The following is a 72,089-nucleotide window of genomic DNA, read 5'->3' as shown; positions in this document are numbered from 1 at the left end:
GAGGTCACGATGTCTACATGTCAGATCATGGAGTCCCTCAAGGAGATGTTTGGATAACCATCCATTCAGATCCGGCACGAGGCCCTCAAGTACATTTACAATGTGCGCATGAAAGAAAGCCAATCAATGAGAACATGTTCTCGACCTGATAGTCCAGTTCAATGTTGCCGAAATGAACGGTGCGATCATTGACGACCAGAGTCAGATGTCCTTTATTTTAGAATCTCTTCAAGAGAGTTTTATTCAATTTTGCAGTAATGCAATTATGAACAAAATACAGTACAATCTGACTACCCTTCTAAACGAGTTACAGACTTTTGAGTCCCTTATGAAAGGTAAAGGACCAGTAGAAGGATAGACAAATGTTGCCTATTCTAAAAAGTTCTATAAGGGTTCATCTTTTGGAACTAAGTTTATTTCTTCGACCTTTGGTTCTAAAAAGATCAACAAAAAGAAAGGAGGGAAGGGGAAGACTCCCGGTACTGGGAAAAGAAATGGGCAAAGCTAAGGATGACAAGGGAAAATGCTTCCACTATAATATGGATGGTCACTGAAAACATAATTACCCAAGTACCTTACCGAGAAGAAGAAATAGAAAGAAGACAAATATGATTTACTTGTTCTGAAAACTTGTTTAGTGGAAAATGGCCATAAGGTTTGGATACTTGATTCAAGAGCCACTAATCACATTTATTCTTCTTTATAGGGAATTAATTCCTTCTAGCAGCTCGAAGATGGTGAAATGATACTCAAGGTTAGAATGGGAGATGCCAATTCAGTTCATGTAGTGTGTGTTGGTTTATAGAAACATGCAGCGGAAGAAAACAAGATCATTAAGCATTCTAATTCCTCATTTTTGACATCAAAATAAGCATGTTCATGGGGTATCAAGAGGGTTTCAACACATACCTTTGAAAATCCTCTTCTTCAACAAAATTCAGCTGTAATCTTCTCCAATTCTTGTCGTGGACCACCACTAGAACTTTCCTACTATTCTCTAGGAGCCTTAGATTGAGTTGTGGGACTTAAAACAAGTTTGAACTTAAGGAAATTGGAGGAGAGGATTTCTGGTTTTTCAGCTTGTTGAAGAACAACTTCTTCAACTTTCAAAACTCAACAATTAAGCAAATGTATCATCTTTTCCACTCAATCAAGAGTGGTTTTATTACATGACTCTCATGCAAACTGATCACTTGAAGTGACTCCAACTACTCCTTGAATTTGGTGGTGAATTTATGTGTAAGAATGTGACTAACTTTCTTGCTTGAAAATGGGAAAATCCCACATTGGGATTTTTCTCCATTTTCAATTTCCCTTTTGATTTTGAAATTGGTTTTCAAAATTAAAACTTTTTCCAATTTTAATTCTTTAATTAAAATTGAAATTTTATTAATTTTACATAAATTAATTCAACAATCAATTTTTCTAATAAAATTATTAATTAATTATTAATTAGACAATTTAAATAATTCTATTAATTTAATATCAAATATTAAATTAATTTGTAACCAATTCCATTACCATGAATCCCTATTCACGAAATTAATATTTAAATCATATTTATATATTAATCGATTCTCCAATTATGTTTAATTCCAAAATTAAACGTGTAATTATATCACATATAATTTCTAATTCCTTTAATTCGAATTTGAATGTTTCAAATCAACTTATCACACTGTTCTAAGGCGCTAATCCATTTGTGACCTAGTAGGGGGATCTAATGGACCTACAGATCACGAGCTCCAACGATCTGAGATTAATTGGCTAAACTCTTTACACCGAATTAATCTCCATTCGTTAACTACTGGGTCACTCCACTAAAAGCTAGTAGTTGCACTCCTCTCGCTATAGATATATTGTGTCCACTCGATATAACTATAACTAGTAAGTTAGCTCTTTAAAGGTTGTTCGTAATAATGACTGGATCAAAAGGCTGTTTTAACCCCAAGATTACCTTTTGTTCCTTAAGTCCCACTGATCCTCTAATGAACAATTTATTTGTGATTCGATCATCAAACGGAGTTCCTCTCAGGACAATGAGAGCGTGGGTCCCTTGTTCAAGACCTGGAGTCAGTAGTCAAGGGAACAACCTCTCTACTACCCCTAAAAGTGAGTAGGAGTGGATTCCATTTTGCACCTTATGTCCGCAGCTATCTACCCGATCTTACCCCTAAAATGGAAGGCTTATTGAGATGACACTGTTGAGCCAACCCTCACCTATGAAAATCTAAGAATAATCCCGAATAAATAGGAGTTGATAGTTAGGTCAAGATTAAGGTTAAGTTACCTAGATCATCGCTATGAAATAGCCAATCTTAAACAGTACACAATGTTATAAAGTAAGAGTGACTTATTTCTTGGTCCGATCTTATACAAACTCATTGCACAGGATGCCTCCACTCTTTATGTCACCACATGAACGAATCAGGATCACTTCGTTTGTAGCACTTTACAACTCCTTGTAACAGAATAAGGCACTCTTACGTTAAGTCCTAGAGCGAAGGTTGTTCTCTTAAGTATTGAATCCAAGTTTTGAACAAGGAGCCCCCCCCTCTCATTGGCCCAAGAGGGAGCCAGTTTAGTGATTGGATCACAAACACAATTGTTCATTAGAGGATCAATGGAACTTAAGGAGCAAGATGTAATTTTGGGGTAAAACAACATTTGACCCAGCTGTTATTACGAACAACCTGTGAAAGGTTGACTTAATGATTATGATTAAATCAAATGGACACAAATATATTTATAGTGAGAAGAGTGCAATTATTGAGCTACAGTGATGTGACTCGGTAGTTAACGAATACTGATTAATTCGGTCTAGAGAATTTTACCTAATTAATCTCAAATCGTTGGAGCACATGATCTGTAGGTCCATAAGGTCCCTCTACTAGCTCATAAAACATGAACATCTTGAATTAATAAATTGAATGAATTTTGGAATAATATCAGTTTGAAGTGTTCAAATTGAATATCAATTTGAAGTATTCAAATTGTATTTATGGTTTGAATTTGAATAGTTCAAATTCAAATTAGGGTTTATATAATTATATTTAATTAATTACTTAATTAATGTTTAATTTATCGAAATAAACAAAATTGGAGAGTTTATAATATTTAAATATTGATTTAAATATTAACTACATGAATAGTATTCATGTTTAAAATTAGGTGTGTGATTCGCTTAATATTTGATATTAAATTATTTAATTAATTAAATTTTTTTAATTAATTAATATCAAATTATGTTTCATTTAATTCAATTTAAGAAATTGAATTTTGAAATTTTTATTTAAATTAATTTTTAATTAATTGAAATTAAAATTATATTTGAAATTTGGATTTTCCCACTTAATGAAAAAATCCAATGTTCCACCAACTAGTAGGTGGAACTCTACAATTCACACATCTATCCCAATTTAATCTTCAAACTTGAGGTGTCTTTGACTGAATTCATTGATGCCTGCATGTAGTTGAAGAATAAAACCACTCCAATTTGTGTGAATTTGGTAGAGAGGAAGTTGGAAGAACTAGAAGAAAAGTTCCAACTGAGTTCTTCTCCTTCACATAAAAAATTCATCCCTTTTCCCTTCACAAATTTAGCTCAATCGTGAGTTCCACCACTCAAATTCAAGGCTGAGAATAGTAGAGAAGATCTCTTGGTGATTCACTATGAAGGAACTCTCTATAAAGAGAACCAGTGAGCGGAAGCAAGATCGTTCCAAACCCATTGTAACAGAACATACACATTTACAATCAAACAGTAACAGTTATGCATAAACTCTAAATTACAGCATGCTTCATAAGAAAAATACTAAGGATCAAAAGAACCCTTGAAGAACTTTTCTTCTTGTTCCCCTCGATCTAACAGCATGAACGTTCAATAGAATGAACATCACGCCTCAGCAATCTCCTCGAACGAGAACAAATAACATTCGACCCTCGAACAACAAGCAGACACCACCACGAGGCTACCTTGGTATTCTCGTGTGAGAATCCAAGAGTTGTGGGCTCTATATGGATTTAATAGAGGGAAGGAGGAATTTATAGATCGTATAGATGATCGAGTAAGTGGGAGATAACATAAGTCTATTTTATTGACTGAGAACTCGATCGTTTAGAAAACGAATGTCTATCGTATAGCAAACTCGGTGTACGATCGTTTATGCTCTCAAGCTATCGTATAGCTATTTTTTTTGTGTGTTCTATTATTAATCACTTATTGATTGCATTATGAAAAATGAAAACGATTTTTATTTTATCCATCAGTTACCATAACTGATCACAACTTCCCACTAAGTTGGTTATTAGGAGAAAAAACCGAAACCAATTATCCTATAATTGATTTAATTACAAATAAATAATATATTCATAACCTTTAGTTTTAATATCATATCTCATCCAATATATAAACCATAGTTAGTTTTCTCCTTTATGGCATCTAATAATAATTCCTCCAATTAATGTGTCTAATACATCAAATCAATTATATCACATAATGTTCATACTATCAACCTCGTGGTTTGAGGTTCAATTCCCCCACCCCACTCTTTAATTACAATACCTCTTAAAAAAAATAATACATTAAATCAATTATATCACATATAATTGAAGAAATTTAATTATATCATATACAATCAAATTTCCTCTCGTTAATTTGAACACTTCAAACTAACCCAAAAACTGATTCTGAACATGAATCTATTGAGCTACCAAGGGGACCTTATGGACCTGTAGCTTGAAGCTCCAACGGTGCATGGATAACTGACTAAACTTTTTAATCGATATCCACCATCCGTTAACTGTCGGACATTCCACTAAAGACTAGCAGTTGCACTCTTCGTGCTATAGATATATTTCTATGGTCCATTAGATATAACCAATCAATAGTACGATGACCCTTCACAAATCGCTCTAAGTACAGTCGAGCCAATTTACAGTTTGGCCTTGTAATTACATCTAACTTCTTAAGTACCACTGATTCCTCTAATGAACAATACATCATGGTCCTACTATGAGTTAAACCTTCTCGGACCAAGAGAAGGTGTGGCGCCACATTGTTCAAGCCCTGGAATTAGCCCTTAAGGAAGCAATTTATCTACTTACCCCTGAATTGAGGAAGGAGTGAATTCCGTCTTGTGTAGCTGAGTTCCCAGCTCCCCAATCAGACGAATCCCCAAAATGTAGGTTTGAGTTGGTGAACTGGTCATTCGCACCCATGCAAATCAAAGGACCGTCCTCTTAGGTAGGAGTTACCAACTCATTCAGAATTAAGGTCCTGTTACTTATGGTCATCCTAGTGAAATAAAAGTCTCTGCCATGAACGGCGTTATATAACGAGACTAAACATTTTATGGTCTGGTCTTATAAAAACTCTTTTGTATAGAGCACCTTCGCTCGCATGTCTAATACATGAATGGTCAAGATTAGATCATTTGTAGTACTTTATAACACTTGTAACATCTACAAAGTGGGTCATACTCGTAGCGTCATTAGGATAAGGTTTCCCTCCTATATTCATATACTACAGACCGTTTCGGCTATCACTTAAAGCACGATCCACTTGTATGTCATCACATACATGCTTAAGTTTACAACGATAACCAAGGTTCTTAGTTCATTGGTTTGTGATTAATGCAACTAAAATATCTCATATTTCATAGACAGTAGTGAATAAAATATCTCATATTATTACATCATAAATAGTTTGTTCATACAGGTGTTTACAAACTATAGGACCCTACGAGATTTAGGGCATCAACTCTAATACACCAAAGATTCGGAGCTGAGGATTTGTGAGGAGTAGCTTGCATTGGAGGATCTTCAAAGGTATGAGTTGAAACCTTCTTAATTACTTATGAACATGCTTATTTTGATGTCAAGATTAAGGAATTATAATGCTTAATGATTCTGTTTTCGGCTGCTTGTTTTTGTATACCAACAATTGGTATCAGAGCCACATTTAAGCATTCAATTCGAGTTAATTTTGGCTTGGTGGGTGTTTTCATAAGTTGTATGAAAATTGTGAACTGATATGGTTTTTCTCAGTTTTTGCATTGTTTTCTCTTCAATTATGTTGTAATTCTCAATGGACATTAATGTGTGGTTAAGTTTCTATAATTCGATTGGAGTCATTAGAGTTGCAATTAGGATGTAATTGAAGAAAGAAGTGAAGAAGGTCTAGGAGCAGGAACTGGAATTTCAACCACTGCCACATACTCGTTGCTCGATGGAATACTCGATGGTATTTCATGAAATACTCGATGCATGATACCATACTTGATGGAACTCGATGTTCATACTTGATGATATTTCATGAAATACTTGATGCAGATGCCATACTTGATGGTATTTGATGCATGATGCCTTACTTGATGGTTGATGGCATTTACTCGATGGTATCTTATGAAATAATCGATGCTCAATGATACTTGTTGTCATACTCGATACACATTGGCATACTCAATGCTTGATGGTATGCTCGATGGTATTCATTGCTTGATGGTACTCAATGGGTTTTGCCCAGATCAGTCCATTTTTAGCATTGGAGGTCCGGTTCGAGAGGTTCGAGTCTGGTTCAAGGAATTCAAGTGATCCAGAAGGTTTTTGAAGCCAGTTTTTGCTTAATTTTGTAATAGTTAGGCCTTTGTTTGCTTGAAAATGCCAAAAGTAAACCATATCAGTTTGTGTTTAATTATGTATGCATGTGATGTATGTTATAATAAATCTTGTTTGTGCATAGAGTATGCCAGGTAGAATTAAAATTCCACCATAGGAAGAACGTTACATGCATTGAAAGTATGTTATAAAGTGTTATAATATATAGTATACATATATAGGGTTTCAAATGTTTTAATATAAAGGTTATATTAAATGATGAATGCCTTTGATGTATGCTATGGATGCTTAGCATGTCTAAATTTTTGTAAGTTGTTATAAAATTAAATTAGACATTAAAATCCATAACAAATATAAACAATATGCTCACCTAGGTTAACAACTTGTTTTAATAGTTAAAATAGGCCGTTATTTTGTAAAATACGGTTACAAACTCAACCGGTATATAATCCTGTCTAAGGTTGGAGGTATTTGAGTTGATGGTCTACGGAACACCTCCTACTTAAGGATTATGGCCGAATAATTAAGTGTTGTTAACCAGTTTTATGAAGCAATACGGAGTGATGTGAGGTTTTAAAACTTGTTTATCACCTAAACATTGTAGGTTAAATCCAAATATAAACGTTATACTTGGATAAACACCTAGACTTAGGTTGTTTAATTAGCCGAAACAAACTTGAGTAAATGAATACCCAAATATTTACAACACTTCGGTGGGAGATTAACAATATATTTAATATATTGTTTTTAGCTCTCACGTCTTCAAGAGTTCACACCGTGAGATCCATGCTCGACTTCGTATCTACCTCGATGCTCCATTCAGAAAGTGTTTGCATGGGTCAATAACAAGGTGAATAGGAGAAGTAGTTCATAGTAAATGGGTGAAGGAAATGTGTCAATATATCCTATAGTCTCCTCCATTAATTTGAACCGTGAGATTTCTATGTTACGCCTGCTGTTGTTTTTAGGCGGCACTAACTAGTCGATAACTGCAGCGATTCCTTCGAAGGGTTGTAACATAGGATTCGGAACAACCCAAGCTTCAGAAAAGAATAGGGTCTTATAGTTCCATCTTGAACATTGTCTTCCAATTCAGGCATATTCATATTGTTCTATATTTGTAAGAATAGGATCTGAAAATGGTGGGTCACACTTACAAAATTAATAAGTGTTAGTAAATTCTTGACCGAAAATGGTAACTAAATGGTTGTCGGAATATGAGTTATTCTGAAGATAGTATTTAGTTAATAATGTCTTGCTTTAGTGAAAGAGTATTTGACTGCCTCATGTAGCACTTATTCTGACTCACTATAGTATCGTTGCAAATAAATAATGGTTATGGGTACATTATTATTTTTTTGCTAAAACTTGATTTGGATTTAGTTGCAATTTACTAATAAAAATATGTTTAAATTTTTCAATATGTCAAATTCTTCTAAAATACTCGCTTTCGATTTAATTAATGGTAATAACAATTCAACATGCAAATTAGTAGCAAGTGATGATTTAAAACAAGTTTTAATAGAGGATTGTCCTCTATCTCTCATCTCATCTAAAATTTTGAACAATATAGATGAGAATGAAAAATTTGAACAACAAGATAAATATGATTTACTTGTCATCAGAACATGCTTAGTGGAAAACGATAAAAAGACCTGGATAATAGATTCAGGTGTCATTAATCATATTTGTATTTTCTCTCTAGAAACTAGTTCTTGGAGATAACTTACAGAAGGCGAAGCAACCTTTAAGGTAGGATCTGGGGAGGTTGTTTTAGCTAAAGTAGTGAGAGATATGAAGTTATTTATAGGAGATAGGTACATTTTACTTGAGAATGTTTATTATATTCCTTTTTATGAAAAGGAATTTAATGTTCATCTCATGTTTGCTATAATGAAATTACAAAGTTTCTTTTGAAAACAATGAAATATTCATTACTTTGAAAGACACTAATATTTGTTCTGCAAAATTAGAAAATAACTTATACATGTTAGAATTGACTGAGGTAAAAGTTGTTTTGAACATAGAGATATTTAAAACAACTAAAACTCAAAATAAGAAAAGGAAAGTTTCTCCAAATGCCTATCTTGGGCACTTGAGACTTAGTCACATAAATCTCAACAGGATTGACAGATTGGTTAAGAACGGTCATCTAAATTAGTTAGAAGACAGTTCATTATCACCGTGTGAATCTTCTCTTAAGAGTAAAATGACCAAAAGATTTTTTCTGGAAAAAAGTCTTAGAGCCAAAGAACCCTTGGAACTGGTACATTCAGACCTTAGTGGTCTGGTGAATGTTAAAACTAGAGAAAGGTATGAATATTTCATCAGCTTCGTTTGTGATTATTCAAGGTATGGCTACATTTACCTAATACATCATAAGTCTGATACACTTGAAAATTTCATGGAATATAAGGTTGAGGTTGAGAACCAATTAGGTAAAAAGCTCAAAATATTTCGATCAAATTGAGGTGGTGAGTAAATGGACTTGAAATTCTAGGACTATTTGATAGAACATGGAATCTAGTCACAACTCACAGCACCTAGAACACCTCAACAAATGGTGTGACAGAAAGGAGAAGTAGAACCTTGTTATACATGGTTTATTCTATGATAAGTTATGCTCAGTTATCAAGTTCTTTTTGGGGTTATGCAGTTCAGACTGCAGTATATATTTTGAACATGGTTCCCTCGAAAAGTGTTTCTGAAACACCTTATGAGCTATGAAGAGGACATCTAGGTAGTTTACGTCACTTTCGAATCTGAGGATGCCCAGCACATGTGTTGGTGCAAAATCCTAAGAAGTAGGAATGTCATTCAAAAGTATGCCTATTTATAAGTTACTCTAAAGAGACAAAAGGTGGTTTCTTTTATGATCCTCAGGAAGATAAAGTATTTGTATCAACAAATGCAACTTTCCTAGAGGAAGACCACATTAAGAATCAGCAACCTTGTAGTAGGCTAGTAATAGATGAAATGACCAGAAAAATGACAAATGCATCAACAAGAGTTGTAGATCACGCAAGTTCATCAACAAGAGTTGTTGATGAAACTAATACTTCACATCCTTCTCAAGAGTTGAGAGTGCCTTGACATAGTGGAAGGGTTGTGCAACAGCCTAACTAGTACATGGGTTTAATTGAAACTCAAGTCATCATACCTGATGATGGCTTAGAGGATCCACAAGCAATGGAATATGTGGATAAAGAACAGCGGATTAAAGCCATGGATCTTAAAATGGAGTCAATGTACTTCATTTTAGTCTGGGATCTTGTAGATCAACCAGAAGGGGTAAAACTGATCAATTGCAAGTGAATCACAAGAGAAAATGAGACCAAGCTGGAAAGGTATAGACCTACAAAGCTAGGCTTGTGGAAAAAGTGTTTACCCAAAGAAAGGGGGTGGACTATGAAGAAATCTTCTCTCCGGTTGTAATAATAAAGTCTATTAGAATACTCTTGTCCATAGCTGCATTTTATGATTATGAAATTTGGCAAATGGATGCCAAGATAGCCTTCCTAAATGGCTACCTTGAGAGGAGTATCTATATGTCTCAACCATAAGGATTTATTGAACGGGGTCAAGAGCAAAAGGTTTGCAAGCTTAATTGATCCATTTATGAATTAAAACAAGCGTCTCGATCCTGGAATATAAGATTTGACATCAAATTTTATGGCTTTGAACAAAATGTTGACGAACCTTGTGTTTACAAGAAAATTTTTAACAAAATCCATCGCTTTTCTGATTATGTATGTTGATGATATTCTATTCATAAAAAATGAAGTAGAATTTCTAGCTGACGTCAAAAGATGGCTTACTAAGCAATTCCAAATGAAATATTTGGGTGAAGCGCAGTATGTTCTTGGGATACAAATAGTTCTTAACTGAAAGAACAAAACTTTAACATTATCTCAGGCATCTTATATAGACAAAATATTGTCTACATATAAAGTGCAAAATTCCAAGAAAGGAATGTTGCCTTTTAGACATGGAATTCATCTGTCTAAGGAACAAAGTCCTAAGACACCTCAAGATATTGAGGTTAAGAAATGATTTCCATATGCATTAGCGGTAGTGAGAGAATGTATGTCATGTTGTGTATAGTCTTGACATATGATATATAGTAGGAATTGTCAGCAGATTTCAGTCCAATCCTGGATATGATCATTGGACTGTCATTAAGAACATCCTCAAGTATCTTCGGAGAATGAGGAATTATATGCTCGCGTATGGTGCTAAGGATCTGATCCTTACTGGACACATTGATTCTGACTTCCAGATTGATATCGATTCAAGGATATCAACTTCGGGGTCAGTATACATTCTGAATGGAAGAGCAGTAGTGTGGATTATATACAGAGGAGATGTGATTGTCATGCAGTTAATCTATCAAGACAACTTAGCTTATCTGTTTACAAAAGCGCTCTCGACTAAGGTGTTCGAGGGTCATCTAGTAGGACTAGGACTGCGAAATAGATAGAACTAGGGTAAGTGGGAGAAATAATGGGTATCTGATGCCCTAGTTTATTGTATTTATTATTTTTGTTCTCTCTCATTAAACTCAACATTTATCCACTAAAGTTTTAGTCCAAGTGGGAATTTGTTCGGTTGTATGTTCTAAAACTCGCAGTTTGTAGAGTTAAACATTTTCTATTATCAATAAAGATGTTATTTAAACATTTCTTCAATAAAGTTGTTATTGAATTTGTAAATTGCACTTGTAAAGACTAAATCCAATAAACTAAGATCCATGGTTGTTATATGAATAGTTGAATTTTATGTGGAGACATAAAAGTGTTGGGTTTTATGTCCTAAAAACTCGCAGTTTGTAAAACAATAAACATCTTCTATTATCAATATACTTGTTATTGATCTCATAAATTGTATGAAAGTCTAAATCCAATAAACTAAGACCCATGACTATTGTATGAGTACTTGAACTTTATGTAGGGACATAAGAGTAGATCGGGTTCAAGTAAATAGTCAAAATGATCTATGGTACATGAATGATAAAGTCTATAAGAATACTCTTGTCCATAGCCACATTTTATGATTATGAAATATCGCAAATGGATGTCAAGACAACTTTTCTAAATGGCTATCTTGAAGAGAGTATCTATATGTCTCAACCAGAAGGGTTTATATAGCAGGGTCAAGAGCAAAAAGTTTGCAAGCTTAATCGATCCATTTATGGATTAAAACAAGCTTCTAGATCCTAGAATATTAGATTTGACGATGCGATCAAACCTTATGGCTTTGAACAAAATATTGACGAACCCTGTTTATACAAAAAAATCGTCAACAAAATTTTCGCTTTTCTGGTGTTGTATGTTGATGATATTATACTCATTGGGAATGAGGTGAAATATCTAGCTGACGTTAAGAGATGGCTGGCTTCATAATTCCAAATGAAAAATTTGGGAGAAGCACAATATGTTCTTGGAATCCAAATAGTTCGAAATCGTAAGAACAGAACATTAGCTTTATCTCAAGCATCTTATATAGACAAGATGTCGTCTAGGTATAAAATACAAAATTCTAAGAAAGGATCTTACCTCAATCATAGAATTCACTTGTCTAAGGAACAGAGTCCTAAGACACCTCAAGAAGTTGAGGAGATAAATCAAATTCCATATGCATCTGCAGTTGGGATTTTGATGTATGCAATGTTGTGTACTCGTCTTGATATATGCTATGACGTAGGAATTGTCAGCAGATTTTAGTGCAATCCTGGTCATGACCTTTGAACTACTGTTAAAAATATTCTCAAGTATCTTCGGAGAACAAGAGATTATATACTCGTGTATGATCCTAAGGATCTGATCCTTACTAGATATACTGATTCTGACTTTCAGACCGATAATTATTCAAGGAAATAAACTTCGGGGTAAGTATTCACTCTTAACGGAGGGGCAATTATGTGGAGGAGCATCAAGCAGAGTTGTATTGCAGACTCCACAATGGAAACCGAGTATGTAGTTGCAAGCAAAGTAGCAAAAGAAGCAGTATGACTTAGAAATTTCTTGACAGATCTGGAAGTAGTTCCTAATATGCACCTGCCTGTCACTCTCTATTGTGACAACAGTGGAGCAGTTGCAAATTCAAAGGAACCTCGAAGCCATAAAAGGGGAAAGCATATCAAACAGAAGTACCATCTCATCAGGGAGATTGTACATAGAGGAGACGTCATTGTCACTCAGATTGCTTCCCAAGACAACTTAGCTGATCCATTTACGAAGGCCCTCTCAGCTAAAGTGTTCAAGGTCACCTAGTAGGACTAGGTCTACAAGTTTTATATCACTAGGGCAAGTGGGAGAATTTATAGGTATTGTAATGCCCTAGTTAATTGTATTTGTACATTTTATTCTCTCTATGTAAACTCAACATTGTATATATTTATATATATTGATCCATTGATATATTTGTATATATTGATCTACTGGAGTTTTAGTCCAAGTGGGAGTATTGTTGGGTTTTATGTCCTAAAAACTCACAGTAAGTAAAATAATAAACATCTTCTATTATCAATATACTTGTTATTGATCTCATAAATTGTACGAAAGTCTAAATCCAATAAACTAAGACCCATGACTATTGTATGAGTACTTAAACTTTATGTGGAGACATAAGAGTGGATCGGGTTAGAGTAAATAGTCAAAATAATCTATGGTACATGAATGAGGTTGGGTACCTTATTCTAGTAACATCATTGGATGTGGCCTACTCTGTAGTTGTTACAAAGAATTGTAAAGTGCTACATACGATGTGATCCTAATTCGTACATGTTATGACATGAGGAGTGGAGGCGTCCTATACAATGAGTTTGCATAAGATCAGGACCAAGAAATAAGTCACTCTTACTTTATAACATTGTTTACTGTTTAAGGCTGACTATTTCACCTATATGACCTAGGTAACTCGATCTTAATCTCTAGCTAACTATGAACTCTTGTTTATTTGGGATTGTCCTTAGATTTGCATAGTTGAGGGTTGGCTCAACAGCGCCAGCTCAATAAGACTCCCAATTCAGGGATAAGACCGGGTAGATAGCTGGGAACATAGGATACAAGATAGAGTTCACGCTTACCCGATTTAGGGTAGGAGAAAGGTTATTCTCTCAAGTACTGAATCCAGGTCTTGAACAAGGGTCCCACCCTCTCACTGGCTGAAAGAATTTGGTTTAGTTATTGGATCACAAACCAATTGTTCATTAAGAGATCAATAGGGACTTGACGAATAAGACGTAATCTCGGGGTAAAAAAGATATTTGACCCAGCCGTTATTACGAACAACCTGTGAAGGGTTGACTTGCTGATTATGGTTAAATCATGTGGACATAATATATCTACAGTGAGGGGAGTGCAACTATGGGCTTTAGTAAAGTGACCCATTAGTTAACGAATGGAGATTAATTTGGTCTAATGAGTTTAGCCAATTAATCTCGGATCGTTGGAGCCCATGATATGTAGGTCCGCGAGGTCCCCCTACTAGCTCGTAACGGACTAGCTCTAGAATAGCGTGATAAGTTAATTTGAAACGTTCAAATTAAAATTAAGGAAATTAGTAATTATATGAGATATAATTATATGTTTAATTTTAGAATTAAACGGAATAGGAGAATTTAAATATATAAAGAGGAATATGTGCTAAAATTAATTTAATATTTGGTATTAAATTAATTAAGTTTTATTTAATAATTAATTCATGAAATTAATTAATTTTTTCATTTTTTTAAAATCAAAATTTGATTTTTTGAGATAAAGTTGAAAAAGGAAAAGAAAACAAAACACTTAAATGGAAAATGAAGATTTTCCATTATCCATCTTTTGAAGTAGCTCACACAAGAAGCAATATCTTTGTCTTGTCTTCTCCAAGCATGAGCTGAAACTCATGCAACTCTTTTCTTTACATGTTGATCTGCAATATAATGAAGAGATTGGAAAGAAAATCGGGCATATAATCTATAGAGATTTTGAGAGAAAAATTGGTTTGAAGAAAAAGTTCTTCAGCTGATTTTCTGCATTAAGCATTTCTCCTTCTACCCTTGATTCAAGCTTATTTTGAGCTCCACAACTCAATCTAGAGCACCAAGAGAATAGTGGGGAAGATCTTGAGGTGGTCTACAATAAGATTTGGAGAAGATAGCAACTGGTGAATGAGCCTTGAAGAAGTTCTACAAGAGGTATATCATGAAACTCTCTTGCTTCTGCAAAAGCATGCTTTATATTTTGCCAAAATTAGTGAATTTAAGTGCTTAAATGATCCTTGTGCTTCCACTGCTATTGATACAATCCTACAAAAAGTGGATCAGGTTTGAGTAAATAGTCAAAATGATCTATAGTATATGAATAGTTTGGGTGCCTTATTCTGGTAACACTATTGAATGCGGCCCTCTCTATAGTTGTTACAATTTGTTGTAAGGTGCTATGAATGAAGTGATCATGATTTTTTCATGTATTGACATGAAGAGTGTGGGCGTCCTATGCAATGAGTTTGTGTAAGATCGGACCAAGAAATAAGTCACTCTTACTTTATAACATTGTTTACTGTTTAAGACTGACTATTTTCTTAGATGACCTAGGTAACTCAATCTTAATCCTGAGCTAACTATGAACTTCTGTTTATTCGGGACTATCTTTTGATCTGCATAGGTGAGAGTAGTCCAACATCACTGTTCAATAAGACTCCCATTTTGGGGATAAGATTAGATAGATAGCTGGGGACATAGTTATGCAAAATTGAACTCACGTCTACCTGATTTAAGGGATAGAAGGAAGGTTGTTCTCTTAAGTGCTGAATCCAGGTCTTGAACAAAAGGTCCCGCCCTCTCATTGGCTTGAGAGGGATTCAGTTTAGTGATTGGATCACAAACACAATTGTTCATTAAAGAATCAGTGGAACTTATGGAGCAAGACGTAATTTCGGGGCTAAAACAACATTTGACCCAACTGTTATTATGAATAACCTGTGAAGGATCGACTTACTGATTATGGTTAAATCAAGTGGACACAAATATATCTATAGTGAGGAGAATGAAACTACTGAGCTATAGTGGTGTGACTCGATAGTTAACGAATATTGATTAATTCGGTCTAAAGAGTTTTAGACAATTAATCTTAAATCGTTGGAGCTCATGATTTGTAGGTCCATAAGGTCCCTCTACTAGCTCATAAAACATAAACAACTTGAATTAATAAATTGAATGGATTAGGAATAATATCAATTTGAATTGTTCAAATTGAATATTAATTTGAAGTGTTCAAAATGAATTTAGGGTTGGAATTTAAATAGTTCACATTCAAATTAGGGTTTATATAATTATATTTGATATAATTAATTAATATTTAATTTATCGAAATTAAACAAAATTGGAGAGTTTATAATATTTAAATATTGATTTAAATATTAATTACATGAATAGGATTCATGTTTAAAATTATGTGTGTGATTAATTTAATATTTGATATTAAATTATTTAATTAATTAATATCAAATTATTTTTCAACTTTAATTCAATTTAACAAATTTAATTTTGAAATTTTTATTTAAATTAATTTTGAATTAATTGAAATTAAAATAATATTTGAAATTTGGATTTTTCCACTTAATGGAAAAATCTAATGTTCCACCAACTAGTAGATGAAACTCTACAATTCACACATCTATCCAATTTAATCTTCAAGCTTGAGGTGTCTTTGACTGAATTCACTGATGTATGCATGTAGTTGAAGAATAAAACCACTCCAATTTGTGTTAATTCGGGAGAGAGGAAGTTGGAAGAACTAGAAGAAAAGTTCCAACTGAGTTCTTCTCCTTCACCTAAAAAACTTTTTTCCCTTCACAAATTCAGCTAAATCATGAGTTCCACCACTCAAATTCAAGGTTGAGAATAGTAAAGAAGATCTCTTGGTGGTTCACTAAAGATTTGGAGCTAAGAATTTGTGAGGAGCAGCTTGCATTGGAGGATCTTCAAAGGTATGTGTTGAAACCTTCTTGATTACTTATGAACATTTTTATTTTGATATCGAGATTAAGGAATTATAATGCTTAATGATCCTGTTTTCTTCTGTTGCTTGTTTCTATATACCAACAAAAAGGTACAGACCTTCAAAGCTAAACTTGTAGCAAAGGGTTATACCCAGATGGAAGGGGTTGACTATGAGGAAACTTTTTTACTTGTTGGCTATGCTTAAATCTATAAGGATTCACTTGTCCATAACAACATATTATGACTATGAGATATGGAAAATGAATTTCAAAACTACTTTTCTGGATGGAAATCTTGAAAAGAATATCTTTATGTCTCAACTTGAGGGGTTCATAGTCGGAGGTCAGGAACAAAAAGTTTGCAGGTTGAATCGATCCATTTATAGGTTGAAACAGACATCTAAATCTTGGAACATTAGATTTGATACAGCGATCAAATCTTTTAGTTTTGATCAAAACGTTGATGAACCTTGTATCTATACGAAAATCATCAATGATAAAGTAGTTTTTTTTAGTACTTAATGTATTCCCTATGCCTCAACTGTGGGAAGCTTAATGTATGTTATGCTTTACACTAGGCCATACATTTGTTATGTAGTGGGAATAATCAGCCAATCCAAGATTGAACCACTAAACTACGGTTAAGAACATCCTCAAGTATTTTAGGAGAACGAGGGACTATAAGCTAGTGTATGGAGCAAAGGATTTGATCCTTACAAGATACATCGACTCTAATTCGGAAAAGGATTCTGAGAAATCCATGTAAGGATCAATTTTTACCCTGAAATGGGAGAGCTATAGTATGTCATAGCATCATGCAAGGATGTATTGCAAATTCCACTATGGAAGTTGAATATGTGGCTACTTGTGAAGCAGAAAAGGAAGCAGTTTAGCTCAGGGAGTTCCTAAGAGATTTGGAAATGGTTCCAAATAAGAACTTGCCTATGACTTTATATTGTGACAACAGTGGGGCAGTAGCTATTGCTGATCCATTTACAAAGGCTCTTTTTCGGCTAAAGTGTTTAAGGGTCATTTAGAAACCCACTAACTAGAGTTTTAGTTCAAGTGGGAGCTGGTTGAGTTTTATGCCCTAAAACTTGTAGATAGTAAATGTTATTAATTAACTGTTATTAATAAAGAATTATAGATTTTAATTCAATAAATGTTATTGTTTGTATTGTTTGTCTATTTTTTTCTTAATAACCCTAAATACAATAAACTAACATCCAAGGTTGCCTTATGAATCTTAAACTTTATGTGAAAATATACAAGGATCAATGTTCAAGATACAGCCTAAACGTTCTATAATTTAGGGATAAGGTCGGATACCTTATCCTGATAACATTATGGATACGGCCCACTTTGTATTTGGTACAAATGCAATGATCCAACACGTTCTGTAGTTGACATGCAAGTGGGAGTATCCTATGCAATGAGTTTGCATAAGACCGGACCACAAAATAGTAACCACTAGATGTAACACCGTTAACTAGTTAGGTTCCTGTTTCAATAGGATGACCTAGGCAACTTAGTCTTAATACTAAGTATATTATGAACTCCTGTTCATGATGGATTGTTCTTTGATTTGTTACTCGATATAGTATATATTTGTGTATATGTAACTAACTCACTGAAGTTTTTGTTCAAATGGAAGTTTGTTGGGTTGTATGTCCTAAAACTCGCAGTTTGTAAAATTAAACATATTCTATTTACAATAAAGATGTTATTGAGGTTTATTCAATAAAGTTGTTATTGAATGTGTGAATTGCTAATTTCATTTTAGAAATAACCTAAATCCAATAATCTAATATCCATGGTTATTACATGAGGACTTGGACTTTATGTAGAGATAAAAGAGTGGATCAAGTTTGAGTAGATAGCCAAAACGGTCTATAATATACAGATAAAGCTGGGTACCTTATTTTGGGGACACTATTAGACGCGGTCCACTTTGTGATCTTGAATTACTCATATGAACTCCGTCCTCAAAATCCTCTGGTGCACGACAATTTTTCATGGTTACGACGAACTGGGTCTATTCCAAGCAATTTGACCAGCGAAAAGTTCGCGCACGAAAATTGGAATTCAAGAGCAGCCCAAGTGGGCTCAGAAGTCGTTTGGAGTACCAAATGAGTTCCATTCCCAAAATCCTCCGAGGCACAACTTTTTTTCATGGTTCTGACGCACTGGGTTCATTCCATGCGATTTGTCTGACGAAAATTTCGCACATGAAAATTGGTCCTCATGGGCAACGCAGGCGGACCCAGAAGCTGTTTAGGGTACCGAATGAACTTCTTTCACAAAATCTTCTGAGGCACAACGTTTTCTCATGATTCTGACGAATTGAGTCTGTTTCGGGTGATTTTTCCGACGAGAGTTCGCGCAGGATAATTAGGCCTCAATGTAGCCTTGGCGGCTAAGAAGCCGTTTCAAGCACGACATTTTTTCATGGTTCGGACGAACTAGATCCAATCTAGATGATTTGCCCAATGGAAAGATTGCACACCATAATTGGGCCTTGAGGGCAACCCAAGCGGGTTTAGAAGCCGTTCAGGGCACTAAATGAGCTTCATTCCCAAAATCCTTCGGGGTATGACGTTTTTTCATGGTTTTGACGTCCTGGATCCGTTCTGGGCGATTTGCCCAACGAAAAGTTTACTGTGTAATGCCACCGCAAAAAATGATATGCGATGTCTTAATCATGCTACCGATGATATATGCGATGCTACAGAATTCACTATAGAATGCCAATTAATGCGTTCATTTAGTTTATACGTGTCACAAGTTTTCTCGCGATAAAGCCAAGTATAATTCCACCGTGAGTTTCTCAGATGATCTGATGTCGAACACGGGGATTTGCGACGTTAGTGCGACAATGAAGTGATATATGCGACCGTAAACAAATTAGGTTTGTCAGGTGCTAAAGAGTAAAATGCGATGATAAATGAACAAACAGGTAAATAAATATGAAATTGTGCTAGGTGTGCATGAGAGAATGTAATGGCAAGTCTTGTGGATAGAATCACAGAGTGGGAACGGGTTTGGAGAAAATATTATCGCAAGTTTGTCAATCCTGTTGAGAACGCAACTAAGGTTTCGCTTCCCTTGGCTTACACCTCTTGGTGATCGCATGCATCACCGTATTTCTATGATGATCAAGGACGAACGTTTCCAAACGCAAGGTTGTTTCCATTTCTATAAATACTTCTTGCTTTAGTTAACTTATTCTATCAACCTTCTTTCAAGAGGTGGATTAACATCTTCACTTCTGCTCTCACAAGTGAAGATGCCATTGAGCATACGTTAAATAAACTTAGCTGACTTCTTCAACATGGATTGACTCACTTGCTCAATCTTTCCCTCACACCCTGGAGGTTTAGTGACTGATGGTGAGAGAAATGGAGGATGAATGTGTTATGGTGAACAGGGAGATGAACATGAACATGATAATGATATTAATTGGTAAAGATAAAGCGTTTGTTACAGAGATATGAATGAAAGACAGGAAATGAACAACAAACAATGAACAGAAAGTAAGAACAGTTGAGAGCTGCATGTCAATGTTTTGGCATGGATCTCGATCGGAGCTGCTTGCTTGCCAGCACGATGGAGGAATGAGGTGGAGAACTTCCTTCTCAGGAGAGTCCTTTGGGGAAGAATGTTCCTTGCACAGAACTTCTTTTTTGTATCTTTTTTGTGTCTTCTCCTTGTGCTGAGTGTTGCTATTTATAGACTTTAGCACCTCTTGCGTCGTGATCCTGCTCTGAAAATTTAGTTTTTCCTATCAAGGCTTGGTAGGAATGTCTGCTCTGCTCCACATTCCATTTGTCAAGCCGTACATCAGAAAAAACTGTGCGATTTCAGAAATCCCCGAGAATGCGTTGATCTTTTTGTCCATGAGCAATCGTCGCATGCGGTGTTACCTATTACCTGCAAAAAAAAAATGTTTGGACATCCTTTTTTCCATCATGATGTGGTTAGCAGGTGTGTTTGTGATACTTTTATAATCTTTGCGTTTCTAAGCCAATTTTACTACGTTTGACGCAACTTTTCCTTCCTATGGCCGCATATTTTAAGTAAGATGATATAAATAACTTGTATTTCTACCAGTTATCACACCTCAAAATTTAGAAATATGCTTATCCTCAACCATATCCTTTACTAAGGCAATTCAGCTTAAGTCCTAAGTCCTTGTTTTGCGTCGATCAGCTACTCAGAATGCTATTCCTCTACATAATTTCTCAAAATCACTTGTTCATTCTATCCTTTGAAAATTTCTTCAGAATGCTCTACTTTTGTCTTACTTTAGACAAACCTTTGCTCAAAGTTCCCTTCTTGTTTCGAAAAGATGTTTTCTTTTTCTTGTAAAAACGGAATGCACCTTTTATGTCATAGCTTGGTTTGCGTCTTACCATAGAGATCGTCGATCATGGTTACACTCTTCGTTTTGGCTTGCTCCCAGGGGTGTCATGCGAACATCCAACTTCGATTGTGTACCAAGCTCAACTTCAACTCTTGTCCCTTGGCCAAGTTTTTACTTTAGCTGGTCAATGGAGTTGTCTCTTCTCTTTTATTTGTTTTGTGTCGCATCGATCCTAACAACCTAGCTTTGTTTTGGCTTACCTGCATGTGTCATGTGAAGTATCTAACTATGAGCAGGTTCTTTTCACGACTTAACTCTTATCAGGTTGGGATTTTTCCTTGCACTGACAGCGGAGTTTTTTTTTTTTTAAAGATGAACGCATTTGCTCAGACCCTTCCCACCCTCAAATTTAGAGGGTCGCAAGGTTCTCATTGCATTATTTTGGAAAGAAAAGACAAAACACTTAGTCAAAAGTTTGAAAAGAAGGTTTGAGCAAAGTCTTGTACTAGAGAAGGTAAAGTTCAAACTATTGCGATGAATTGTCTAACTGTTAAGAAGAAAATGCGATATATAAAGAAATTGTGTTAAGGTTACGCATAATACTCATCATAGCAGCGCAAATAAACGGCGTAAAAGAGAAAAAAAAAAAAAAGGAAATACAGCATTGAATTGACAAAGGATGAGATAAACAAAGAGGCCAAGAAATAAGGAAAGATAGTCATTCAATATACATAAATTGACTAAGTACAAAATATTGTAATAGCAACAGACACAAAAATTTCAAAAAAAATAAGGAAAAAAATACAAAGGTAGGGAAAAAGATGATACACCCCCAAATTTAGACTTCAGGTTGGGGCTCATTGTGGGGCGGAGGTTGCGGAGCTTCAAGCAGCGCTTCTTGAAAGAAAAGAGGTTGTCACAGATGGTGAGGAACCACGTGACCATGTAAATATGCGGTTAAGAAGTTGAAGTACCCGTGGTTGCGTTCTGCTAACTACCTCTAATCTAGGTGAAGAGTAAAGATGTTGCATTGTATGTTGATCATCGACTGGTGTAGCTCTGCGTTGCTTTCTCGTAACTCCGTGAGGGTTTGGCGGAAGGAGGAGAGTTCTTAGGTTAAGAAGCCCGCGCATGTCATTAAGAGCAGCAACAATGGATACAGCGGAGAAGGTGCCATCGATGTCTCACCTACATCTGTTTGGGGCTGAGTGGAAGGGTCTGCACCCAAACCGTGTGGGTCATCAAGATGCGGCGAAGTTCCAGAAGATAGGTGGGTTTGACGAGGGAGGGCTAATGGATGTTGCTGGTGATGGGGGGTGGAGTCAGGGACAAAAAGAAGGTTGGTAAAATGATTAGGAAAGAGGAAAGGGGATCAATGGTGGGCTTGGTGGTCGAATGACTAAAGGTAAAGGATCTTCCAAGGCTCATTGGGTGGCTGATGCGGTGCACTATCTTAGTTAACTTCCTTGCCTTTGTCATTGTGTTGCCATCGTTTGGGTCTAGGCGGTTGCAACGCATCAAGATTGAGCCTCGGGAGTAACCCAGTGGGCCCAGAATCCATTTGGGGCACCAAATGAGCTCAAATCCCAAAATCCCCCAGGATATAGTGTTTTTTCATGTTCGAACGAATTGGGTCTGTTCCGACTGATTTCCTGATGGAAAGTTTGCGCATGATAACTAGGCCTCGAGGGCAGCTAGGGCGGGCCAAGAAGTTGTTTGGGCACCAAATGAGCTCTGTTTCCAAAATCCTTCGGATGAAGTTTTTTCGTGGTTGACGCACTAGGTCCATTCCGAGGGATTTGCTCGATGAAAGTTGACAAATGAAAATTAGGCCTTAGGGGCAGCCCGGGTAGGCCCATAAGTCATTTGGGGTACCAAATGAGATCCATTTCCAAAATCCTACAGGGCATGGTGTTTTTTCATGGTTCTGACACACTCCGTCTATTCCGGGCGATTTGCCCGACGAAAAACTCACGTGCGAAAGTTGGGCTTTTAGGGCAGCCCAAGCGGGCCCAGAAGCCGTTTGGGGCACCAAATGAGCTCTATTCCCAAAATTCTTCGGGGCACGATGTTTTTTCATGGTTCTGATGCACTAGGTCTGTTCAAGGCGATTTGCCTGACGGAAAGTTCACGCCTAATAGTTGGGCCTTGAGGGTAGCTCGGGCTGACCCCAAAGCCGTTTGGGGCACCAAATGAGCTTCATTTCCAAAATCCTCCGGGGCAATGTATTTGTTTTCATGGTTCTGATGCATTGGGTCTGTTTCAGACATTTTGCCCAGTAGAAAGTGAAGAAACTCATTTTAAAGAGATCATTGAGCGGAAGCGAATCGTCTAAATTCCATTTTGATCGAAAAAATCAATTTACAATAAATATACAAGATATGAATTCATTATATAAATTACAGTAAAGAAATAGAGTTCAAGAGAGAATACTTTTGAAGAACGTTTCTTCCTGTAAACCCCTCAAACCGTCACAAACCTTGAACTCGGAAAACTTTGAAAACCCTCTTCAAGAAATATCAAACCAACAAGAGACAACCACTGGGAGCCTTTGGTATTCTCAAGGTGAGAGTCCAAGAGTGCTGGGCACTGACTATTTTTGTTTGGAGGGAGTGTTTGAGTTTGGAGGAGGAATGAGATTGAAGAAGACACATAGAACGATTCTGTGAAATTTTCTATCGTATAGTAAAAGTTTCAATCATGTAGTTTCTCACGTAAGTCCGTATATGTGTTAGGAGGAAGAAGAAGAAAACTATTTTCTTTTTATTCTTTTTGCTACAAAAAAAAAAACAATTAATCATATACTAAGGTGGTTGGAGAGAGAATAGGAATTATTATTCAAAATAATAAAATAATATAAATAAATATGATAACTAACTTATCATATCTTATTTATATTAAACTATATGTTATATCAAATATAACACATAACCAATAGTTTTAATATTGTATCATAATACAATATAAACTATAGTTTCTTTTCTCTATTTTACGGCATTTAATATAAATCATATTTATATTAAATTTAACAACTATAAATCACATTCATAGAAAATGTATTTGAATCCCATTCAAATATTTATTTCCTCCAAATAAACTATAATGTATCAAATACCTTATAACAATTATATCATATATTATTGAATCAATTTAATTATATCATAAATAATTAAATTCTCTTTTATTAATTTGAACAATTCAAATTAACCCAAAAACCGATTCTCAACTAAATTCTTTTGAGCTACCAAGATGACCTTATGGACCTGTAGCTTGAAGCTCCAATGGTACGTGAATAAATAATTAAACTCTTTAATTACATTATCCACCATTCGTTAACTGTCAAGCACTCCACTAAAGAACGATAGTTGCACTCTTCACACTACAAATATATTTCTGTGTCCATTGGATAAAACCAATCAACAGTACGATGACCCGTTACAAATTGCTCGTAAGTATAGTTGAGCAAAATTACCGTTTTGCCCCTGTGGTTACATCTAACTTCTTAAGTACCACTGAACCTTCTAATGAATAATAGTTCATAATCCTATTGTGACTAAACCCCTCTCGGGCTAGGAGAAGGTGTGGTGCCACATTGTTCAAGACCCGAAGTCAGCCCTTAAGGGATCAATTTATCTACTTACCCCTGCTTCGAGGAAGAAGTAAATTCCATCTTGTGTAGTTAAGTTCCCAGCTCCCCAATCAGATGAATCCCCTGGTAGGCTTGTTGAGTCGGTGATCTGGCCACTCTTACCGATGCAAATCAAAGGATCGCTCTCATAGGCAGGAGTTCACAACTCACTCAGGATTAAGGTCATGTTACCTATGGTCATCCTAGTGAAATGAAAGTCTCAATTATGAATGCCGTTATATAACACGACTAAGCATTTCATGGTCTGGTCTTATAAAAACTCCTTTGTATAGAATATCTTCACTCGCATGTCTAATATATAAATAATCAGAATCATATCATTTGTAGCACTTTACAATACTTGTAACACCTACAAAGCGAGCTATACTCTTAGTGTCACCAGTGTTGAGATTGATGTCCTAATTCTCCCGGAGTCTCGTTGTTTTGTAAAGAAACACATTGTTCAATGAATAAAATAAGTATTATTTAATTCTGACATTTACTCATATCCAATAAACAAAGCTCCTTGGTTATCTTATATGAACTTAAGCATGTATATGTGATATACAAGTGGATCATGCCTTAAGTAATAACCTAAATGGGTCTATAGTATAAGGATTAAGGTGGGATACCTGATTCTGGTGACACTATGGATACGAGCCGCTTTTTAGAAGTTTGTAAGTGTTGTAAACTACTACAGATGGTAGATCCTGACCATTCATATGGAGACATGGAGCGGGGGTGTCTTATACGAAGAGTTTGTATAAGACCTAGACCACGAGATGACTAGACTCTGTATATAATGTCGTTGATACTAGAGACTTACATCTCATCTAATTGACCATAGGTGACACAACCTCAATCCTGAGTGTTTTAGGAACTTCTGCCTTTGGGGGTGGTCCTTTGATTAGTATGAGTGAGAGTGGCCAGATTGCCACTCAACATGCCTACCTTTTCGGGGACTTGTCTGATATGGGAGTTGGGAACTCAATCCACAACATGGAATTCACTCATTTTCTGAAGTAGGGATAAGTAGAGAGATTGCTCCCTTAAGGGCTGATTTCAGGCTTGAACATAGTGACCATAACTTCTCTTTGAAAGAAAAGACTCAGTCATAGTAGGACTATGACTTATGTTCATTAGAGGGATTAGTGGTACTTAAGGAGACAGATGTAACTACAGGGGCATAACGATTATTGGCCCAGCTGTACTTACGAGCGATTTATTAAGGGTTGTCGCACTACTAATTGGTTAAGATGGACACATAATATATTTGTGGTAAGGAGAGTCCAGCTATCGATCTTTAGTGGAGTGCCTGGCAGTTAAGGGATGGTGGATCCCGAAACTAAAGAGTTTAGTCAGTTATTCACGTATCATTGGAGTTTCGAGCTACAGGTCCATGAGGTCCCCTTGGTAACTCAATGGATTCAGTTGGAGATAAGTTTTTGTGTTGATTTTGAAATGTTCAAATTGACAAGAGGTATTTTGATTATATATGATATAATCGGTATGATGTATGAGATACTTTATTGTGGAGGATTAATGTAAATGAGATTTACATTAAGTACCATGGAATAGAAAAAGAACTATGGTTTATATGTTTTATGAGATGAAATATTAAAACTATAGGTTATAAATATAGTATGATAAGTTGGTTATCATTTATATTTGTAATAATATTAATTATTGGATAATTAATTTTTTTCTTTTAAATAACCAAAGTAGTGGGTGGTTATTGGATCATGGTAACCGTGAGTTTTAAAAGAAAATTAGTTTTCCTATTTTCAAAAAGAAGTTTTTACAAAAGATTGAAAATGTTTTGAGTTTTCTCTCTTGCGCAAAGAACTCACGGAGTCGTCAAGTAAATACGGATTTACTAAACAACGGCTGAGCATGCTAAACGATCGTGCAGTATATACTAAACGATCGCATAGTTTTGTTAGATGATCACTTGCCCTAAAGTAAACGATCGTGTAGTGTGTAGGCGACAGACAAGCTAAAATGATGCTAAACGATTGCATAGCATTAATATAAACGATTGGACATCGACCTATACGATAGGTCTCCGCCATCTCCTACTTGCCCAGTCATGTACGCGATCGGTGTTTCCTTCTTCGTCTGCCTCATACCAAGTTTGAACAGAGCCCACCCTCTGGATTCTCAAACCGAGAATACCAAGGTCGCCTTGTTGGTAGTGTTAGACTCAACTCGACACCATCGAGGATTTCTGGAGGTCATTTGTGATGCTGTGGAGGCCTTTGTGTTGCGGAAGAGTTCGTGACCGAGGTGATCGTTGAGGATGAGTGCGAAGTGTTCGTGTTGTGTTCATTTTGGTGTTGTGGTCGTGTAGATCGAGCATTCGTGGTTGTTGTTGTTCAAGTGATTAGCGTGCACAATGGAGCGTGGAGACGCTTCTGCCATTGTGCGTAGAGTTTGATCTCTTTATGCATTTGTATTGTTCATGCTGTAATTTCTGCATTTTATTTGTATAACCGCTTATTATGAAGTCGATTGTAAATATATATTCATTTATGATTGAAATTTGAAATAGTCTTGTTCCGCTGCTCATGGAAATCTCGCTTCCGATTTTCTTCAATAGGAGAAGGTACCCAGCCTTATCCATATACTACAGACCATTTAAGTTATCACTTAAACATGATCTACCTATATGTCTCCACATATATGTTTAAGTTACAATGATAACCTTGGATGTTAGTTTATTGGTTTGTGGTTAATGCAACTAAAATATCACATATTTTATAGACAAAGTAAATATAAATATCATATATTATTAATCACATAAGAGTTTGTTCGTACATGGTTTAAAAACTATAGGACCCAATAAGATTTAGGGCATCAGCCTCAACAAAAGTTTTATGCTGAAAAATTGGACTTCGGTGACAGCCCGGGTGGGCCTAGATGCCGTTTGGGATACCAAATGAGCTCTATTCCTAAAATATATCGGGGCAAAATGCTTTTTCATGGTTCTGACACACTGATTCCGTTCCGGGCGATTTGCCCGACTAAAAGTCCACGTAAGAAAATTGGGCCCGGGGGCAGCCCAAGTGTTCGAAGCTAAAAATAGGTGTCATTAATTCTATGTAACCCAAACAAATGAAATTTATAAGACTTAAACTACAGTTAAAACTACTACGTAGCAATAGTGGAGTAAGAGGTAGATCCCATGGGGACCTCTATAAATTGGCCAAAAATGAACTTTGAATTCGAAAAGATAGCAATTGGAGGGAGTTTGTTTGTAAAGAAACTAACAAAATTCAAGATAAAGTGTATGAATCGATAGAAAAATTTTTAGTAATGAGAGAAATGAGAGAGATTATGAAATAAATTATGCAAGAAATTCAATGGAAAAAGAATCTTGAGGATTTTATGTTGATTAATCTAATTCCATCATTGACTTAAATGAATTCATTCAATTTATTTGTTCCATAGTTCATTAAGGCTAGGCCCTAATGCCCTAACCAATTAGGGCTAATTTAATTCATAATTGCTTCCTAAAGACATTCCACAATCAATCCCTAAATTGTATTAATTTCTTGGGTTTTCTTAACTATGAAATTCTTGAAATTAAGACTAAAATCAAGATTGATTAATTTGAATGTTCTAAACTAGCAAATTCTTTCAAGAAAATAGGAAAAAGTCCAAATTCTCATTCAAGATTACTAGTTTTCGCAACCTAATTACAAATTTTCTAAAGAGCTATGTAATTTTGCATGCAAAAATCTATAAAAATTGAGTTGTCGATTCAATCTTTAAAATATTTTATTCAAATTTCAGCAAGAACATTCAAGAACAACAAATTGTAAGAAGAAAATTAAAGAAAAGCCTCAAGAATTGATTCATCAAACATAATTCCCAAGAAAAAACTTACCTACTCATGGTTTGGAAAAATCTTCAAGCAATCCATTGAATCTTGCATTGAAATGTACAAAGATTGAACAAAAATTGACAGAATCTCTCTAAATATACAGAGAAAAGCTCTCAAATTTTGTGGGAACAGAATTCTCTCTTAAAAAAATTGTGAAGTTCTCCTTTGTTGAAGTCTGAAAATTGAAGAACTTGTACTGCTACAACGACATTGGCTTGCGCAGGCGCGCGTGCACTTTTTATTTTTCCGTCATTCTCTGGAGCGCTACTATGCTACCTTGTTTTGGTAGCAAAATGGTGCATTTTGTCTTGTTGCGTCGAGGTAACATTGAGCTCTTCACAATTTACAGCATTGCAATGCTCCTTCGATGAAAAAATGGTAATTTTCTCAACTTTTTCTAATTAGGTATTTTTGGCTCGTTTTAGCTCCAAATTCTTTATGATGAGTCAAAAGTGCTCCTGGAACTATTTTACCTATGAAATTGGGATATTAAGCAAATTAATAGTATAAAATGAGGGGAGTTAACACGTAAAATATAGTCCTTTTTAAGACCTAACAAAATACCCCCAAGTTAGTTCTTGGTCGTCCCAAGCAAGTTAAAAAATAGAAATATGCATTCATTGAAGCAAAATATGAATTTGTTTATTGTGACTTTTCAACTTTCATTTACTTATTTTTATTCACTCATTCAAATGGTTTATTCATTCAATTGATTCACACATTCATTTGACTCTCATCTCTTTTCTCAACAGGCAAGGAAGTAATGATACAAACATCTAATAGAAGTTTAGAATTTTTCTAACAAAGAGTTGAAATTTATTTTTGAAAAGAAAAGATTTTTTTCTTGGAAAGTTATAAAAGAAAAGACTACTAAGTTTTAGTTTATTTAAAGGTTAAAACTAGTGGAAAGGTGATATCTATATCTGAATTCCTCTTCGCCCTACACTGGCTCGATTATCGATTTAAGATATACCTAAATTGCATTGGAGAGGGGAAATTCTAAGGCAAAGGTGTTTTTTTAAACTCACGCACACAAAACTTAATTGGCATTTCTTTTACTTAAGAGGGATATCTTTCACACTCATACCATTGGGAACGTATCACTCTTTTCTTGCAGGGCCAACAGAAACATGATGAAGGTAGCTCTTTTCACCTCTAACCATGCACTCACACACACGTTAGGTAAAGTTATGTTATTTTTGCAAGCTTGCTTTATTTTTTTTATTTGCTAGTAATTTTTTTTAGAAGACCCTATTTTATCCTTTTTGTCTATATTTGCTACTCTAACAAGATGGTTGTCCTTTGACCAAAAGTTGTCCTATCGGAGTGACAAATAAAATTGAGTAGATATGACGATTCTAAAAGTTTTAAGATTCTAAATAAATCTAAAAGCTAAGCATTTTATTTTTTATATGAAATTAAAAGGAAAAAAAAATTCTTTTGAAAAATGGTTTCAAAATTTTGTTTGAAAAATTTAAGAGGTCTAAAATTTTGTTTGTATCTTTACTTGAAAAAGTGCATCATCAAAATTGCATTATAAGAATGAAAAGATTGTGTACAAATCAAATGATGCATAAAACAAAGTGAATGAGATTCTTTTATTGTGTCTTTTTATGCATTCAATCAATCATGCATTTACTGATTTTATATAGATCATTACAGAGCAAAAATTTTCACTAAGGCTCATTTTTTACAAAGCTAATTAAAGAATGTCAAAAACATGCAATGTTTCCTACCCCCAACTTAAAGATGGAACATTGTCCTCAATTTTTAAAATATACAAATAAGATCAAGGATAAAAAGTAAGGGATGTAGAAAGAAACTTCCTGGTTTTTGGGATTGATTATTTATTTGCTTGAGAGAGAATTCCTTGTTTTTGTTTTGTTTTCCTTTTTGAGCTCTCCTTTTTCTTTATTGACATAACCTACAAAGAAAATAAAAATAATCAATGAAAAGAAAGAAAGAAAGCATAAATATGAAAGAAAGAAAGAAAGAAATAAGAAAAAAAGAAAAAAAAAAAAAAAGTCCTATCTTTGCAAATTTTTAGTGTCGTTTGCTCGACGTCAGTGAAGAGAGGTATCAAGTGTAAGAGGGATTAGTCAAATGTAAACCCAATTGAACTTGATTTACATGCCCTTCATAGTAGATTTTGAGTCTGTGCCCATTCATCTTGAAAGTCTTTCTTGTTTCAAGACTTTTTATTTCAACTACACCATAAGAGAAAACATTAGTAATTTCAAAAGGACCTAGCTATTTGGACTTAAGTTTTCCAAGCATCAATTGTAATCTAGAATTGTAAAGAAAACTTTTTGTCCAATTTTGAAATCTTTTCTTATTAAACTTTTGTCATAAAAAATTTTGGTTTTCTCTTTATAATTTTTTTAATTCTCATAACCATCTTGTCTTATTTCTTCTAACTGTTGAAATTCTAGGGGTATTTCCTTTCCGGCTTGAGCTAGATTCAAATTACATTGTTTTATCGCCCAATAAGCTTTGTGTTCAACCTTTAGGGTGTTGTTGGATTTTTGGGTTTCTTGAATGGATTTATATTAAGATTTATTAATTCTTATTTAGGTTTCTAAATTATTTATTCTTAATATTTTAGTTAACTGGTCATTAATTAATTGATCTAGGGCTAATTCTTCTACTTGAGAAAGAGATTAGTTTATTGGATATGGTTATTTAGATTGTTATTCAAGATTGTATGAGAATGATTCAAGAATAATATGAGGTGCAATTGAAGGGTCTTAATGCAACACTAGTTTAAGCAATAGAAAGAAATTCAAACTTGATAAACTAGAGTTAGTGTAGATTGAGCTTGAAAAAGGATTTCCCGAATGTAGAACTTCTAACCTTAACCAATCTTTATTAGTTAATTGCATGTCAATTTTCATTTGTACACCCTTAATGAAACAACACCCTAGAATCGAACTCTTCTTGATTGTCTCTTTCTTTTTATTAGTTGTACTTTAATTTCGTTCACAAATCAATTTTCTGGTTGCCTAACTAATATCAATAAAGAACTACAATAGTTAAGCTTAGGAGAATCTATTCACGCTAGTCTTTAAGGACGATACCCGATTTTAATTGAGATTTTATTACTTCGATACGTACGCTTGCGTTTCAGTACCAAAAGGTATGTACCTTTCCATCTACACCTCTTTTTCTCTTGTAGATCCACTTATAATTTATAGGTTTTATCCCATCAGGTTGATTTATAAGCACTTGAATTCTCTATAAATAGAAAATGAAGGGTTTGTTATTCAACTCATGTTTGCTTTTCATGAAAAAATACTAATTGAAGTGGAGGGCTTCTTCAAACAACAAGGAGCTGGGTTAACTATTCAATCAAATGAGATTGAGCATGTTTCCCATCTCTTCTCGAGAAACAAGTGGGCTATTTCTTTACAAAATTGTGCTCAATTTCATATGTGGCAATTCCGCCTCTCAGACAGAATTGAAGTACATAGACTCTATTTTTTTATTCATAGATTTATTCCATTCATCCTTGTCAACATCTTCCATTGCTTATTTATAAGACAATGAATCTTCAATATTATCATCAGCTATGATGTCTTGGGCTTTTGTTAAACCCATGTAGCGTACAGGTGGGTTATAACCCTCCCATTATGTCGAGGCAATCTCAACTCTTGAGAAGGATGTGAATGACTAGATGAACCGACATCAACAACTCTTGTTGATATATCAGCCCCTTCAACAATTGTTGAAGTCTCAGTAGTTTCATTAGAAAATTCACTTATAACTATTTTACTTCATGGTTTATGGCCCCTCATGTGGTCTTCTTCCAAGAAGGTAACGTTTGTCAATATAAACACTTTATTCTCACTTGGATCAAAGAAGTACCCACCTTTCGTTGAGTAAAGCTCATCATAGACCGAACCATGTCCAACAGGGCTCTATTTCTCCTTTCCGATACACCATTCTGTTGAGGTGTATCTAGGGCTGAGAGTTGGGACGTAATTCCATGTTTTATCATATAGCTTTGGAATCTTAAGTCCATATACTCTCCACCACAATCATAGTGTTTTTATCTTTTTACCTAACAAGTTTTTAACCTCAGTCTTGTTCCCCTTGAAGTTTTCAAATGCTTCAAACTTATGTTACATTAGGTATAGATACTCATATCTAGAATAATCATCTATGAAAGAGATGAAATAGTCATACCCTCCTCGTGCTCTTACATTCATCGGACCACGGAGATCTGAATGTATAAGCTCCTAGACCCTTTGGCTTCAAGGGTAAGGTATTTTAATTTCTTCCCCGATTCCCTCCTTAACATGCTATAAATTTTTCTAATTATGCACAATTTTATTCTTTAAAAATGAAATGAGGACGATCCCGCTTTTGCAGTGGACCTCTGGTTCTTTCAATAATCTATAGGTCTATTAGATTCCTTTGCTAGCTCACTAAGGATAGAACAAGAAATAAATAGTTTTGGAATAATTTGAAGTGTTCAAATTATTTAAGGAAAATTTTTGTTAATGTGATTAATATAAAGTACATGTATATTAATACATTATAATACATAGTTAATTATGAATATGATTTATAATTAATACTACGTATAAAGAGAAAAATATTCGAATGGGATTCAAATTAATATAATATATATTGATATATAGTTAATTGTAAATACGATTTATAATTAATACTATATAATATATGAGTGATATATTTGAATAAGATTCAAATATTAATTATATGAATGTGATTCATATAAATACTATGGTTAAAATTAATATTAATTAAAACTATAGATTATGTGAGAGGATATCATTTAAATATGATTCAAATGAAATTATATATATGATATTTAATTATTAATTAATTCGTTATTAATTAATTAATATTATTTATTTATATATGTTAAATAGATTATATNATATATTATTTAATAATAATAATAATAATAATAACTCCCTTTGGGAGTTATTATGCGTTGGAGGATGAAGGGAGTTATAACTCCCCTCCTTCATCTTTCTCATGTAACATACTCTTGGTAGATTCTGTAATATTTACAGAATTTTTTTAAAAATGCAAAACTCTCTCAAAAAGAACTCTCTTTGGAAATTTTTCCAAGTTCTCTTTCTCTTCCAAAATTAAAATAGATCCCACAATCTGTATTTTTTTATCTGAGAATAGCAAGAAAATCCAAGTGGTGGTATCCAGAGAAGTGTCCCTATACGTGGTCTATTCGGTTCGTGGGAAGGATTTGCAGTACATTGAGTTCAAGGCTCGCGTTGTTCCATTTTGTGGAAGGAGTTGTGTGAAGAAGAATTTTTAGGGTAAGTTTCTCTCTTCTCCTTTACACTCTTAAAAGCATGCTTATGTATTTGTGTTTATTTTGTCTGTTTTCTCTTATTTATATGTTCTTTCAAAAATGATTATATACTAGCGTGGCATTTACATGCTTCTGTGAGAAATTCAATTCCTTTAGATATGTATCTTAAATTGAAATTGAAGACATAAATTGACAATCCTGATGATGTCACGTATTTTCTCATGAAAGTTGAACTAAATAATATTAATTTGGTTCAATTTGATATTATGGGCTAAAGTTCAATTGAGTCCGAGAATATGTTTATTTTGACTCAATGTCAAATAATGCCCAAATCCAATCAATTGGGCTTAAGAGCCAAGTCCAAACCCACAAAACTCACCAGAGAACTCTATAAATAAAGTTTTCCCGAGATCATAAATTTTACACTTCAGATGTCCTAGAGAGAATTCTCCTAAATTTTTTTTTTAAAAAAAAAATCTCTAACTCCTAAGGCTTACCACATTTGAAGACTACTTCAACTTCAAGAACATCACGTGCACCGCTTCCTCAAATCAAGCGTACTTATTCAATCGAGAGAATCAGAGGTTCAATTTCAAGAACATCACAGCTCCAGTTTCTCAAATCAAGCGTATTTATTCAACCGAGAGAGAATCAGATCGAACCATGTTGCATCAAATCAACATAAACACAAGTTCAACTCCACAAAACAAATTTCTCCAAAAAAACCTCGTGCAAACACCTATATTAACAATTTAATAAGCTTTTGTATGTAATATGTTTCAAATTTTACAATTTAATAAACACATATATTAACAATTTAATAAACTTTTTCAAGAACATCACACGCTCTAGTTTCTCAATCAAGCGTATTTATTCAACCGAGAGAGAGTGAGATTATCAAGTACTAAGGATCGAACTACATTGCATCAAATCAACATAAACACAAGTTCAACTCCATGAAACAAGTTTCTCCAAAAATCTCGTGCAAACACCCATATTAACAATTTAATAAACTTTTATATGCAATATGTTTCAAATTTTACGATTTAATTAAATTTGTATGCATTATTAGTCATGTTGTCACTATAATTTACTAATTAAAATTTCAAGTTGGTATGAAATATATCATTGTTTTAAAAATATAATTGTCATTCTTAAAATGTACCTAAATTTAAACTTGAAAATTCAACCAAAAAAAGTTTAATTATTTTATTTAGGAAAATTGCATTATATGACAAATACATTTTAAAAAATCAAAATCATAACTTCAACTTTTTTATAATTGTAGGTAACAATCACATAGCAATCACATAACAATCAAATAGAAATCAAATAGAAATCAAATTTTCAGAAATTTTTTTGACATGTTTGCAAAAAATATAAAACCTAGGGACACATGTCCAATTTCAATTTTCTTTATTAAAATTGCAATCGCTCCTTTTATGTATTTCAATCTTCCTATTCCCACTTTTGTTTTGCATGAATTTTTAGTCACCAATTTGAAATTCGGTTTAAATAAACTAGTAACTTGAACTATTTTAAGATCGATTAAATTTGAAAATTTTAAAGATTTATTAGAATCTTCATCATTTCATAGATCTCTTAGAAAACAAAATTAATGTTTAGTTATCTTTTTCATTTTCTTAAATTTAAAAGATTATTATAAATTAATTATTTATCTTTTATTGATTGTTAATTTTGTCCTAAACTGGTGAAACAAAAAATTGTTATAAATTTCTAAAAAAAGATCGAGAATTCCATTTTTTTTATTAGATATAGCTTAATCATTGTCTGTTGACAAATATGGGACTTTTCAGTTTAATGGACTCATCCTTTAAAAACATTTTTTTTTGGTCCCTTTGTCAATGATGCCAGCAAAGGGTTGGCAACGAGACAGGGTGAGACCGGAGATGTACTCTCCATTTCCTTGGAGATTTATAATTCACGTTCTTGCCCCATTCTCCGTTTTGGAGAGTCGGGATCAGGATCGGGGATCGGGTCCCTGTAGAAAAAAATCTCCGCTTATATTTTTATTTTTATTTATTTATTTATTTAAAATCAATGAAATTTTGATATTTATATTCAAATTTTAAATATTTAACAACATTCTTCAATATTTTCATCAACCTTTAAATAAAGATAAATTATTTTTATTGAACTTTTTTTTATCTACTTCTATCAAAATGGAATGAAAAAAAAAAACTTAAAATATTTTTTTCATGTTTTTAGTTGATACAATCTAAATTTTTTATATGAATTAAAAAATTGTTTTTTTCACGTTTTTAGTTCATACAATCTAAACTTTTGTATATAAATTAAAAAATTGATGATTTTTCTTTGAAATATATTTTTTTATGAAATATTTGATTTAATAAAAAACTAAAAGTTATTAAAAAAATAAGTAATGGAAAGAAAGTCAATAACAAATAAAAAGCAGAAATCATGTTTCACAGATGAAATCTCGACCAGAAATCATGAATTCCAACCAAAATCTCGTCTGGAATTCATCAAGCTACGCTAGAAATCATGAATCTCGATTGAAATCTCGATCAGAATTCATAAATCTCGGTTGAAATTAATGATTTTCAGAGAAAAAAATCGTTTTTTTAATCTTTCTTTCTTTCTCTTTTTTACATTTTTCTAAAAGAGACTAAATGACTGGGAGTTGAGCCTTTTTTAGGAAGAAAAAAAAAAAAAAAAAAAAAAAAACTTTAATCTTTAATCTTTATATTTGAAGACCCAAAATTTGTTAGATTGGTTGAATAATAAAAACTCAACCAAAAAACTTGCAAACTCGATGGATTGAGAGAATGAGAGTGTTAAAGAAAATTAAGTAGAGGTAAGGTGGAAAGAGTAGAAGTTTAATTATTGTACTCTAATAGAGCATTTGTGACCTTTCATATAGCAAGAAGCCCCCAAAAATAATTTTTTAAGAAATGGGCCTATTTTCAAAATTGAAAACTCAAATGACTTATTTTTATCAATTTTCCACCTATTCCACTCTTTTTAAAGTCAAATAATCTATTATTATAAATTTAATCTCTTCTCCGAACTTATTTTCATAAATGTCTAAACTTTTTTATATTTTTGTACATAAGATTTAATGAATTTTTCGTACTAGAATATTCTTGAATGTGGTTGGTGGCTAGAGAGAATGTGACATAAGGAGAAATTTAAGGTTGGAGATAGAAAATGTATTTATTTTTTGAGATTTTATTATTTTGTTTAATGGAGAAAATGCATTTATTGTCAAGATTTTATTTCTTTGGTTAATTGGATAGAGAAAATACATCTAATGAAATTTTAGTTTCTATTTACGTTGGTTTTACATACCAACTTATTAGTTTTCTGACAGATACATGATTATTTTAAATATATCTTGAAACATTTGGTTAGGTATTTGAAAATATTCTAACCAATATATGAAATATACTACTTATAAATTAAAGATTGACTCAATGCTTGGAATGCTTGACATAAATCATCGTATAAATCAATATATAAAATATACCACAATATATAAATCTTATATTTGGCTTATTGCTCGAAAATTACAGCTTACATCATAGATTTCATTTACATCACATTATATATATAATATATACCATTCAAGTAGTTAGAAATACCAATCATCAAAATTTGTTGTGGAGGTGGAGGGAACGAGAGATGAATGAAATCACAAACACAAATTTCCATGAGCAGCGGAAGTGGATCGTTCCAAATTCCATTTAGATTGAACAAAATCAATTATAGTCTAACTAGAAACTAACAAGTTATGCATATATAGAAATTACAGTATGCTATACGAGATTCAAGGGATAGAGTATGTGTACCTTTGAAGAACCATTCTTCAAGAATCCCTTGAACAGTCTCCGATGTGTCCAACAATAATACTCGAACGCAACGACTGGAACAACACGACCACAAACACAACGATCGTCTGAATGCTCTTTAAACCCAATTGAGTCCAACTCGATTCACGAACTGAGTAAAGATACCACTATAAATATTACCTTGGTATTCTTAGTGTGAGAATTCAGGAGTTGTGGGCTCTGTATGATCTTGGCTTGAGGAATCAGGAGGTATGCGATCGAGTAAGTGGGAGATATCAAGCTATCTATCGTATAGATGATGTACTTGATCATTCAGAAAACGGAAGCCTATCGCATAGACTTTGCTACTCGATCGTGTAGCAATAATTGTATAGTCAACTATCGTATAGTCAACTCTCAACGATCGTGTAGTCTCTCAACAACTATCGCTTAGTAAAACTCTTTTACTTGATAGACTTTTTTTGTGAGTACTTTCCGAATGAAGTAACTCCTAAATTTGGAAAACTATTTTTCTTTTTATCTCACGGTTACCATAAAACTTCCAATAACCTCCCACTCAATCGGTTATTAGAGAAAAAGACTTAATTATCATATAATTAATATATTATAAATAAATATGATAACCAACTTATCATATTATATTTATAACCTATAGTTTTAATATTTCATCTCATGAAACATATAAACCATAGTCCTTTTTCTATTTTATGGTACTTAATATAAATTATATTTATATTATTTCCTCCATTTAATTTATCTCATACATTACACCAATTATATCACATATAATTGAGTTTTCTCTTGTTAATTTGAACACTTCAAACTAACCCCAAAATCTAATTCTCAACTTGAACCCATTCAGCTACCAAGAGAACCTTATGGACCTGTAGCTTGAAACTCCAACGGTATGTGAATAACTGACTAAACTCTTTAGTCACGAGATCCACCATCCGTTAACTGCCGAGCACTCTTAAAGACCGACAGCTGCACTCTTCTCACTACAGATATATTTCTGTGTCTATATAACCAATCAATAGTGCGATAACCCTTCACAAATCACTCATAAGTACAATTGGACCAATTTACCGTTTTTCCCCTGTAGTTACATCTAATTCCTTAAGTACCACTGATTCCTCTAATGAACAATAAGTCATAGTCCTACTATGACTGAGTCCTCTCTTCCAAAGAGAGGGAGCGGCCACTATGTTCAAGATGCAGAATCAGCCCTTAAGGGAGCAATTTATCTACTTATCCTTACTTTAAGGAAGGAGTGAATTCCATCTTGTGTAACTGAGGTCCCAGCTCCCCAATCAGACGAATCCACAAAAAGGTAGGCTTGTTGAGTTGACGATCTAGCCACTCTCACCCATACTAATCAAAGGACCGCCCTCATAGGCAGGAGTTCCCAAAACACTCAGGATTAAGGTCATGTCACCTATGGTCATTTTAGTGAAATGTAAGTCTCAATTATCAACGACATTATATTAAAAGACTAACCATTTCGTGGTCCAGTCTTATACAAACTCTTTGTATAGGACACCCCCACTTGCATGTCTCCACATGAATGGTCAGGATCAGACCATTTGTAGCACTTTACAACACTTGTAAATATCTACAAAGCGGACCATATACGCAGTGTCACTAGGATAAGGTATCCCTCCTTTATCCTTATACTACAGACCATTGAGGTTATACTTAAGTCATGATCCACTTGTATGTCTCGTATACGTGCTTAAGTTTACATGAAATAACCATGTATTTTAGTTTATTGGATATGAGTAGATGCAAATAAAATAACATTTATTTTATTAACAACAATATGTACAAAATGTTTACAAACTACAAGACCACTGGGAGAATTAGGACACCAATCCTAACAATCTCCCACTTGTCCTAATGCCTTAGGAGACTAATGTACAATACATAAAATAGTACAATATACAATAAACTAAGACATACTCTATACCCCAATATCATCTCTCACTTGCCCTAGACAAGATGCTGCATGTCCTGCAGATCCAGACTCTCCAGATGACCCTCGAACACTTTAGTCGTGAGAGCCTTTGTAAACGGACCAGCAACATTGTGCTCCAATGCGATCTTCATGACTATTACATCATCGCGATGCACAATCTCCCTGATCAAATGATACTTCCGTTTAATATGCTTGCCTCTACGATGACTCCGAGGTTCCTTAGAATTTTCCATAGCCCCGCTATTATCACAATAGAGTGTGATCGGCAAAGACATATTTGGAACAACTTCCAAATCTATAAGGAACTTCCTAAGCGAAACAGCCTCTTTAGCAGCTTCATAAGCGGCTATGTATCTGGCTTCCATAGTGGAGTCCACGATGCATCCTTGCTTGATGCTTCGCCAAACTACAGCCCCTCCATTCAGAGTGAACACTGACCCTGATGTCGATTTTCGAGAATCTCTATCAATCTGAAAGTCATAGTCTGTGTATCCTGTAAGGATCAAATCCTTATCTCCATACACGAGCATATAGTCTCTCGTTCTCCTAAGATACTTGAGAATCGTTTTGACCACCGTCCAGTGATCGAATCTTGTATTGGACTGATATCGACTAACAATTCCTACTGCATAGCAAATGTTAGGTCTAGTACATAACATTGCATACATAAGGCTTCCAACAGCCGAAGCATAGGGAATCCATCTCATTTCCTCAACCTCTTGAGGTGTCTTAGGACATTGATCCTTAGACAAAACAATTTCATGCCTGAAGGGTAATAAATCCCTCTTGGAATTTTGCATCCTATACCTGATCAATATTTGGTCAATGTACGATGCTTAAGACAAGGCCAACCTCTTGTTCTTATGATCCCAAATGATCTAGATCCCTAGAGCATACTGCACATCTCCCAAATATTTCATTTGGAATTGAGCGGTTAGTCACTTTTTAATGTCAGTTAAAAAACCTATATCATTCCCAATGAGTAGGATATTATCCACATACAGTACCAGGAAAGCTACTGAGCTGTTGTTGATTTTCTTGTAATACAAGGCCCATCAACATTTTGATCAAAGCCAAACGATTTGATCGCACTGTCAAATCTAATGTTCCACGATCTAGATGCTTGTTTCAGCCAATAAATGGACCTATTAAGCTTGCAAACCTTTTGCTCTTGATCTGGAACAATAAATCCCTCTGGTTGAGCCATGTAGATGGTCTCCTCAAGATTACCATTTAAAAAAGCAGTCTTGACGTCCATTTTCTATATTTCATAATCATAAAATGTGGCTATGGACAGGAGAATCCTGATAGACTTCAATATGACAACAGGTGAAAAAGTTTCCTCATAGTTCACTCCCTCGACCTGGGTATAACCCTTTGCCACGAGTCTAGTCTTAAAGGTCTGTACCTTCCATTTACACCTTATTTTTTCTTATAGATCCACTTACACCTATAGGTTTTACCCCATTAGGTTGATCCACAAGTTCCCAGACAGAATTGAAGTACATAGACTTCATTTCCTGATTCATCGCTTTAATCCACTCATCCTTGTCAGCATCTTCCATTGCTTACTTATAAGACAATGGATCCTCAACTCCATCATCAAACATGATGTTTTGGGTTCAGCCAAACCCATGTAGCGTTCTGGTGGGTTCGCAACCCTCCCACTACGTCGAGGTAGTCTCAACTCTTGAGATGGTTGACTAGATGAACTGACATCAACAACTCTTGTTGATCTATCAATCTGTTCAACAACTCTTAATGAACTCTCAGTAGTCTCATTAGAAATCTCATGTAAAACAAGCTTACTTCGTGGTTTATGATGCCTAATGTGGTATTCTTCCAAGAAGGTAGCATTTGTTGACACAAACACCTTATTCTCACTTGGATCATAAAAGAGGCAAACTTTCGAATGCGGTTCCAGCCTTTTAGGGTTAGCCACAAGCACGTGGGCCGAACATCCTCAAATTCTGAAGTGGTGTAAACTACCTTTACGACCTTTCCACAGTTCAAAAGGTGTTTCGGAAACACTTTTCGAGGGAACGTTGTTCAAAAGACAACATGCAGTCTCCACTACAAATCCCCAAAAGGAGTTTCAAAGATGAACATAACTCATCATAGACCGAACCATGTCCAAAAGGGGTTTTGTTTCTCCTTTCTGATACACCATTCTGCTGAGATGTACCTGAGGGCGAGAGTTGGGACGTGATTCCATATTCTATCATATAGTTTTGGAATTTAAGGTCTATATACTCTCCACCACGATCAGATCATAGTGTTTTTATCTTCTTATCTAACAAGTTTTCAACTTCAGCCTTATACTCCTTGAACTTGTCAAGAGCTTCAGACTTACGTTGCATTAGGTAGAAATACCCATATCTTGAATAATCATCTATAAAATAGATGAAATATTCATACCCACCTCGAGTTCTAACACACATCGGACCACAGAGGTTTGAATGTATAAGCTTCAAGATTTCCTTGGCTCTATAACCTTTTCCAGTAAAAGGTCATTTGGTCATCTTGCCTTCAAGGCATGTTTCACATACTAGTGAACCAAAACCAATCCATACCATTTTTGAAAATAAATACTTTATTCTTAGAAAATGAGACGGTATAACCCTGTTCAATCATACAAGAAACCAAAATTAAGTTCCTCTTGATATGAGGAACTACAAAAACATTATCCAGTAACAGATAACATTTCTTGTCCAAAAATAACTTCAGCCTGCCTACAACAATAGCTGAAACAACCTCATTAGTATCGACTCAAAGAGTCAACTCTTCATCTTCTAACGTTTTTCAGGAACTGAATTCTTGATAAGAAGAACTAACATGATTAGTAGAACCTGAATCAAGTATCCAGGCAGAATCATCATTCTCTACCAAACACGTCTCCAAGACTAATAAATCACATTTACTGTCTTTAGACTTCTTTCTTTTCTGGAGAGTAGTGGGATCAGTATTAAAACCTAAATAAGCTCCAAGTTCCATTACAGAGAATAAATCTCGTCGATGAACTTCTTCAGAATCAGCAACAATTGCTTTCTCTTTTAGTCCCTTGACATTCAAGAAAGACTGAAGGTTATTTTGGGAACTGACATTAATGGTTTCTTTTTCATCCATCCCTTTGTGCTCAAAAAATAAGAACTGACGTTCAAACAGTTCTTGCAACGAGTCCATGATCTTACGTGCAATGACCATGTTCTCAACCCTTTTTGCTAATGCATCAGATATACTAGCCAAAATGTGAAGTTGGGCCAACGAGTTAGCCTTCATCCACACCTCATATACATTACGAACATTTCGTGGTGCATCAAGAGTCGGGACTTGAGGACACTCCTCAACCTTGACAAATTCGAGGTCATTTACTACACAATATGTTTTAAGGGACTCTTTCCACTGTATATAATCAGTCAAAGTAAAAGAGTCAACTAACGGAAAATCATACATGTTGCTGAAAAAGAAACACATTGATCTACATTAGATTTTAGCAAATACTCTTGGAAAACAACATCCAATATGTTTAGCAAAACTTAAATGAACCTCGTGTGACATCCAGTTTCACAATGACGCTTCAGTGGTTTAGGACAAAAACCACTGAAGGGTAGTCAATTTATCCCTCCTCTGAATTGAGACACTCTCAACCAGTCATTAATACCAGAACAACTCTTGTTCCTATAACGACTAGCCATCATTGATTTAGTCAAGAAATCATTAACTTGCTTAACGATTTTCCGTAAGTGTGACCATTCATTTTAGATCCTAGAGTTTCACCCCAAGCAGCCAATCCAAAGGGAAAAAATTCGATTGGGGCAAAAACTAAAGTGACCTTATCTATTTCTGGAGTTCACTTTGATAGTGACCAATCACACAAAACCATCCGAAGGGGGACGCTCCCAGGGCGCCATGAGGCTGTGCAAGAAGATCTCACAATGCAAACCAATGAAGGAGACCGCAGGACATGTTGACACACATCCTTTACCCACTTACTATAAATACTCTCTTCGTCCACCTTGATATTGACTCATGCAAATACCATCCGAAGGGGAATGCTTCCAGGGCACCATGAGGCCAAGCATGAATCTCATGATGTGAACATTAAGGGAGAAACATGAATGGAATTGACATATCATATACATCTTTTCCTCCCACTAAGTATTTTATAACCTAGGGTTTAGTTTACTTAGAAAAAACACAGCTAAATATTTTAACTAAGTGACTTTTTAGGTTTGCTCAAAAGTAACTCTTACTTTGGAAAGTTGAACAACTTTTGATCATCATTCATTAAACTCTTTAATGAAGTCTTTGATCAACTGTTACATGCGTGCAACAAATCTATCTAATTCACCTTTCCAGGTAGGTTCCAAGGTAGGGTGTTCCGTTTCCATCAACTTAAATACCCCAGCTTAGACAGAACCTGCCTTAGACAAAAGGTCCCTTATAGATAGATTTAATAAATTTAATCTTTTATGGAAATTAATTTAATCCTATTAAACCGATTCAAAAGATTAAACTTAAGTATCTAATCTCATTAGAACCATGAACTTAGGTCTATCTCAATCCAATTCCCTTTTAAAACATGAGTTCACCTAAGTTCCCATGCAACTCTTTCTTATTGATTTTAGTTCTATTTTTCCATTATAACACTTATAACAGGAAACAACTAAAACCATCCACAACGCGAAGCAACACATACAAGGCATTCATAACTTTTATAAATAAGCCTAAGTGTCATGCTCCATGCATTGTTCATTCATTACTACTGGTATATAACACTTATATAACAAAGCAATGAAACAAGCATGTATGCTCTCACATATCTTTATACCATAAATCTTATGATATAAAGATGATGCATGAATATGCTTAATGCATGCATAAATATAACTCTTATATTTCATGATGCATAAGCATGCTTTCTTGTAATTTCATCATGCCAATAATTATATTATAACTCTTATAATATATGATGCATAACCTAAAGTGGGTTTAAATCTATATGTCATACACTATGGCATATAAACAACATACATCTCATGTACATTAAATAAAAGTTGATGAATCAGGATAATTAGCCTCAAATCCTAAAAAACAAAGACAACTATTACAAAGAGCAATGAGTTTACTGATTCAAATAGGTGAACTGGGTCTTAAACCATCCGAACGAAGATCGTGTCTTCTTAATGGTGTAACAACTCCTTGTGATCGTCTAGCAATGATGTAAGAGCATAAACGATAGTTTAGAAACAATCGTGTACCTTTAACTATGCGATGAAGCATGAAGGCCACGCGATCGTGCAGCGCGCATTATGCAACGCAAGCCTTAAACAATCAACTAGACAACAACGATGCGGTGAAGCATAATCGTATAAATAATCGCTGAGCAAGCGTAAGGTATCGTATACTGGGTGATCATGTAGTTAGTGACTATGCGATAAAGCATGCTGAACTACAAGATCATTTAGTGCCCACATCTTCTAAGCGATGAGCATCAAATACTCTATACAATCATTTACCTCAAGCATCCATGCGATCGAGCAACCAACACTACACGATAGAGTAAACACTTTACCCAATCGTTTAGCATTAGCTAAACGATCGCTTACCTCAAGCCTCCACACAATTGAGCAACCAACACTACACGATAAAGTAAATACTTTACTCAATCGTTTAACATTAGCTATACGATCGTTTAGTAAATACTACACGATTGGGGCAGAACTTTTTTACACGATTATTTAACCAAATCTCAACGATTGTTTAGCTTGGGCTATACGATGCGATTAACCTTTGGTCTTCTTCCTCGAAGAGAACTGCATCTTCATGCTTTGAAACTTCATCACAAATTACTAAAAAACCTTCAAGTACTTTGAATACAGACTCGATTGCTTGTTAATTATACCAAAAAACGTAGGGGCCTTTACAAATTAACACTTGATAATCTTAAAGAAAGCTTTAAACAGAGGCAACCATCTCGTAAACATCCATCAACACATCCACAAACACATTTAACGCTTAAACGTATTGTAGAAGAAGCTTAAAACCCACTACGACTTAAATGAAGTTCAATACAGCAATTGTATTTGGAATACCAGAACAACCTGGCTCTAATACCAATTGAAGGAAATCACAAACACATATCTCCATGAGCAGTGGAAGTGGATCGTTCCAAATTCGATTCAGATTGAATAAAATCAATTACAGCCTAATCGAAAACTAACAAGTTATGCATATACAGAAATTACAGCATGCTATAGGAGATTCAAGGGATAGAGTATGCATACCTTTGAAAAACCATTCTTCAAGAATCCCTCGAACAGTCTCCAATGTGTCCAACAACAACACTCGAATGCAACGACCAAAACAACACGACCACGAACACAACAATCGTCTAAATACTCCTCGAACCCAATCGAGTCCAACTCGATTCACGAACTGAGTAAAGACACCACCACAAGTGTTACCTTGGTATTCTCGGTATGAGAATCTAGGAGTTGTAGGCTCTGTATGATCTTGGTTTGAGGAATCAGGAGGTATGCAATTGAGTAGACGATCGAGTAAGTGAGAGATATTAAGTTGTCTATTGTATAGACGATGTACTCGATCATTCAGCAAATGAAAGCCTGTCGCATAGACTTTGCTACTCGATCGTGTAGCAACTATCGTATAGTCAACTCTCAATGATCATGTAGTCTCTCAAAAGCTATCACTTAGTAAAACTCTTTTACTTGATAGTCTTTTTCCGTGAGCACTTTTCGAATGAAGTAACTCCTAAATTTGGAAAACCATTTTCCTTTTTATCTCACGGCTACCATAAACTTCCAATAACCTCCACTCAATCGGTTATTAAAGAAAAAGAAATAATTATCATATAATTAATATATTATAAATAAATATGATAACCAACTTATCATATTATATTTATAACCTATAGTTTTAATGTTTCATCTCATGAAACATATAAATCATAATTCTATTTCTATTTTATGGTACTTAATATAAATCATATTTATATTAATTCCTCCATTGTATCTCATACATTACACCAATTATATCACATATAATTAAATTTTCTCTTGTTAATTTGAACACTTCAAATGAACCCCAAAATCTTATTCTCAAATTGAACCCATTGAGCTACCAACAGGACCTTATAGATTTGTAGCTTGAAGCTCCAACGGTACGTGAGTAACTGACTAAACTCTTTAATCACGAGATCCATCATCCGTTAACTATCGGACATTCCACTAAAGACCGACAACTGCACTCTTCTCACTACAGATATATTTATGTGTCCATATAACTAATTAATAGTGCAATGACCCTTCATAAATCACTCGTAAGTACAGCTGGGCCAATTTACCATTTTTTCCCTGTAGTTACATCTAACTCTTTAAGTATCACTGATTTCTCTAATGAACAATAAGTCATAGTCCTACTATGACTGAGTCCTCTCTTCTAAAGAGAGGGTGTAGTCACTATGTTCAAGACCCGTAATCAGCCCTTAAGGGAGAAATTTATCTACTTACCTCTGCTTTTGGGAAGAAGTGAATTCCGTCTTGTGTAACTGAGTTCCCATCTCCCTAATCAGACAAATCCTCAAAAAGGTAGGCTTGTTAAGTTGACAATCTAGTTACTCTCACCCATACTAATCAAAGGACCGCCCTCATAGGCAGGAGTTCCCAAAACACTCAGGATTAAGGTTATGTCACCTATGGCCATTTTAGTGAAATGTAAGTCTCAATTATCAACGGGGTTATATAAAGAGACTAATCATCTCGTGGTCCGGTCTTATACAAATTCTTTGTATAGAATACCCTGACTCGCATGTCTCCACATGAATGGTCAAGATAAGACCATTTGTAGCACTTTACAACACTTATAAATATCTACAAAACAGATCGTATCCATAGTGTCACAAGGACAAGGTGTCTCTCTTTTATCCTTATACTACAGACCATTGAGGTTATTACTAAGGCATGATCCACTTGTATGTCTCACATACATGCTTAAGTTACATGAAATAACCACAGATCTTAGTTTATTGGATATGAGTAAATGCAAATAAAATAACATTTATTTTATTAATAACAATGTGTACAAAATGTTTACAAACTACGAGATCACCGGAAGAATTAGGACACCAATCCCAACAAGAGAGAAGAGGGGTGGAAAGAGAATGAGTGGGAATTTGGAAAAAAAATTGGTTGAAATAAATCTTACACATGAATCAAGCGAACTTTTGAGTTTTTTTTTTAAATATATATAATTAATTATAGGGTGAGAATAAAAAGGTAATTGGACCTTAATTTTTGTGTAATTAAGAAGCTATTTGGACATTTTTTAAAATAATAGTAATGTGGGACAAAAATGAAATTTAGGACATTTATTAAAGCCTTATGTGTTGTTATCTCTAACTTCAAAGTTCAAAGACTAGTCTGTTTGGTAAGAAATCTGAAAGCATAAATTTGAAAACAATTAATTCAATTAAAACGAAGTGGTATTTTATGTTTACAAGCTTTTGTTTGGTAGAATATTTAGATAATCAAATTATAATTTAAACAATTATTTTAAATATGTTTGATTATATATTTATAAACCATAAAACTAATTATAGTTACTAAATGAATATTAAGTTCAATATAAAACTATTATTAATTTATATGAGGATGTCTTAGGTTAATATTATTGTTTAGTGTCATATAATTTATAATATTTTACATAATACATAATTTAAAGATACGAAACGAGTTTATGATTTGAAATACTATATTCTTAAATGTTTTTATATTTTCGACTACAATAAGATTAGAGAGATTTTAACCATAGGTTTTATGTTTAATAACACTCTAGTAGATCATTTGAGCCGTGCTCATTTTGTTTTTTTCTGTTTCTAATATGAATTTGCCTTTTAAATTTTAAAATTCAAAATATGGATATACCAAGGCCTCGTTTGGTAACCATTTATGTCTCATTTGGTAACTATTTTCGTTTTTTATTTTTTTGTTTTTGAAAACTAAGCCTATTTTCTTCTCATTTCTTACCAGGATTTACATTTTTCTTAAGTTAATGGTTGAGTTCTTAGCCAAATTCCAAAAACAAAAATCTAATTTAAAATCTTTTTTTTTTCTAGTTTTTCAAAATTTGGCTTGATTTTTTAAACTGTTAGTAAAAAGTAGATGATAAAGGAAGAAATTTAGAGGTGAAAGTAATGTCTATAGGCTTAATTTTCAAAACCAAAAAACAAAAAATTAAGACCTCGTTTGATAACCACTTTGTTTTTTGTTTTTGAAAATTAAGCTTACATCATTCACATTTCTTACTATGATTTACATCTTTGTTGAGTACAATAGTTAGATTCTTAGCCAAATTCTAAAAATAAAAATAACTTTTGAAAGCTATTTTTTTTAGTTCTCAAATTTTTGCTTAATTTTTTAAAACCATTCGTGGAAAGTAGATGGCAAGGAAGAAATTTGGAGGTGGGAGTAGTGTTCATAGGTTTAATTTTAAAAAATAAAATAAAATAATTACCAAACGAGACCCAAATAATTACCAAATGAGGCCGTAGATTTTAACAATTTGTTTTTGTGTTTGCAATTTGGCTAAGAATTCAACTCTTGTACATAAGAAAGATCAAAATATGGTAAAAAAATTGAGAGAAAATAAACTTCATTTAAAAAATCAAGAACAAAAATCGAAATAATTACCAAACATGACCTAAAAATATAAAATGCTATTTTTCAAAAATTTCATTATTTGAATCACATCATCTAAAAACAAATTTCGAAGAATCCAGATTATCTACCATATATGTCATAACGTTCTAATATAATTTAAAATTTTCGATAACTTCGATACGACCTTAGTTTCAAACGTACCATATATATAATCCAATGGTAGCAAAAGTAGTAGCAGTGGCACAAAAATAATCGATTCAAAGAAAATCAACTTATATTAAATAAGTTGCTATAAATTTATAGATTCTCAAATTGTCAATGCAACATGGCTTATTTATAAATGAAACTGAAAAATAATGAAATCTGGGTTCATTTATTACAAGATCTGGAAATATGAAAACCTCTGATTTTTTCTGCTCATAATTTATTCTCAAGGAAATATTTGATAGAATTTCTCAATAAATTCTTATTCATTTTCATTTCTGGAATTGCATGCCTGCAACATGTCACTCTTCTCATAATTACTGCTCTTATTATTATTGTTGTTAAAATACCATTTCAATCCTTATCCTATAAAATTTGTTTAATTTTAGTTTCTATACTCTCACTTGTTCAATTTTAGTCCATAGATTTTCAATACATCTTAAATTTATTATTGATTTTTAAAAAATTGTTATCTACTAACATTTTTATTGTGAATTTGGGAAAGATATTATATTTCTTTACATTAAAATTATTGTTATTATTTAACCAATTTTGGTAAAATTAATTTTGAGGAACCAAAGTTAAGATTTATTCAAATTACATGATTTAAAATTAGACAATTGAAAGTATAGAGACCAAAATGGCACTCTAACCATCTTTTTTCCCTCTTATTTTATAAAATTAAAATAACATTTTGATCAATATACTTTTAGTTATTTAATTTCAATTTAGGCACTTTCAATTAAATCTTAAATTTAGCCATGGACTAGTTTATTAGTCTTTCACTATAAATTTTAAAAATAAATTCACATAATTATTTCTTTGCATAAAATTATCGTTGTTATTTAACAAATTTCAATAAAAAATAATTTTGAGAGACTAAATTTAAAATACATTGAAAATACTATGAACCAAAATAGTATAATAAAATATTGTAACTTTCTGTTTAAAAAAAATGGAGATGATTTAATTTCTTGGGTTATATATAGTGTCTCCTTGGTATGGGATTTTCAGTCGAGCATTGCCATTTTATCATTGTAAGCCATGGAGAATAATTTTGGCCTTCGTCAAGAGATTGCTGCCATGAGACAATCATTCTTCAATGATGTTAGTTTTTTCTTTGATTCTCTATCTTTTTTAATTTCTTTTTAATGATCTTTGAATTACCATTTGTGTTTTTTTTTTTCCTTTTAATGATTTTTCTATTATTTTTTTGCATGAATATTGTCTATGATTTTTATACATCTCGTCTTATGATACCCTATATATTGTCATTCTTATTCGTATTTTGTGTTTCTGATTTTCGAGAAATTAGTTTTTTATTCCTCATTTTGAAAAACATTCTTGTGATTGTGTAGAAATTTTGGAAATGACGATTGTTTTTTTTTTTTTTTAAATCTTGATGTTAAATAATTTTTTTTATTTAAAATTTGAAAGGAAAAGGTGCTGATTAAAAAAAAAACAAAAAAAAAAAAGAAGGTTTTGATGAAATAACATTTTTTTTGTTTGTTAAGAAAAAAAAAAAAAAAAAAAGGAAAATGCTATCAAATGGTCTTGTGTTGAGGACTCTATCTACATAAAGGTAAATGGCTAAATATATATTTTGATCTCCAAATATTTTAGGTCTTTTCGGTATTTTTTTCAATTCAGTCCTTAGACAATGATAAATTCATATGATATAATAATTCTGTGAACAGGTAGAACGTTAAAGGAAAAAAAACGTAATTTAATAGAGAAAACATTCTAATTCCACACCTTACGATTCGTAAGAAATTGATTGAAATTTCAAGTTTTCATCTTAGATGACCTTTTTTTACCGATAAGTTTTGGTGAATTCTGTGTATTACGCTAGGTAAGTTTATCATAAACCAACGTTAACATTTATAATTAATAAGAGAAAGAATTGAAAATAAGTTAAATAACAAATTTAGTCGTGATTGAATGATGAAGAAATTAGACAATTGAAAATTGATTGAATATTGTTTGTAGGGAATTTTGAGTGAACAATTTGTCCAAGTTGAGCAATTAGGTGATGATGATCCACATTTTCTGGAGAGGCTTCTCACTGTTTACTTCAGGGAATCAACCCAGTCTATAGCTGCTTTAGAAAATGCACTGTAAGGACTAAATTAAATATAAAAACTTTAACTTTTTTTTTTTTAATTATGAAAATTCAGGAGGTCATGTTTTATTGTCCAAGATGTTAGTGTGTGTTTTTCAATTTAGTTCCTATTTTTTGTTTTAATGTTTTTTTTTAATTTATTTCCATGACGTAATACTTCGTGAGTTTGTGAAAATTTAAATGCTTAAATACTATTTTGATTCTTGTACTTTTGGTTTTATTTTATTTTGGTCCCTATACTTTTAAAATATTCATTTTGATCCCTATACTTTTAAAATATTTATTTTGATCCATATTCTTTCAAATTTGGTTCATATTGTTTCACGTACATTTTGGTTCTTGAACTTTCAAATAATGAAAAAGAAAATAAAAATAAAATGACCAAAATAGTCACTTTTTAAAAGTACAATAACCAAAATAAAACAAAATTAAAAGTATAGGGACCGAAATGAACTAAAACCAAAAGTATAGGAATTAAAGTAATATTTAAATCAAATGAGAAAATATTCTGATATAAAAAATGGAAACAACTTATGCATTTTCTTCTTTTAAATAACTTTTTCTTACCTAAATTTTTGTCAATTCACTCGTAGTAGTAAATATCGTGTGAGTTCGACAATAATGAATCAAGGTAGGATATTTGAGAATAAGATGTCTCGCAATTAAAGATAATTGTTTTTTGTTATGTATGAGAATGAAATAGGATATTTGGGGATGTGTTATACTTTTTAATGCAATTATAAAGTATAAAATTAATAATAATTAATTTCAATAATTAATTTTCGTTTGTAAATTTATTTTGTTACATTAAGTTACTAAATCAATTTTAAGTCATTAAAACTTAACTAAATTTACCCACTCATCATCTAATTCAGTATATTTATTATCAATTAAATTTTTTATTGCTCATTTATATTTCAATTTCATTAAAAAAAATTATTCGTATTTAATTTAAATATCTTTTTTTTTTTTTTTTTTTGTAATTTTGTTAATTGAAGAGTTAATTAACTACTTGTTTAATGTCAATTATAAGCCTTACATATATACAAAATAAGTTGATATAAACTAATTGATTTTAAATCATCAAACCATGTTTTTAATTTTAAAAAAATAAATATGATTATAGATTAAAACTAGAATTACAAGTGTAAAAGATTGTTTAATTGAAAAAAAATTAACTTATTTTATTATTAGTTAATTAATTAATATTTTTGTAAAGATTAATTAATAATTTTAATAAATCATTTATGGCTGTCTCTTATACACATCTAGATGTGTATAAGAGACAGGTGTTAATATATATCACCAATAAAAAGGAATTTAAGCAAATATAATTATAGTTATTCATATATATATATATTTAAAAGATTGAGGTTTTTCATATTAATTTATAATAATAGAATAAATTATTATATTAGCATCATTATTAATAAAATTAATTATATATGTAAATCATAAATTTAATTTAAACATATTTATAAAAATTAAATAAATTAATCAATATCAACAAAGAAGAAAAACAAATAAAATGAAAAGAGAAAAAGTAAGAGAAAGAGAAAAACCATTGAAAATAGAGAAAGCCCATCTATTTGGGTCATGGGTGGTTATGATAGAAATATGAAATACCTTGCAATAATATATTCTCATTCCTAAGATTAAAAATTTATATCAAACATGATAATAGAATATCATCTCTTATTTCCACCTCTTATTCTCATGAACCAAACGACCATAAATTGATAAATTTAATGCATGAGAGACAAGTTCGAGAATTTTTAAAATATAGGGACTAACACATACCTAGGAAATTTTTTTTAATGTATTATGAACTAAATTGCCAGTTTATTTTTCTCCTCGGTCCACCCTAAAAATACTATCGACTTTGTTCCGGTCCCAAAAAAAAGAAAAGAATAAAATAAAATAATCTAATATGCGGTTTCCTTCTCACAGAGAGCTACCTTCCTGCAATCTCAGAACACTGGAAAGGCCCTTTCATAAGTTCAAGGGGGCTAGTGCCAGGTTTTCTCTTACTCCCGTCGTTTTTTTTTTTTCATAGTGTTATTTAAATTACAAATTTAATCCCTGATTTTGAAATTTAAACTTCAAATTTTCAAAATTACAAATTTAGTTGAACTTTCATATTCATAAAAATTCATAAATCTATCGAGGACAAAATAAAAAAAATTAAAAAAATAAAAAATTTTCCAAATACTTAATAATTTAATTAATTTTTAAAAATTTTGAATTTAATACTTATTAGACAAAATTAAAATTTTAGAAACATACTAGACACAAAGTTAAAAGTTTAGAAATCTTGAGGACAAAGTTCAAAAACTAGACTTATATTTTAACCTTTAGATTTAAAACACTTTATAGTAACACATCCAGTTAAAAATAGATTTTTCTTTTTGTTTCTTAATTATGATTTTATTTCATTAACAATTCCATTGTTGGTGATTTATGTAGCATTGGTGCCGTCAAAGTGACCAGGGAAATAGATCTCGCAATTCAAGCTTGCAGAGACGATGATGTGGACGGGTAAATATCACATTTTACCATTCAGTTTTTTCTTCAATTGGACCTTATTTTACCTTTCATGTGAAATGGCAAAACCAAACCTACTAAAACCAAAATGCCCTATAAAAACCATTTGGTTTTCAATTTTTTAAATTTAAAAACTTATAACCGCCTACTTCTACCCATTAACTTCTTTATGTGCGGATGCTACCTATACTGCATGAATTTCAAAAACCTAAAAAAAGATATTATCCAACAATATTTCAACTCTTGATAATTAAATCTCTCTTCTCACTCACTACATATTCACCCAAAAAAAAAGAGAAAAAAAGTGTGCAAAACTCTAACTCTATGTATCTTATTAAATAGGGCTAAGGCTGCTGTGGAACGGATAAATAATGAATATGTCATCTTACGTCGTAGACTCGGGGATTACTTCCAGGTCTCTCTCTCTAAATATACATACATACACACGTGTATATGTGTGTGTCCACACACACACATATATAGCATCGTATATTATTCTGACCATCTTATTACATAATCAGATAATGCGACAAGTTGGGCCATATGAGAGAGCTGTTCGTCCAAGATAAATTCAAGAAGTTTAACTTACTATACACATGGAGGAAAATAAATATTTTATATTATCACATGTACGTCCATTTTCCAATAAGGTTTAGGTTCAGGCATCTTGTTCTCCTTTGTACTGCTCTTCTTTTGCTTTTTAATGTTCAATTAAAATTAAAACACAACTTTTATTAAGAACGACAAAACAAACATTGGGTTACAGACCAAAACAAAATCATTATAATCATGCCCGAACACGCATTTAATCATTCTAAATCAATTTAATGTCTGACATTTTTAAACATGATGTTCATACAATCAATATCAGGGGATCTTGGCCTCATCAACACAACAGTATAAAAAGGTAGAATATAGTAAAAGAAAAACAATAATAATAAGTAGAAAGAAAAACCTGTAAAGTTGTAATTGAAGCAGCTTCTCTGTTAACAGCAGAGGAGTTAATCAATTCTTCCTCCACCAAGAAAATTGAAAACCTGCCTCAAATTTCCTCTGGAAGGCCTTGCATTTGTTGCAAATTTACAGATGTACACAAGTCGCCTTCTCATTTCCAATTTCGTAATGCGTGTGTTCTTAAAAGATTTCCCGCAATCGAAAGTTCCTGGTGTAGTTTAACATAGTTACTAATGATCAAATACATGAAAGCAACATATTCTTCTCTTCTAAGAAATTGAAAAATTAAAGTGCAAATGAAAATCTATTGGAAATAAGACTCAAAATATTGTACAAGTAGGGAAATAATTGCTCTATTTTTCTCTCTTGGAGAAGAGGGTCTGGGACCTAAATTGAATTCGAAATCGAACATAATTTTTTGCCTCTTCTCAAGTGTGAGAAACAACATTTCTACATTAATTCAACACAAAATCTACTCTGAAGATTAAGGAAGTTTGACGTTGATATTCAAAACCTCCTCCTTCGACTTCACTTCATTCATGTTTTGATTCAAATTTTACTGAAGATACTCATTTTTCAAAGAAAAACACCCATGTCTTAAAATATCTAGATCCCTAAAAGGAAATTATAAAATAACAACTCTCCTTCTAATAGGGGAAGGGCAGATGCATAGATGAAAAGAGCATACAATGTGTGCATTGGTGTACTTTAAGAAAGTTTAGAAGAAAAAAAATTCATCCATGGTACCTTTGTCGTCAAATAAAGACGTCAGTATTGCCAAGCAAACACATATGCTAATATCTTCTCCTGGAAGTAAACAATAGAGATCTCTTAGCAGATGTTTCAGAAATATAGCATCAACTCATGCTTGACATCTTCATAAACCATTAAACATGACTGATTAAATAAATAACTTAAATAAAGTTACAAAGAACAATTGGCCCAACTACTCAACAGATGAGAACTAACATTTTCCACGAATCTGTCGACCCTGTTCAGTTGATTTTCATCACAAATAGGTGAGTTTATAGTAGTTAGGTTCAATAAAGGGTGTTCTCACCATTGCTACAGCAAACTAGAAGCCTTTTCCCTTGGTTAAGATTCAACTTCGCAAAATCTACTGCAGAAGGAAGGTTTCTTGACAGGGAAAAACGATCCAGTTTTGACATCTGAAAAGCAGAAGCTAACAATAAGTCGAATTGGTGCTGCAAACTTAAGAATGGTTACACTCTTATTTCCCCATACTCACCACCATAGGTAGATGAAGATATGCACCAGAAATTGGAAGGAAAACAGAGGACTCTTGATCACAATTTAAAATACAATCAACATTGCATGCAGTCACGGCTGCATGAACAAAAACCAAAAGTAATCAACAGATGAATAATGCCAAGAGATAACAATAATGCAATTATTGAATCGCAGAGAACATACTCCTACATTTGTTGCCAAACTCATAATATGTCCACAGAAAAAACAAGACAACCAACTCACACGTGATGTCCAAAATAAATTTGGAAAGTGAAGGTGGAAGTATTTTCTTGTGTAAAATCATTGTTGTTCACTTTACAAATGTTGAATATTGCATTTTATTTCTTGATATATGGTTAAGTACTTGAATTATTAAGACAATAGAGCCTCTTTGGTAGAAAAACAAGTAGACAGGTTTTGTATTTTCTTTCCTTCTGAACCTTCCTTTCCAATATTGATGGAGTGAAAAGCACTCTTCTGGATATTAAAACCAATAATCATCTGCTGTATTATCCTCAATACAAGAGAAATTGGAGGTAAATACCATGTTGAGATGAGCCTACTGCAAGGCTAGTTGAACCAAGCCAAGATAATCCACAATTTCCATCAGAAGATTTTGCGTCTAGCTCAGCATCAGAAATATCTAAAGATAACATTTGCTCTATAGGCAGGACTTGAGTTGACGATCCTCCCACCTTCTGAGATTTAACACTGATCTGAGGTGCATCATTTCCCCTTAGTGCTCGATATACTCTGTCTTTTTCAACTATTTCAGCTACTTTCTGATTACAGACATCAGGCCCAGAGCTCATAAGATCATGTGCGTGATTCCAAAATAGATTAGGAGACAAGCCTCTTGCCCAACTTTCTTCATCATCTCCTGCTCCGGAAATGTAGTTCCAGCTAAACTCTGTGGTGGTCCTTTGTTGAACCACACCGGTAGACAATGAAGCAGAAACAAGTATAATGGGGGTGAAATCCCAGGAATCGTGATCTGGTACTTCGTTTAACCAAATAACTGATCTCTGTGAAATCCACAAGGGGCGCAATGGCTTTCTCAAGATTGATGCTAGTGTGGCAATATCAGCTCCACAGTCATCTAACTGTTTCATCCATTCATCAAGACGTTCCTCAATAGCAGCTTTCTCAGTCTCAGAAACCCAAAGGGGAAGATGCAAGGAACAGTCCCAATCAATGGCAGGTTTCCTTCCATTTCCAGCAAGCGTGTCAGAAGTGGAAGGCTCCTGTTACAAGCGACGTGGCAAAATGAAAATCTAAGAATTTTCCCATTTATAGTCTCACCTTTGAGGTTGAGATGTAAGAGGGTCAGTTTAGGTTCATCAGTTAAAGAAAAAAAACAAAAGGAAAAACTGACATAGAAACCAATTTTTTCAAATCCAAACAACTTGCTGACCATCAAACAGAATTGTTTCAATCAATTTCATCGGTTTTCTACTTTCAACTTACACCCGACTGAGAGGGAGTGAGGGGGTTTAAGAAAATCCCTTTTGCTTTGTGACATGAACTCTTGATCCTAGACTTACACAAAACAATAGACAGCCAAATGATAACAAGCAAAAAACATAATAGCCAAGCCAATACTCACACCTACCTCCAATGAACTGCCGTGGATTTTGTTTAAATGTTTGATTATAGACCGATTCAAAACACAAGTCCAAATGGGTATTGTTTTGGACATGCTATCAGGAAAGCGCTTTCCTCTTCGAGTGGAATCAACTATAATACAACCTCCCTTCTGTCCTACCCATCAAACAAAGAAGCGAATCATATAAACACTTCTGAAATGCAAACAATCCCCCGAACGCATGAATTGAGAATTCAGAGTTGGCAAGATTAATAAGCCAATACAAAAAATTCTACTTTCTGAAATTTTATTTTTCATGATTCCAGTAGCTTATTTGCTAGGAAAATAGAAGAAAAACAGACGGGGGGGAATAGAAGATGTACCAGCCAATTGCGCGACGTGAAGATTGAGGCGGGAAGTATTAAAAGACCAATTGTTGTTGTGGCCGTCGGTGGACTTGAAATAGCAATTGGAGTGAAACTTGGGGGAATACCAAAGGCCGCAACGGAGATTTGCTAGAAGAGGAAGCTCCGGCCATAGCTGGGAGATCTCGCCGACGAAAATAGAGTCCTCGTAAATTGATCTGAGAGCGTTGTAGAGAGTGTTATCTCTGCGTTTTATGTTTCTGACGGCCTTGTATATGCTCAATTTCGAGCCGTCCTCCATGGATGAATCAAGCAATGGCTGTGCAGAGCGTCGTCGTCGAGAAAGATGAGAGATATGCAGCTCAACTTTGTACCGCCGGGGTCAAAATTTTACTCACGAGTCCGAGCCCGAACCGAAGCCCAAACCGATGTGTAAAGCCCAGCCCAAACCAAAGGGGGAAGTCAGGCCCATGCCCGAGTTGTAATTCAAAGCTCAAGCGGACACAAAAGGTAGGCTTAAGCCGCAACGGAAGTCCAAACCAAAGCACATGAGGCCAGATCTAACCTGAAGCCCATACCAGAAAGAAGCTAGGCCTGCAAAATCCAAAGCCCAATCTCAAGCAGAAGGTAGGAACCAAGTTTGAACAGAAGCCCATGCTAGAGCTGAAGCTTGGGCTTGAGCCAAAATGAGGGAGGCAACAAAAAGAAGAGGTTCTTTATACATATGGCCAAAAAGTAATTGTCATTTTTAGAAATAGTTAAACTTTATACTCGTAAAAATGGCCAAATTTTCCAAGAGTACGATTTTGTATTTTAAAAAGTGACAACTATACCCTCCTATGAAATCCTATATTTATGGTGTGTTTAAAACAAAATCTTTTGAATAAAAAAATCTCTAATATCTCATATACGATGTAATCGGATAAACAATCCTATTGATATAATTAGAGGATATATCACAAATCAAAAATCAAATCAAATAAAAAAGTAAATGCATTTAATACCTGCAAAACGGATTACATCTTCCCACGCAACCTTTACATATCCCAAGGAGAAACCCTTCCATCTTTCAACACAACACTTCAATAAACCACTGTTTCATCTTCCATCTTCAACACTTCAATCTTTCAGACTGCCATATACAGACTTAATTCCATATTATCGAAGCACCAACATTCAAATTTTCGAAAGACCTCAATATCGCAATCGAAGGTACATATTTCCCTACCTTGTCACCGAAACTAGCTCATTCGTTCCTTCGGAACACCTCCTTCGTGGACCAAATCTTTGACACAAGCAGTTGCCAAAAAAATTAACCAAAAACCAGGTACATATTTCCATAGACAAAACTTTCAACATCTGCTTTCTTGAAATCCTAACACATTAGCATATGGCTACCTCGAAATCGATAGGCATATATATAGTTCTGTTTGAGATATACTATTTTTTAAAATAATTTGAAACAATGCAAATTTCGAAATAGTTGTTTACTCTGCCTTTGATTACATGCTACTTACTTTCTTTGACCACAACATAATAAACTTTGACAAATCTACCTTGTAGGATATGAAGAATGTGACTTCAACTACAAAAAACAAGATCAAGTGACAAACTACGGGCAGTAGACATAACTGGGAAAAAATGAAAACCACAAAGAATATAACATTGAACAGTGAAAGTGAGGTATGTATACCACCGTAAATGTACCACTTGGACAACTAACCTATTAACCTTTTGCATGCATACTATATGAGACAAACGGAACAATGCACAAGGGGGAATCCTTTAAGAAGTTAGACTCACCAAAGGAAAGCCAAAAATAAAATTCTAACAAGGAAAGGAAAGGGGAAACAACTGAAAATACCATACCCAAAAAATAAAAGAAGAACAAGGTAAGTTTACACCAAATTTTGGGTGCTTGTTTCACTATTCGTTTTTTTTAACACTATATTCATTGAATACAGAGTATGAAAAAAATACAAAAAAAGGGAGAGAAATATTAGGGAAGATGACTTGAAACTAACTGCTAAACTGAATGAGGTATTTACAATGTATTTAATTAAAGAATAAGGATATTAAGTAGTAACAAAAAAAAATATACAAACAGCGAGGTCAGTGGGGGTGGAAGAATCTAATGGCCCTGAACAATCATAAGCAAATTCGGTAAAAGATTGTGCCAACTCAAGTACAGATGAGACTGATAATGATGATAAGGAAAACCGAACAAAGGTCAACCAAGCTGTGTGTGCACCAAAAAAGGTATATCCACGAATACATTGTACATGTATGATTGTTCACGCTCAAATCGTTGTCATTAGTTCAACTCTCATTGAAACAAAAATATTTATAAATCACCGAAACCTACATCTTATACTAACAAGTAGCATAAGTGGCAAGTACGGGATCGATCCACAGGGAAGGCTTGTTTAATCTTTTCTTAAGCTAAGTTCAACTATAAAAGCAATAAAAACGGGATTTTGATAAAGCAAGAAACATACTTGAAAATCAAAGGATAAAAGACAACTGTAAACAAAAGTGGTTCAATCTTATTTCTAGTTCAAATTAGACATTCAATGCTATCTCTATCATCAATTTCTACAAACTAGTCATGCAAACGAATTATGCACATAACTACTCGCTTGACTCTAGACTAACCGCTATAAAGGTGGATAGCTAGTGAATCTAATCAAGAAAGCATTCTAACTATTGATTAAAGTTGGAAAGGTCTAACCCTAATCAACCTATATGCCTCTAGTTCTATTGGGTTCGATAGCGTCCATATAGAATAGAAAACATATGCATTAAGTTCGACGATTGTGTCAATTAATTGTCAAGATAGCCATATTCAATTAACTGAATTTGTCCTTGAATCTAGTAATTTATGTATTCTAGGAATAGCCATCAAATACAAAATTAACCATTGCCACTTGGTAGACCTTAGCTAAACATTCCTATACATGAATACATTCTAGCAACATATCCAATCAAGATCGTAGCAAAACTAAGAATCTTGGCTTAACATGCTTGAAAGACAAAAAACCCTAAACATGTTTTTAGAACTTAAAACCGATTCAAGAATCCATAATTCCAAAATGCAATTTACAAAGAAAAGCAGAAAAATCAAGAAGATTGCAAGAATTCTTGAAATCTAGAAACAAGATTAAAGAGATTACTTCACAAATCTATAGACAAATCTATGAAGAAATCCATTATTTCTAACCAAAGAAAGAAATGAAAATCTAACCAATTAGAGACAAAGTTATCAAGGAGTTGAACTGGTGAAGAGAGAAACTCCAGACTCCATGAATAATTTTGCCTCTCTTTCATTAAAAATGAAAGAAAACTTTTATAGTTGCATGTGTAGCGTTGCGACGCTGAGGCTAGCATTACAATGCTAAATCGTAAGAAAGCCAAAAAGCGTTGGACTACGGTCTTGACGTTGCGCTGACGTCCAGTTGTGCAAGGCGCGCACATGTGCACGCGGACAGTTTCGTCGAATTCTAAAGCGTTGCGACGCTTCCCTGTTTTGTAGCAGATGGATGTTTTCTGTCTTCAAGCATTGCTCAACGCTTCTGGGATGGTCGTGAAGCTGGGTTTGATGGCATTTTGGTAATTACTCTAACTCTCTTCAATTTTGTTGACTTCTTGATTATTTTTTATCCTTTTTATCCCAGTTTTCTTGAAATGACTTTTAATCGCTTCAGGGATTGTTTTACCTCTAATATGAACATTAAAAGCAAACAAAAAACATAATTTTGAGGGAATTAACATAGAAAATATATGTCTCTCAAAGATGTTAGGATTGGGTCCTAAATCTTCTTGTAATCTTGTAGTTTGTAAACTCTGTATAAATATATTGTTATTAATAAAATAAGTGTTATTTTATAAGCATATACTCAATCTAATAAACTAAGATTCGAGGTTAGTTTATGTAAATTTAAACAAGTGTGTAAAGACATACAGGTGGATCTTGTTTAAATGATAACCCAAATGGTTTGTAGTAAATGGATAAGGTTGGGTATCTTATCCTAGTGACATTATGGATACGGCCTGCTTTGTAGGTGTTACAAATGTTGTAAAGTGCTACAAATGATCTGATCCTGATCATTCATGTGGAAACATGCAAGCGGGGTATCCTATATAAAGAGTTTGTATAAGACCGGACCATGAAATGATTAGTCTCTTTATAAACATTGTTGATAGAGATTTACATTTCACTAGGATAACCATAGGTGACATGACTTGAATCCTGAGTGAGTTATGAACTCCTACTCGTGAAGGTGGTCCTTTGATTTGTATGGGTGAGAATGGTCAGATTGTCAACTCAATAAGCCTACCATTTTGGAGATTCATCTGATTGGAGAGCTGGGAACTCAACTATACAAGACAGAATTCACTTCTTCCCCGATGCAGGGGTAAGTAGATAAATTGCTCCCTTAAGGACTGATTCTAGGTCTTGAACATAGTGGCCACACCCTCTCTTGGTCAAAGAAGACTCAATCATAGTGAGACTATGACTTATTGTTCATTAGAGAAATCAGTTGTATTTAAGAAGTTAAATGTAACTACAGGGGCAAAACGGTAATTTGGTTATATCTAATGAACACAGAAATATATTTGTAGTGCGAAGAGTGCAACTGTCGGTCTTTAGTGGATTGCCCGACAGTTAACGGATGGTGGATAATATAATTAAAGAGTTTAATTAATTATTCACGTACTGTTGGAGCTTCAAGCTACAGGTCCATAAAGTCCCCTTGATAGCTCAAAAGGATTATGTTGAGAATTACTTTTTGGGTTATTTGAATTATTCAAATTAATAAGAGAGAATTTAATTATATATGATATAATGTATTTGATACATTAATTGGAGGAATAAATATTTGAATGAGATTTAAATAGTTGTTAATTTTATATAAATATGATTTATATTAAATGTCATAAAATAGATAAAAAAAAAAAAAAAAAAAACTATAGTTTATATTGTATGTGATGCAATATTAAACCTATAGGTTATAAATATAATATGATAAGTTGGTTATTATATTTATTTATATTATTTATTATTTTGAATAATAATCCTTTTTTCTTAAAAACTACCTTAGTGGGTGGTTATGGAAATTTTATGGCAATTAGAATAAAATGAAAAAGAGTTTTTCAATTTAACAACTAAGACTAAAAGAAAAAGAATTACTAAAAGATCGTAAAGGAGAGACTATGCGATAGTCTACATGACAAACACAGAGCATATACAATAGGCACTTTGTCTATGTGATAAAATAGTCTACACGATTGGAAGACTTTTGCTATGCGATAGCCTAAACGATTGAAGCAGTTCCTATGCAATAGTGTTTCTTCGATCGTCTTCTTCCTCCAAACTCACAAATACCCTCTTAACCAAAATAGTCGGAGCCCACCACTCCTAGTTTCTCTCCCTGAGCATACTGAGGAATCCAAGTGGTAATGTTCTCTTCCATTTGGTTCATGATTCACTCGAAAAATGTCTTCAAGTTCTTGTTGCCGTTGGATCGAGAAGTTCGTGACCATTCAAGGGATACAAGAAGAAGTGTTCTTCAAAGGTATTATCCCTTGAACTATATATTTTATTTTAAAAGCATGTTGTAATTTACTTTGATAGCATAATCTTCTTGTATGACTGTGAATGTATGTGTTCAATCACAATGGAATTTGGACAATCCGTTTCTGCTCAAGGAACTCCTCATGTCGAGTTTCCCTTCAAAAGATCTATATAACACCGTTGATAAAGAGACATTCATGTGGAGACATGTGAGCGGGGGTGTTCTATATAAAGAGTTTGTATAAGACCAGACCAGGAAATGACTAGTCTCACTATATAACACCGTTGATAGAAGAGACATTTCACCAGAATGGCCATAGATGACTTGACCTAAATCTTGAGTGAGTTGTGAACTCCTGCCTATAAAGGCGATCCTTTGATCTGCATGGTGAAAGTGGCCAGTTTAGTCGATTCAATATGCCTATCATTTTGGGAATACGCCTAATTGGGGAGCTGAGAATGCAGCTACAAAATAAGGAATTCACTCCTTCTCTATAGTTAAAGAAAGTAGGAAAATTGTTCCCTTAAGGGCTGATTTCGGGACTTGAATAATGTGGTGTCACTCCCTTTCGTAACCCGAGAGGAGTTTAGTCATAGTTGTGAAGGAACTCTATACAGGGAGAACCTTGAGCGGAAGCATATCAACCAAATTCCATTTTTATTGAATACAAAGTTTACAGTAAATAAACAACAAGATATACATTTAATTCTAAATTACAACATGCTTTAAAAGAAAAAAGGTTTCAAGAAACCTCACCTTTGAAGACCTTTCTTCTTGTCTTTCCCTCGAACAAAATCACGAATAACTTGAAGACCTTTTTCAAGATAAACCTAGAACAGAACTAGACACTACCACAAACGTAACCTTGGTATTATTAAGATGAGAACCCAGAAGTGGTGCCCTCTGACTATTTTGGTTAAGAGGGAAAACTTAAGATGTAGGAGGAAAGATTGAGAACTCTAAAAAACAAGACTAAAAGTACACAGAACACTTCTACAATTTTTCTTTTATCAATCGTAAAAAAAAAAAAAAAAAAAAAAAAAAAAAAAAAAAAACAGCTACAAGAAGAATAAAACATTTTTCTTTTTAATCTCCTTGCCAAAATTAACCATCACCCACTTACGTGGGTGGAGAGAAAAGAGTGGGAAGGGAGTTGTAACTCTCTTCCTTATTTAAAATAATAATAATAATATAAATATAAATATGATAACTAACTTATCATATTATATATATATATATATATATATATATATATATATATATATATATTATATATATTATATATATTATATGTTATATCAAATATAACATATAACCTATAGTTTTAATATTGTATCATATACAATATAAACGATAGTTTCTTCTCTCTTTTATATGGCTTTTAATATATATCTTATTTATATTAAATTTAACACTATGAATCCAATTCATAGAAATTATATTTGAATCTCATTCAAATATTTATTTTCTCCCATTAAGTTATAATATATCAAATAATTATAACAATTATATCACATATAATTGAAACAACTTAATTATATCATATATAATTAAATCCGTCTATTAATTTGAACAATTCAAATTAATTCAAAAACGAATTCTCAACTAAATCCTATTGAGCTACCAAGGAGACATCATGGACCTATAGCTTAAAGCTCCAACGGTCATGGATAATTAATTAAATTCTTTAATTACATTATTCACCATCCGTTAACTGTCAGACACTCTACTAAAAATTGACAGCTATACTCTTCGCACTACAGGTATATTTCTGTGTCCATTGGATATAATCAATCAACAGTACAATGACCTTTCACAAATTGCTCGTAAGTACAACTAGGCCAAATTATCGTTTTGCCCTTATAGTTACATCTAACTCCTTAAGTACAATTGATCCCTTAATGAACAATGGATCATAGTTCTACTATGACTAAACCCCTCTCAGGCCAGGAGAGGGTGTGGTGTCACATTGTTCAAGACTCATAATTAACCCTTAAGGGAGCAATTTATGTATTTACCCCTGCCTCGGGGAAGGAGTGAATTCCATCTTGTGTAGTTGTGTTCCCAACTCCCTAATCAGACAAATCCCCAAAATGGTAGGTTTGTTGAGTCCGCGATCTGGCCACTCTCACCCATACAAATCAAAGGACTGCTCTCATAGGCAAGAGTCACAACTCACTCAGAATTCAGGTTATGTTACATATGGTCATCCTAGTGAAATGTAAGTCTCTATTATGAACGACGTTATATAATGAGACTAAACATTTCGTGGTCCGGTCTTATACAAACTCCTTTGTATAGAATATCCCCGCTCGCATGTCTATACATGAATGATTAGGATTAGATCATTTTAGCACTTTAAAACAATTGTAATACCTACAAAGCGGGTCATACTCATAATGTCACCAGGATAAGGTACCCAACCTTATCCATCTACTACAGACTATTTAGGTTATCATTTAAACATGATTCACCTGTTTGTCTCTACATACATGTTTAAGTTACAAAGATAACCTTGGATGTTAATTTAGTGGTTTATGATTAATGAAACGAAAATATCATATATTTTATAGACAATGAATAAAATATCATATATTTTATTAAATACATAATGAGTTTGTTCAATAATGTTTACAAACTATAGGACCCTTCAAGATTTAGGGCATCAATCTTTTCTTCTAAATAATAGAAATAATAGAAAGGCACCATAAAACATCCTTGTCTTCCAAAGTCCTAATCATATTCAAATGACTTGATCCAGAGATATATATAGTTAAACCCGTAATAACTTAGTTACCTCGAATATGTAACTTTCTAACAATAACCTCTATGAATTGTCAAAAATTGGAATCAACCAAAACATGCAAACAAACAATATTAAAGTTGTTATATCGTTTGTTATCGTCCCACACACCCCCATACAAAATTGTGATCTTTTGAAGCGACATTTGACTGAAATATAAACAAACAAACAAAAATTACGATGTGGTAATTGAAGAAACTCTTATATAAGAGTACCTCTGAGCGGAAATGGATCTTTCCAAAAACATTGTGACAGAATTACCACATTTACATTCAAACATACATATATGCATCATAATACTAAATTACCGACATACTTAGAGATAAATAAACAGGAGATGAAGTAAACTTACTAGTTGAAGACTCTCTTCACAGCAAATCTCGCTTTCGCTAGAACGACAAGCTATCGTTCAGCAAGACCCAATCGTCTACCACGAACAGTCTCCACAAAAACAGATGAAGAAAAAGGACGACACCACCATTTGGAACCCTCAGTATTCTCGGAGTGAGAATCCAAATAGTGGGCTCTGTTCGGATTTAGTAGATGGGAGGAGGAAAAGAGATTGTATACAATGATCAAGCAAGTGGGAGAAAGACTCATCTATCGTATATAAAAAATGCTTGATCATTTAGATGAAGTATACGATCATGTAGGAAAAGCTAAGCGATCGTCTATACGATCGTTTAGTAAAGTTCAGACGCTAAATGATCGTTTAGTAAAAAATAAGCGATCTTCTAGTAAGTAGCGCGCACGGGTGTAAGCGGTCGTTCAGTAAACAATACTATCGTATAGGCTCTGATTTACTAAGCGATGACTCTCTATAATTGTAACACACTGTGAGCTATTTAAGCATCTCAAAATGATTATTCATCTTATGAAAATAGAAAAGACGCCAGCCAATTATCCCATAACTGTACAATTAATAAATAATAAATATAATCACATTATATTCATAACCTATGGTTCAATATCATATATTAACCATAGTATTTTTCCTCCACTAGGTATAAGTCATATTTATATTCAATTTTCTTCAAATTAATGTATCTCATACATAAAGTCAATTATATCATATATAATTAACTAGTTCAATTATATCATATATAATCAAACTCCCTCTTGTCAATTTGAATATTTCAAACTGACCCAAAAATTAATTCTTAACTTGTATCCAAGCTACCAAAGGACCTTATGGACCTATGGCTCGAAGCTCCAATGGTACGTGAATAACTGATTAAACTCTTTAGCCACGATATCCAACATTCATTAACTGCCAGACATTCCACTAAACACCGACAACAGAACTCTTCTTACCACAGATATGTTTCTATGTCCATCGGATATAACCAATCATCAGTACGATGACCTTTACAAATGCTCGTAAGTACAGCTGGGTCAATTTACCGTTTTCCCCCTGTAGTTACATCTTACTTCTTAAGTACCACTAATCCCTCTAATGAACAATATAACATACTCCTACTATGTGTTAACACCTCTCGGGCCATGAGAAGATGTGTGGCGCCACATCGTTCAAGTCCAGGATCAACCCTTAAGGGAGCAATCTATCTACTTACCCCTACTTCGAGAAGGAGTGAACTCCATCTTGTGCAGCTGAGTTCCCAGCTCCCAAATCAGAAGAATCCCCAAAGTGGTAGGTTTGAGTCGACGCTTTGGCCACTCGCACCCAAGCAAATCAAAGGACCGTACTTAATGGCAGAAGTTCCTAACTCACTTAGGATTGAGATCATGTTACCTATGGTCATCCTAGTAAAGTGAAGTCTCTGTCATGAACGGGGTTATATGACGAGACGTTAACACTTCGTGGTCAGGTCTTATACAAACTCTTTGTATAGGATGCCCCCGCTCGCACGTCCGCACATGAATGATCAGGATCAGATCATTTGTAGCAAGTCACAACCCTTGTAACTATTCCACAAAGCGGGTTGCATCCGTAGCGTTACCAGGATAAGGTTTCCCTCCTATATCCATATACTACAGATCATTTTGGGTTTCACTTAAGACATGATCCACTTATATGTCACCACATATATGTTTAAGTTACATAATGACAACCAGAGATTTTAGCTTATTGGTCTGTGGTAAAGTAAATAAAACATCCAATGTGCAAAGTCCAAAAGTGAAGTAAATATCATATATTATACATCATAAGCGTTCGTACAAAATGTGTATATAAACTACAGGATACGAGACCTAGGGCATCATCCTCGACAATTTTCCATTTGTCCTAAAGCGAGTGGGGTGTACAAAAACTAGTACAAAACGATAAACTATAGCACTAACACCCAGTATAATATAATCTCCCACTTGCCTTAGTCCAGCCGCAAGCGGTCCTGTAAACCCATGCTTTGAAAGTGACCCTCAAACACTGTAGCCGTGAGAGCCTTTGTAAACGGGTCAACAACATTGTGCTCCAAGGCGATCTTCGTGACGATAGAGGGAGATGGGTCTAGACATATCTGGAACAACTTCCAGAGCCAGACAACCTTCTTAGTAACTTCACAAGCCGCTACGTACTCAGCCTCTATCGTGGAGTCAGCGATGCACCCCTGCTTAGTACTCTGCCACACTATAGCTCCTCTATTAAGAGTAAAAACTGACCAGTAAGGATTAAATCCCTAGACCCATACAAGAGCATGTTGTCCCTCGTTCTTCGTAGATACTTGAGGATGTTCTTAACTGCGGTCCAGTGACCCTGGCCTGGGTTAGACTGATACCTACTAACTATTCCCATAGCATAGCAGATGTCTGGCCTAGTGCAGAGCATTGGATACATCAAACTGCCAATGGCAGATGCATATGAGACCCGTCTTATCTCCTCAACCTTTTGAGGCGTCTTAGGACACATGTCCTTAGACAAAGTGACTTCATGCCTGAATGGCATTAGGCCCCTTTTGGAGTCCTGCATCGAGTAATTGAGCAAAATCTTGTCAATATACGATGTCTGAGACAACGCGAGCACTTTGTTCTTACGATCCCGAAAGATCTATATAATTAGAACAAACTGAGCCTCTCCCAAATCTTTCATTTGAAATTGTGTCGCTAGCCAGTTCTTAACTGCAGTAGTAGACCTACATCATTCCCAATTAGTAGTATATCGTCTATATACAACACTAAGAAAACTATTGAACTGTTGACGATCCTCTTGTAAACACAAGGTTCATCAACGTTTTAGTCAAAGCCATACGATTTGATCGCAGTATCAAACCGAATATTCCAAGATCGAGACACTTGTTTCAGCCTATAAATGGATCGATTCAATTTGCAAACTTTTTGCTCTTGACCTTGGGCAATGAATTCTTCAAGTTGCACCATGTAAATGGTCTCCTCAAGATTGCCATTCAGAAAAGCCGTCTTGACGTCCATTTGTCAGATCTCATAATTATAGTAAGTGGCAATGGACAGGAGGATGCATATCGACTTTAACATGGCCACAGGTGAGAAAGTCTCCTTATAGTCGACTCCCTCCACTTGAGTATAACCCTTTGCCACAAGTTGAATCTTGAAGGTTTGCACCTTGCCATCAGCACCCCGTCTACGCTTGTAGATCCATTTACAACCTATAGGTCTTACCCCATCAGGCTAATCTACAAGATCCCATACTGAGTTGAAGTACATCAACTCCATCTCGAGATTCATGGCTTTGACCCATTCATGCCGGTCAACATCCTCCATTGCCTTTTGATAAGATAACGGATCCTCAACGTCACCATCTACCACCATAGCTAGTATTTTCGTGAAACCCAGATAGCGATCAAGCGAGTTCATAATCCTCCCACTACATCGAGGTTCCCTCAACTCTTGAGGGGGAACCGACCTACCAGATGAACTATCATCAACAACTCTTGCTGATGAAGTAGGTCCTTCAACAACTTCATTGGAAAGCTCACGTAACACGACTTTACTACGTGGACTGTGCTCCCTGATATAATACTCCTCAAGGAGTGGAAACAAACACCCTATTTTCGGACGGATCATAAAATAACCCCCTTGTGTACCTTTGGGGTAGCCTACAAAGAAACACAACCTCGTCCGTGGTTCCAACATCTTGGGATTTTCCTCAAGCACATGTGCTGGGCAACCCCATATGCGGAAGTGACGTAAACTAGCTTTATGTTTGTTCCACAACTCCAGAGGTGTTCTCGCAACACTCTTGGAAGGAACACAGTTGAGTATGTATACCCCAGTCTCAACTGCAAAACCCCAAAACGAGTCCGGTAAAGAAGCATAACTCATCATCGAACGAACCATGTCCAACAAGGTTTGGTTTCTCCTCTCCGCTACACCATTATGCTGAGGTGTACCCGATGCTGAGAGTTGGGAATCGATTCCATGTTCTAATAAATAGTCTTGGAACCCTGAATCCAAAAACTCTCCACCTCGATCTGATCGAAGTGTTTTAATCTGTCTATCCAAAGCATTCTCAACTTCAGCTTTTAATACTTGAACTTTTCAAAAGATTCAGACTTTCGTTGCATTAGATAAACATACCCATATCTAGAGTAATCATCAGTAAAACTGATAAAGTACTCATAGCCTCCTCAAGCTCACACATTCATAGGACCGCAAAGATCAGAATGTACTAATTCTAGAGGCTCTTTGGCTCGATAACCTTTTCCAGTAAAATGTCTTTTAGTCATCTTACCCTCAAGGCAAGATTCGCACACTGATAAAGAATTTTCTTCTAACTTGCTTAGAAGGCAATTCTTCATCAATCTCTCGATCCTATTGAGATTGATGTACCCAAATCGAAGGTGCTAAAGTTGGGCATTTTCTTTTGGAGAAACTCGTTGACATTTAGATTGAGTTACGGTAGATTTAAACATCTCTATGTTATGGAGGGAACTTAAGGCTAACGGTCTTAGCCCATACAAGTTATTTTCTAGTTTAGCTGTACAAATTTCAACACCATCCTTATGAATAAACACTTTACTCACATTAAAAGAAAGAGTGTATTTGCATTGCAACAGACACTTTACAAAAATAAGGTTCCTTTTTAGTTCATGAACTACAAAGACATCTTTTAATACAAGAAACTTATTCTGTAAAGTTAATTGGATGCCTCCCACTGCCACAACTGAGACGACGTGCCCAGTGCCTACTCGTAACGTCATCTCACCAGCCTCCAGCTGTCACTAGGATCTAATCCCCTGAATCATCATTCTCCACTAAACAAGTTTCTAATACAAGTAAATCACATTTACCTATGTTTGCCTTGGCTTTAGCCTTCCTTCAGATAGCGAGGACAATTCCTCTTCCAACGTCCATCTTGGTTGCAGTGGAAATATGTTTCTTTTTCAACAGGTGGTGGATGCTTCCTCTGGGCAACAGGTGGTGGGTTATCAGGCGCTTTCCATTTCCCTTTACCACCCTTCTTCTTCTTCCCCTTTCCAGA

The 72,089-nt window shown here is 34.0% G+C and overlaps 2 protein-coding genes across 3 annotated transcripts; one reads left to right on the top strand and one right to left on the bottom strand.

Moving 5' to 3' along the window:
- Positions 1 to 50,520: 50,520 nt before the first annotated feature.
- Positions 50,521 to 54,753, top strand: LOC120079275 (pseudo histidine-containing phosphotransfer protein 2-like). The gene is made up of 6 exons (XM_039033431.1): positions 50,521 to 50,583; positions 51,466 to 51,593; positions 53,549 to 53,617; positions 54,065 to 54,136; positions 54,485 to 54,557; positions 54,664 to 54,753. The coding sequence occupies exons 1-6, from the start codon at positions 50,521 to 50,523 to the stop codon at positions 54,709 to 54,711; spliced, it is 453 nt and encodes a 150-aa protein (XP_038889359.1). The 3' UTR covers positions 54,712 to 54,753.
- A 179-nt stretch (positions 54,754 to 54,932) lies between these two features.
- Positions 54,933 to 58,711, bottom strand: LOC120079332 (uncharacterized protein C3F10.06c). Of its 2 annotated transcripts, none has more exons than XM_039033492.1 (7): positions 58,316 to 58,711; positions 57,960 to 58,108; positions 56,892 to 57,591; positions 56,346 to 56,443; positions 56,157 to 56,265; positions 55,844 to 55,903; positions 54,933 to 55,304 (listed from the first exon to the last, which is right to left on the bottom strand). In XM_039033492.1, the coding sequence occupies exons 1-7, from the start codon at positions 58,596 to 58,598 to the stop codon at positions 55,144 to 55,146; spliced, it is 1,560 nt and encodes a 519-aa protein (XP_038889420.1). In that variant the 5' UTR covers positions 58,599 to 58,711; the 3' UTR covers positions 54,933 to 55,143. The 2 variants fall into 2 exon arrangements, with proteins under 2 accessions (XP_038889420.1, XP_038889421.1); XM_039033493.1 differs by having other exon boundaries at positions 57,960 to 58,103; positions 58,316 to 58,457.
- Between the last annotated feature and the right edge of the window lie 13,378 nt (positions 58,712 to 72,089).

This window comes from Benincasa hispida, chromosome 6 (assembly GCF_009727055.1).
Source record: "Benincasa hispida cultivar B227 chromosome 6, ASM972705v1, whole genome shotgun sequence".
Lineage (NCBI taxonomy): Eukaryota > Viridiplantae > Streptophyta > Magnoliopsida > Cucurbitales > Cucurbitaceae > Benincasa > Benincasa hispida.
This window is presented reverse-complemented; position numbering and strand designations above follow the sequence as displayed.

Excerpts from the sequence above, each read along its gene's own strand:
- LOC120079275 (XM_039033431.1), top strand. The coding sequence starts at position 50,521 with ATGGAGAATAATTTTGGCCTTCGTCAAGAGATTGCTGCCATGAGACAA. Across the intron at positions 51,594-53,548 it reads GCTGCTTTAGAAAATGCACT|AGAGCTACCTTCCTGCAATC; the intron begins GTAAGGACTAAA and ends TCCTTCTCACAG. Across the intron at positions 54,137-54,484 it reads AGAGACGATGATGTGGACGG|GGCTAAGGCTGCTGTGGAAC; the intron begins GTAAATATCACA and ends CTTATTAAATAG.
- LOC120079332 (XM_039033492.1), bottom strand. The coding sequence starts at position 58,598 with ATGGAGGACGGCTCGAAATTGAGCATATACAAGGCCGTCAGAAACATA. Across the intron at positions 58,109-58,315 it reads TCACGTCGCGCAATTGGCTG|GACAGAAGGGAGGTTGTATT; the intron begins GTACATCTTCTA and ends TTTGATGGGTAG. Across the intron at positions 56,266-56,345 it reads ATCTTCATCTACCTATGGTG|ATGTCAAAACTGGATCGTTT; the intron begins GTGAGTATGGGG and ends TCTGCTTTTCAG.